Source organism: Nuphar pumila, chromosome 6 (genome assembly GCF_984573655.1).
Source record: "Nuphar pumila chromosome 6, dmNupPumi1.hap1.1, whole genome shotgun sequence".
Lineage (NCBI taxonomy): Eukaryota > Viridiplantae > Streptophyta > Magnoliopsida > Nymphaeales > Nymphaeaceae > Nuphar > Nuphar pumila.
Genome location: NC_143254.1, coordinates 41,145,687 through 41,217,775, shown reverse-complemented (window position 1 = coordinate 41,217,775; position 72,089 = coordinate 41,145,687). Strand labels below are relative to the sequence as shown.

The window sequence follows — 72,089 nt, the reverse complement described above, 5'->3', positions numbered from 1 at the left end:
AATATAATTTTTTCAGTTATCTTTCAAAAATTTCAAACTCACAAACCCTTTTTAGCAAATAAGTTTTAAAAAGTATGTGGGTTATAAAATACTTTATTTTAACCCTTTTTTCAAAATATGTAAAATATCTAGGGTCAAAGGGGTCTTTTTACCCCTCAGCCTATTTAAGGCCCGAACAAGGCACAACCGACTCATATGCATCAGGTTTTTCTCTCTCTTCTTTGTCGGAGCTCCAGACCGATCGGAGACTGCAATGGTGATGTTGGTGGTTTTTGGCCGATTTTTTGTGGTGATGACCTATTTCTGCGATTGGGTTTGACCCTCTCGGTGTAGGCTCCCTTTGTCAGGAAACTCATCGTCGCTCTTTTGTCGGGGCTACCAGAAAATTAGGAAAAATGATTTTCTGGCCAACCTCCGATGGCGATGGCCCGACTGCCTAGTTGGGTTTGGTCTCCTTGTTGTTGGCCCCCTCTGAGAGAGGACTCACGGTCTTTCTACTGCCAGAGCACTCCGAAATAAAAAAAAGGGTTTTCCGACCGTTCGTCGGCGGTGATGGGTTGTCTTCCTATTTGGGTTTGTTTTTTCCAATGCAGGCTCTCCCTGCGCTCAGATTTGAGGTCAAACTAATTTTTCTCGGTGGTTTGGGGTTTTTCTCTTTCTCTATTTTTTTTTGTTTTGTTTTTTGATTCTCTGTTTTTTATTTTCTGTTCAGTTAGGGAGCAACAATAAAAAACAAGCCGGAGGCCTTTTATTTCTAATTGATCGGTGCTGCCGAAAAAACGGCAGGCGACCGATAACTTTTTGGCGACAGCAAATATATATTCTTATATATGTTTTCCTTTTGTTTTCTTTTCGTTGTTTCTCTATTTCGATGTTTCTTTGTTTTCTCTCTTTTGTTTTGATGTACAGAGTCGAAGAGGTACAACTAAATTTTTCTAGTTTTGAATTATAGAGATAAATAAAACAGGCTGATCTCTATTTTTCTGGTTGGGGTTTTCAGAGGCAGGCACAGAAGCAAGGTCTTTGATCTAGAGGCCAAACATGACGGCTAAAAACAAAGGGGGAGCAGTAGCTCTTACCTTTTTCATCCTTTTTTTGTGATTGTTTCTTCCTTACAGGTTGAAGGTTGTAGGTATTGGAGAGTATCCCGAACCTTTGCTATGATACCACTGTTGAGGTTGTGCAGCGAAAGGTCCTCGGTTGTGGCGGCAGCAGAGACGTTGAGGAGCGGCAATAGAGAGAGAGAGAGAGAGTGAAGAAAGAAAAAAGAGAAGGTGCAAATTATTGTTTTCTACTTGGAGGTTTGCTTCGAAGGCTTCACGGTGTATTGTATCGCATATATTCATAGGGGCCGAGTCCCGTGTTTATATAGCCTTCAAATTCCCTCTCTTGGCTCAGCTGACGGATGAGAGAATATCGGTGAGTCTGATGTTTTTGATAAACTTAGAGTTTAAATTTTAAATGAAAAGGGTTATTTGTAAAATAGACTTAGCTTATCCATAAGCATGCCTACTCATGAATAAGCACAACGTGCAGCGCATGGCCACAAGCACCAACACAGACAGCGTAAAACTTCGATGCTATGACCCTTGCCCCCAAGACCTATGTTACGCATTGGCTTGTGCAGAGGGGCAACACCCACCCCACTACGCCAACCCCCCTTGGGGCTATTGCACGCCTTGTTTCTTTCCTTCTTTCTTTTTCCCTATTTTTTTCACCATCAATTACAAGAAGTCGCCCGATTAGTGTAAATTGGTGTATCTTCTCATCACCCAAAACCAAATTCTATAATAGATTTTATAACAGATTTTGTGTCAAATAGTAAAATGCAGTAAATGAGCAGCTTTTCTTTTTTATAACTGAACTAAAGGGTTCTCTCAAAAAAAAAATTGAACTAAAGGGGACTCCTTTATTAGTGGAATTAGATTACAAAGCAAAAGTTGATGCTAGTGGCCTGTCAATGCTTGTCCATGCATTGAAATTCATTCCCCAAGTGGCCAAGAGGCACATATAGCGATGTCAATGCGTCGGATTTAGATCCGATATCCGACAGAATATGAATCCCATTAATCAGATTTGGGGAAGCAAATCGGATCTGATTAGCAATCAAATTTGGATTCGGTATGAGATCTGTGTCTGAATCTGATTCGGAGTCTAGACTGATCCTGAATATGCTGGATTATTCAGCTCAATTACATATCAAATAGATCTGATTAGCTGATAGGATCCAGATTTGATATTACCTTTTTATCATGTCTATGTATCTGAATCCAATTAGGGATGATCATAAGGCTAGATTCAGTAATGCCTACCGCCTGGATCGAAACCATGTCCAACCCCTTTACATCCCTAGATATCAATGTTGTCAGTATCGGTATCAGCCCTGTATCATTGGGCCAACTATTCAGGTGAATTGGTCGATACCGATACTCAAGTGAATCGTTCGGAATTGGCAAAAAATAATTAAAAAATCAATCAGAATGTGACATGTGTTAAAGCTATTCAAATGATATTAAAAATAATTTTATGTATTTTTTACATTTATTAAAAAATAGCCGATTCAGGGGTGAAGCATATCGATTTTCTTTCAATACGATACATATGGGCCGATAAGCACCGAGACTGACAACATTGAAACATATTCAATTAGGAAATCTGATTTGGTACAGAGAAATTTTGGTTAATGCTTCAAAGCAGGGAGAAGGATATAAAGATCATTCTTGCCATGAAAAGAAGTTAGTATTCAGTTACGAAATTTATCCCTTGAAAGTGTACGTATGAGAGTGCATGATGTGATTGAACATGGCCGAATATCTAATAAAATCTGACATGTTATAATTTTCCAATTCGGATCCTTAAAGTAAGACCCAGATATGTCTTATTTAAATCTGAATCATATTAGTTTTGGATTTGGATTGGTATATTAGGTCAGATCTTATTTGAATTTGAATCAAAATCCAACCAATTTCATGTTTTCCATGTAAAGAATTTGTTTATTGGATCTAGTGTTACCATATACATTTTGGATATAGATTTAACATACCTCCCTGGAAGTGATTCGGATTAGGATTGGGATGCAAGTCACTGTTTGATTTTAGATTCAGATCTGAATTTGGCATGATGTGGCCCCTATCTGATTCATTTGTGCCCCTAGTGGTAGCTATTGGAAGGGACTTCAACAGGTTAGATCGATGCAGATCAGATGTGCTAATCTGATTCGAAAGAGAAAAGATATTTCCAAATCTAACTAATTACATTTATTTATATTGGATATCCATAGGATTTTCAGTTATAAAATCCTAAACCAAATACAAAATGGATTATTAATCGGATTCAATTTCCTTTACTGAATCTAACTAATTGAAGTTTGTAGATTCGGGTCGAGTATCGGATAACATCTTGATTCCTCACATCTCTAGCCATAGTTAGTGATACAAGCTATGCCACTCCCATTTTTAGGAGCTAATATTCCATGATCGGATCTATGTTTTTTGTGGGAAGAAGGCATGCCACACTAAGAACCGTTAATGGATAATCAACCTTTTCAACTAGAGGAAAAAATCCTTCAACTCATTACCCCAAAAGTGACACTCTTGACAAAGAGGTGGTATCCCATATGGTAAGTGGGGTCCTGAAGGCCCAGGATCGAATCCCTCTGCCACATGGGGTGGCTGTTGTTCTGGTAAGGGTCCGCCTAACCCCAGCTTGCCTTTCAAAAAGAAAATGATACTCTTGACCTGAAAAAACCTAAAATGAGGTTAGGCAATAGTTTGAAATTTTCGGCATTAAAAAAGATGGATTAGAGAAAGGGCATAAAAAAAAAAGTTGCAAAAAAGGGCAAAATAATACGTGTTTGATTCAATTTTAATTATATAAAACAGTGTTATTCCTTGGAAAATAAGTTAGGGTGTAGGAACTATAAGGTTCAGATTTAAGAATCATTGTGATCTGAACTCAAGATCCGATCCAATTGGATCCATAGTTGAGCTTTTCTGAACAGAAAAGTACTTCCTTTTAATGTAAATATTCATGTTCTAAATGTTTCTCTCAAAAGAATGCATTTTTGAAGAATGTTTTGAAAAAGATGGAGTTTTAGTTGTTTTCTCCGTTTTCAAGGTTTTATAAGAAAAACTATTTCCCTGACTTTTGGCGAAGTCAAAGATGCGTGCTAACCATATAATTCCAATATACTCAGAATTTTATCTCCCATACCCACATGCTAGGGGTGTCAATGGGTTAGGTTTGACACAGACCCAACCCGTACCAAACCCTATAGGGTCAGGGTTTGGTGATAAATAAGAAGGTTCAATTATAATTTGGGTCAGACCCGAAGGGTCCAACTAATATGTGGATCTGGATATGATTTGTGAAATTTGATAATAGATTCGGACCTTGAGAAAAAAATTTATTTTACTAGGTATGATCTGGGTTTGGTTCAAGTAATTCTAATTATAGGATCCGAAAATGATTTCTCTTATAATGGGTCTTATAGGACACAAGTTCAGACCCTGTATCATCATCTTAAATCAGGTCTGGGTCTAGTTCAACCTGAATTCAAACCAAATCCGACCCTTTGACAACCCCACCACATAATCATCTTCAGATTTTATTAACATAAACCATCAAAATTACCTATCTCCATATCCTGTACTGCTAATCTAGTGTCTGCCTGTTGGATCCTCACATATAGGGCTGTCAACCGGTTGGGTTTGGTTCAGACCCAAGTGGAACCACACCTGCACCTGATTTTCAGGTATGGTATCGGGTCCGGACCTGGGTCTAATCTGGTTCACTAAAAGAGAAACCATACCCAGACCCGATAGAAACTAAATGAGCCAGACCCGGACCATACCCGGTAAAATAATAATTTTTTATCATCTTTACATTGAAAAATTGAAACTCTTAATCAAAATTCGGGTTGGGCCTGGGTCTGGTATAAAATTTCACAAACTATACCCAGATTCATGTACATACTTATCATCATACCCGGACCCTATAGGGTTTGGTCCAAGTCGGTTATGGGTAAACCCGACCCGTTGACACCCCCTACTCACGTATTTCTATATCACAGATATAGAGAACAGTAGCTAACTTTTTAGGAGAGGAAAACAAGAAATACTCCCAAAGCAAAACAGGGACATCGGTGGGACCCATTTTGATTTGGTTCAATCTCCACGATTGACTTCGGGAGTGGATGATGGAGATAGGCCGATCCATAAAAGCTACATCTTATAAACGCCCTACCTACCTACCTGAATTTTGTCAAAGAAAACATTGTTTTGAAAACATATCACTTGGTATATCTGTTCTCACTTCGTGGAGACTGGTAAGAGTTTTGTTGGTCGTGAAGGGGTGGACCCTACTCTTTTGGATATTAAAACTAAGAACCCCATGGCCCAACGGTACCGGGTCTTACAGCTCCGTATCTTTTCTTATTAGTAACCTGAAATATTGTTCAAGTCAAATTGGGGAGGAGAAAAGCAACATCGTCTCTTCCAAGGAGTTGGTCACGTTTCCCCACTTTGACGTAAATTTGATGTGACTTGGACCATACTCCAATGATCCAATCCTCGCTATCTTATTGCATATGGATCGGATCTGTCCATTTCAATAGTGATCAGGAATTTAGTTAGGGACTCGTAGATTGGACATAGGATATGGAACTGAGTATCAGCGAACGTCCGATCTTAATAGTTAATACCGGCTTAGAGATCGGATCTGGACCGTGACCCGACCCTTGAAGAAAATGGAATCGAGAGGGAGAGGAAGACAGCCAGCAAACACCGACTAATTCCCATCTGTAATTTGGTTGGCATTAATGCAAACACCTCTTCTTCTTTCCTAGAAGTTTAGACCCTTCCCTTCCCCTTCATTGTCTATATGATATGAGTTCACACCTCTCTTCCTCTTCTCACCAATCCCACCATCTGCCCTCAACAAACACAGAGATGGCTTCAGAGATGACCCAAGAATTTGAGGATTTCCTTACTGAGATGGCCGAGAGGTTGGGCTTAGAAGGGTTGGTGGAAGAGTTGTGAATTGGGTTCAGGCTGCTCATGGATCCCCAGAAAGGGCTGATCACGTTAGAGAGTCTAAAGGGGAGTGCAGAGGTGTTGGGGTTGAAGGGGATGAGCGATGAGGAAGTGATGGAGATGGTGAGGGAGGGAGATTTGGACGGTGATGATGCTCTTAACCAGACGGAGTTCTGCGTCCTCATGCTCAGAGTGAGCCCGGAGTTGATGCAACAGTCACGGAGAATGGTTCAGGATTCTCTCACTAGAAAATTTGTGGATTTCAAGCGATGATATTCTTTTTCTTCAATGAATTTTGATAAGATATCATTATTATACTCTCTCTCTCTCTCTCTCTCTCTCTCTCTCTCTCTCTCTCTCTCTCTCTCTCTCAATAACCAAGGTTGCATCTGCCTAAACAGATCAGGTCATATTGTATATCACTGATTATCAGTCATATTCAATCCCCACCTCAAGTTTTACTTGAGTACCACAAGAGATGGCGTTGAAGCCTAAGCATCAAGCCGGATCATTTAAACCATGTCACAGGATACTCCGACTTTGTATACTATTCTTCACGAAAATTAGACCAAAATGACGTGTCTCCTGTACTTTATGTTGCGTCTTTATGACATAATAATTAAATTAAACATACGTTTTAAGAAGATATAAGTAGAAACTTGTTCAAATTAACAACGAAGAAAAAAGTTCAAAGAACGATAATAGCGGGGCGTTTGATTGCGGAAACTGCCCCGTCTGCCATCCCCGCAAGAAGTGGGGCCCATGCGCATATGCAAACGGGTGACGCGCAGGACTCTCGGACAGTGCGTGGGAGCATCTCGCACCGTTTCACGGGGGACGGTGGCGTTTGAAAACCATGAAACAAAAAAAAAAGAGGGAGAAAAACTCTCTCCGCCTCCTCCCCATCCGGATTGCACTCTCCCTCTTCTCTTCAGCGCACATCTCTCTCTCTCCCTCTGTACTCCTCTCCACTAGCTGGGGTCTCTCTCACTCTCTCTTTTGTCTGGATACTTTTGAGTGAACCCTAACCCGATTCTTGTGTCAAAGTTTGTTAAATATGATTTTTTTTAGGAATACCTTAGATTTTAGGAGTTTTGCATTTTAATTCTTATTTTTGCAAGTTATTGATGGAACGGTGTTAAATTTAATTTTTTTTGCTGAATATGTTTTAGATTTTAGAGATTTTATATTTATATTTTTATTTTTGCAATTTATTGATTGAATGATGATAAATCTTTTTTTTAATTTGCTTTAGATTTGTGGATTTCATATTTTAATTTTACTTTTACAATTTATTGAGTGGATGGTGCTAAATTTATTTTTTTTATCCTTTAAATTTTAGAGAGTTTATATTTTAATACCTATTTTTGTAATGTATTGAGTGAATGATGCTAAATCTGAATTTCTTTTCAGATATGCTTTAGATTTTGAGGATTTTATATTTTAATCTTCATTTTTTTAATTTATTAAGTGAATAATGCTAAATATTTTTTTATATGATTTAGATTTTAGTGGTTTTGTGTTTTAATATTTATTTTTGTAATTTATTGAGGGAATGATGTTAATTCTGATTTTTTTTTATATACTTTAGATTTTAGTAGTTCTGTAATTTAATTCTTATTTTTTATAGTGTATTATGCTAAATCTGAATTCTTTTTTTAATATGTTTTTAATTCTGAGGGTTTTATATTTTAATTTCTATTCTTGCAATTTGTTTTTCTGAACCCATTAGGACCTAGAACGGCTAATCTAGCTAAGTCTTTACTCTCTAGCGATCCGAGTGCAAAATTTTAGAACTCTTATAATTTTATAATATTGAATTCCTTGAAATAGAAATAGAGAAGGGATGGAGGGAGAGGATGAGAGCAGAGTTGCTACTATGGTGAATACCTTCTTTTCAACAGAGAAAGCTGAGGTTAGGTCGAAAACTACCAGTTATGCAATCATACCACTTGGGGTTAGAACTTGCAACGTCCCAACACAAGGTGATGTGCACTAACTGATCCTGCCAAACAAGCGAAGCCCCAGTTGGTACTAGGTTGAGCACCTTTAGTATGTACTTCGCCCAATAAATTGGCTCGTGCCATGCAACTATCACTGGGACTCCCTCCAATGAATGGATTGAATACCTTGAAATGTTCCCACTGAATCTCCTTTCAAAACACTCACATTCCTCTTGGAAGATCCAATGATTTGCTTTTTTAAAAAGTTGGTGAGGCTATGAAACATGCTGCATAATAATAGCTATAGTTGCATCAAAAGGACAATGTCACCTTACTGTCCCTCGAAGTGGATGGCAATGTGAAACTTAGTTGAATGGAGCACTATGATTACCTTACCTTGTTAATGATTCAATGTTCCATTTTCCATACGTCTAAGCTTGTTGCCTATTTCAAACCGGCCCTCTTTACTTGGCCATTTCATTGGCCTTGAGGTTAGAGGGGTCAACGGGTCGGGTTTGGTTTGGACCCAAGTAGAACCAAACTTGAATTAGATTTTTGGGTATGGTATCGGGTCTGAACTCATGTCTAATCTGATCCATTATAAGAAAAACCATACCCAGACCTTATAAAAACTATGTAAACCATAACCAGTAAAACTATATTTTTTATCATTTTTACATTGAAAATTTATGGGTCTTAATCGAAACTTGGGTTAGTGTAAACACCCCAAATTTTCCACCTTTATTCACCAACCATTTCCTCTTGCTACTGGGGCCTACCCTCTGAAGCTTTCAGAGAACCAGCGGGTCGACACCCGAGTTAAGGCTATTCAAAGCCCAAGTTTTACATCAAAATCTAAATATTTCATTCTACAATCAAGATTTACTCTCTATTTTGACCCAATTTCAATCATCAATCTTTGCCTTCGAACATAAATGTTCAATTCTTTGTTTCTGCCAGGGGACCAGGATTTCAAATCCCTTATCCATGGTTTACCTTTTGCATCTCATTTCATATCATTTTATAATCATCTCACACCATTTCATGTCATTCCATATCATTTCATTATATTACATGGCATTGCATCGCATTATCGAGATCCAACACTCCTGTTTTTCAAAATATTTAATCCAGATTCGAGTTTTAAAACTTTTCTTTCGAAATCAATTTCAAAACTTGGGTTTTTAAATCAATATTTTGACATTTGTTAACCCCGGGATATTATACTCATTTATTTCAAAATATTTTCTTAGAAAACTATCTGGAATCATTTTAAACTCAATTTTAACTTATCTCAATTATCAGATGAGACCTATCTAGATGGTGTCACTTTTGGATCCCTTCTTTCATCTGGATTTCTCAAATTTTCAGATTCTTAGTTGGATCAGGACTCTGTCTTTTTGTCTTTTTGAACCTCTTCAAAATTCTATTTTGATTTTAAACCAAAAATTCTGATCCCTAGCCCATTTCCTTCATTTCAGCCAAAATCTCAGAGTTTCAGTTAGACTAGGACTCTTTTTCAGAGTTTCAGTCGGATCAAAACTCTACCTTTCACTTCTATTTTTATCTATTTTTGAGAAAATCTTTTAAAATCTTTCGTTTTGGCCCAAAATTTCAGAGTTTTAGTTAGACTGGGACTCTACTTCAGAGTTTCAGTCAGATCAGGACTCTATCTTTCATTGTTGTTTACACCTATTTTTTAGGAAGCCTTCTAAAATCTTTCAAAAAAAAGTCAAAATCTCAGAGTTTTAGTCGAATCAAGACTACTCAAGAGTCCCAGTTGGATCAGGACTATAACCCTGACTTTAATTTTGAGAGAATCTTTCAAAAAATCTCTTCATTTATCTTTTCAGAAACCAAATTTCAAAATTGTTATGATTTTATCATAGAGTTTCAGAATTTTGGGACTCTATCATAGAGTCTCAGTTGATTAGGACTCTGACTCTCACCTCGTATTTTGTTCATTTTCATCAATTTACGAAGAGATCTTTCAAAACTTCTTCATTTTCTTTTCAAAAACAAAAAAAAATCTAGAGTTTTAGTCTGATTAGGTCTCTGTCTCAAAGTCTCAGTCCGGTTAGGACCCTATTCTGATTTTTGTTTCTACTTCCATTTTCACTATCTTTATATGTTTTTCAAGAATTAGTCCAATTTGCAGAGTTCTAGTTGATTCAGGACTCTATTTTAGAGTTTCGGTTGATTTAGGACTCTAACCTCGACTGTATTTTTTAGCTTATTTTCACTAGTTTTGATAAAATCTTTCAAAAACTTCTTCGTTTTCTTTTTAAAAACCTAAATTTCAAGAGTTTCAAAATTTTAGGACTCTAGTCCAGAGTTTCAGTTAGTCTAAGACTCTGTTTTCGAAACTTCTGATTCTCGCCTGGTGATTTCAACCCTGTTTCAAAACCCTTTTTTGTCTTTATTTCAAGTTTCAAAACCTTGATGTGGGGCCCATACAGTTGGTGCCACATCTGGAGGAGTTTTAATCAATTTAGGACTCTAGTTGATTTAAAACCTCAGTTTTATTTTCAAACTTTCTTTTAAAAAACTTTCTTTCTTAAAACCCTTTATTTCTTAAACTTGATTTTCAAATCAGTTTTCAACTTTCTTCAAGCGGGGCCCACCCTGTAGGGATGCAAAACCTTAATTTTTAATTTCATTTTATTTTACATCTTTCATATTTCAAAAATACAAAAATATATTAGTTAGTTTAGGTATCCTTTTGAAGTTTTAAGAAAAATCGTTTTGACCTCTTTGTTTTTAAAGTTTTAAAATCATTTTTTAGAAATCAAGTGGGGCCGATGCCACATTCGAAAGCATTTTGGTTAGCTTAGGTTGGGAGTTAAAAGAGTCAAAATCGATTTTAAAACTCCATCTTTATTTTAGTGTTTTTAACCTTATTTAATTAAAAGTTTTAAAACCAAATGCGGGCCCGCCTAGATGGTGCCACATTTGAAACCTTTTTTACTTGATTTAGGTCAATTAGGCTAATTAAGTTAGAGTTAGATTAGGTTAGGATTCCTCAATAAAAATCACCCCCATGTAGTTTATCCAAACTCATTTTAGGAAAGTTTTAAACTAACCTACGTTCTTTCTAAATTAGTGTCTTGAAAAAAATATAAAAAGGGGCCAAAAGGGGGGGTCGACCCATGCTCTCTCTCTCTCTCTCATTATTTTCTTGCTTCTTCTCTCTTCTCCGTCAGCCTTCCTTCCTCCATTGGTGCAGCAGCCCAAGGTAAGGTCTTCTATTTTATTATTTTCATTAAATTTTCATGATTATTTTTATGGATTCCACCATTGCCGCCCCTTGCATATTGATTTCAAACTTAGTTTTTCGTTCAAGAACCAGAAAATTGATTCAAGAAAGCAATCTAATGTTGTGTGAGGGCATTTTTCATGATTTCAAACCGTTGGAATAGTTTAAACCATCACTTTTTATGTTTAAGCCAAATAAAAGATGAGATCCGCCCATTCAATGGGTCGAATCCTTCTTTCAGAAGGCTAAATCAAATTCCAACCATGCTTTCCCTGATTTTTTTATTTTATTTCATTACCTTAATATTTATTTTACTCATTCAAGCATAAAACCCAAATTCGTTATATTATTTATTGCTTTTTCTTTGTTATTTTTCAAGTTTAGATTAGTTTATTAATGCTTTATCGATAATCCATGGATCTCGTTCCCGAGCATGCGAGAACCACGTTATTTATGTTCAAGTTTCTGTCAAAAAAATATATTTTTTGTAGGGTTAAACTGTGAACATGACAACAATTTTCTATAAAAAAAAAATCAGATTCTTTTAGGTTCTGTAACCCTGTCAAAAAATAGAAAACCGAACCCTGCTTTTTGAACCGTGAAATTGCTATGTGGATTCAGGAATGACTTGTCGAGGTGATATATATCTCCCTTGTCGAAGATTCGATCAATGATCTGTAAGTTGAAGTGTCTTCATTATTTTGTCTAATATTTTCTGTAAAATTTTTAGTTTTTTACATATTTGTTTGCTATTTTTTATTTGTCAGAAATCAGAATTGGTTTTACAGAGCCCGTTATGCATTGTCTAAACCCTAGATCGACTTGTGTGGATCATATCTCCCTCACTAGAGATTCGATCGATGACTCATAAAAAGGAGTCTCTTCATCCATGTGTTTAATGCCACCTGCTAAAATTTTATAAGTTTTGAACACAGTTTGATATATTTTCCTGTATCCGAAACAGGATGTGTTTATTTTAACTCATTATTTATTCGCCGGAATCAAACATATATTGCCAGAGCGATATCTCCCGAACCGAAAATTATTTTTCCGATCTGTAAAAGGAAAAAGTTATGTTTATCTATCTAATATCTCTCAATAAATTTTTATGAATTTTTATGGTGGTTTGATACCCAATTCGGGTATGACACTGTGACAGGTACGTGCCCGCAGGCAAAATTGTATATTTTTGAGTTTTATTTAATTTTTATATTAAAATAATGTTAAAAATATATTTTTTTGAATGCAGTTTAATTTTAGGCTTATCAAAACTATCCATGTCAATTTTTACAGATTTTTGAATTCATTTTATATATTATTTGATTAAATCATGAAAATAGGGTGCCCACGGAGTTCTGGTTCGAGTAAAACACTGGTGAAAATCACTATTTTTGTGATATTTTGATTTTTTATAAAACGTTTCATGTTTTTAATGTTTGATCATGTTTATAATCATGCTAGGGTGTTTCACAGCCGATTTGGTGTTTATTTGAATCTATTTGATCCTTAAATCCAAAGTTTTACAAAAATCTTTTCTGAAAACCCTAATTTCAAGGCCATAGTCTTGTTTTCAGGGGTATCTTTGTTATTTTTCTCAAAATTATGAATTTAAAGGTTATTTAATTTTATTATTTCTTCAATTTTATATCATATTTTATTATGATTATTTCAGAAAAATATGGAAAAAGGCTTATATCTAGATAAATCTAGCAATTTCCAAATATTGCTGGATAAATCCCAAAAAGCCAACATATTTTCACTAACAAGTTTTCTAGTTTACAAGGATATTGAAGATTGTATTTACTTCTAGTTTTTTTATTTCAATTCAATTAGTGATGTAAATTAAATATAAATTTGGAATAAGAATTTACTTTTTCTGCTTAGAATAGGGTTGCATTGCATATAGTTTACTTTTTTTATATATAAATGCTAATATGTGATGGATGATGACTCGTGCATATTCAAATTCACAATGGTCTACACAAATGACACGTGCACTAGCTTATAAGGAGTTGATAAACTCTGTGGTTTTCGTATTTGTGGCCATAGGCAGAATACGAACAAAACCCAGATTTATCATCTTTTTCTAAGCCACAATGGCCTATACTTTTAGGCATTTTCAGAAATCATTGTATATTTTAAAGTTTTTCCAAATATTTTTTTATTTTAAAATCAAATGAGATATTATTTAATATATATTCTTGGCCATAGTTAGGGATATGTAAAGAATCTATTTCATCTAAGTTCTATAAGGCACAAAAATCTCTTTTCCAAAGATTTTTTCTCAAATTCTTCAGAAAATATTGTCTTGAATTGCATCCATGCATCATCTAAGTTAGAATACATCATGAAAAGAATTTCACAGGGCGACATGCCCATCCCTTTTGATATATTTTCCAATTCAATCTCAGAAAACTGATTCCTCAAAGTTATCCTAATTTTTTTTCAGAAAGTGATTTTCTCAAAGCATTAAGGTTTCCCTTTATTAAAAACGATTCTCCAAGTACTTTTCTAAGTTCAATTTATGATTTTCTAAATTTCAATTTTGAAAGTTCAAGGAATCAACTTTCTCAAAAACCATTTGAGTTTTTCTCAAAAATCGATCTTCTCAAAACATCAGGATTTTTTCATAAATCGATTTTTCTTTTCTTTAAAGTACTTTCTTAATGTGATTCACGATTTTTAAAGTGTCCCTTTTTCTAAGAATTCTCCAAATATTCCAAGCAAACATCATGTTTTCAAATTTGCATTTTCCCTAAGTCATAGCACATGCATGATTCTTTGTGCATTTAGAAATAGAACATCGATTTAGACAAGTTGAGCAAAGCAAAGCACATGATTGATCCTTGGTTCAATTACCCTTGGTTATGACACCAGGAACGATTGAACCTCGTACCAACAGACGAGTCTCATTCTTCAAAATTATCATGCATTTTAAAATGGAGGCAAGTTATTTTCAAAATCTCTTTTTTAATGGTCAGTTTGACTTGCAAAAGTAAAATTTTGCAATGATAACAGGTTTGGAGACTGTGATGGGACCTGTCTCCGACTAATCAATCTTGTACTTTGCTCTATTCACTTTGTCAAAATTGTGTTCTACAATGTCAACTTTATATCTTGTGAACCTAGGAGCCTAGAATCAAATCCAGCTGACGTGGATTACATGTAGACTTAGGCATGGTTTGGTAGGACCGATTGAAGAAGCATTATTCATGCTCACATAGACTTAAGTCAAATACAGTTCACCTCAATCTAGGATCTGATTGAAAACAATGTTTGCTTCTCATAAATTTTTTAAAATTCTACTTCTTTAGGTCATTAGAGCCTTTTGTTTTCTTGCATGTTGATCATATTTCAAAAACAACCCCACCTACTTTTACTTGGCCACTACGTTGCTGGGCTTTCTTCCAGAACCATAGTTTGGGACAAAGCCTCATAACTGGGCCACCTATTTGGGTTGATCCCACCTACCATGTACCGAGGGCCATAGTCCAAAGTATATTTGCAGGGGCTCAAGGATGTTGGAAAACATGAGCCTAGAACTGAAGAATTTCTTTTATGCCACGTACATCAAGCCTCAGCTCAAGTATATCGGCATAGCATGATTGGACACAGATGATCTAAGCTTTAGAGTTAGGGTTAGGGTCTTACAACTATTTCAAAACTTGTGCATTTAGAGTCAACTTCTTAGAGAATACTATATGAGCATACTTGGTTGTGCAGGGTGTGGTTGAATGCATTTTAATTATTTCTCTTTATCTTTTTATTTTCTCAACAAATTTTCCAAGAATACTGGATGATTTTTCAAAAACCCCTTTATTTTTCATAGATTCTCTTACATTTCCTTTACAAGAATTTCATCAAACCCTGGACGATTTCCATAAATCTTCTTTATTCTCTTCAAAACTCCAGGTGATTTCCATCCTTCCTTTCCTCTGAATCTCGAATTTCTAACCTTGTTTTGATTCTACCTGCAATTTCTTCAAAAAATTGAGTGCATTCCTCAAGTTTGATCCTGATTTTCTCTATATTTTTAGTCTATCCTGATAGCATCTAGTCAGCTTGATTCAGTCTTTTCTATGGGCCATATCTCTTATGAGATGCGATAAGGTCTCCCTGATTATCAAACTCTAAACACCGGATCTTCCATTCCTCGGTGGTACTATTCTTGGCTCAAAAACTTCTCTCATATATTCACGGACCATCTGAGTGACTACAGATTGGAACTGACATCAGCAGTGGGAGAACAGATTGTCAATGACAATTTGATTCAAGCTTTAGCAGAGCAGTAGAATCTGCGTAACTGTACCTTTTGGTTTCTGTGGGGAAAGATGACTTTACTACTAGACGAATTTTCAGACATCATGGGTCTACCTAAGCCAGCTGGTCAGCCAGATGATCCTGTAGAGCAACAATTTCTGATCAACATCAAGGCACTTGACCCCCAAGATGCTTTAGTCTGGATGACTAGACGTAGATCCTAGCCACTGGTAGAGGCATATGAGAGCCAATATATCGACTTGTTTGAGCTAAACCAACAGTATGGAGCATTTGAAGAAGTTGACTCTTTATCTCAAGCAACGTGAGAAAGGATTCAACATGCAATGATCTTGCGCATCGTAGGGCTAGCCTTCTTCTAGGATAAATAAAACTACGTTGATATCAAAATAGTACAAGTTTTGCAAAGATGGGGAAGTCAGCAGATCAACCATCTCTCGATCGCCATGGTTGCGCTTGCCTTCTTATACCGTGGATTGACATGTTTCATGCTTAAAGATTATATTTAGTAGAAGGGTGCATCTACGCATTACAGTCTTGGTTCTTTCGGCATATATCGACTCAAGCCAGCTCATTCAGATATAACAGCAAGAAGCCATTACCCACTTCTTGGTACATATTCTTGATCGAGAACCTTCATGAAGAAGAAATCGTGTTGGACTACTTCGACCGTCAAAAGTCACTCCCTCGATACACTTATGCATATGGCAAAAGATTCAAGTTGCTCGGACTATTCTTTTCATTTATTACCAACCAGAGCGATGTGTCACACAGTTCTCACAGAAACAAAAGCACATGGAAGCTCGATTATTGTCAGGCATTGTGACAAAATTCGAACTGAAGTCTGCTTAGTGGTCTGGAACATACTATTTTGCCAAGCATAGCTGGGATTCTTTTGTTACTCTCACTGTTTTTCCTGGTCTCCGAGTGTCTTCTGATTACCATGAGTGCTGGAAAATTATTTGTTCGCCCCCTCTCAGTCAAGTCTATTATTAATAAAATCATTCTTCTTTAACAATTAATCTTTTTATTATGGTTTGACGACCTCTCCTAGGTAACAAGGCATATTTTAGTTGTTTATTTCCTTTACAAGAATAATAATGCAATTGTCATTATTCCAGCGATAACCCAATCCTTGGTAATGGGATATCCTTCAAATTGTCAACCTAACTCTCATCAAATATTTTCCCCCTATTTGTTTTATCCTCAAGTCATTCTTCAAATTTAATTGCCCATTTTATTCAACAAAGAGCATTTGCAATCCTACATGGTTCCGAAAAGAAGACCATATCCATCTAGCATATCGATCACTCTTCTACATCTGAACAAAAAATGTTGTCTCCACGATCTCTCAGGGATCAGAGCCAGCAGAACAATGATGATATTGACCCTCAGATGTATACATTGTTCCAAAAGATGATAAAAAAGATGTTGATTGAGCAAGCATGGGTTAGCTCAGGCAAAGCCAAGAAAAAGGATAAAGGTCAGACAATAAAAAAATATATGAAAATCTCAAAAAAGCAGAATCACCATGAAGATACCTTTGATCAAGCCGAGTCAGTAGGTGACACTGATGAAGAATGTGAGACTCAACAGGCACTTCGGAAGTCAACTCAGGGGCAAGGGTCGGCTTACAAATCCAAGAATCAGTCTGTTGATGACCCTGATCAGCCACAACTCAAAGATGTGATCAAAATGATCAAAGATCTGCAAGCTTGTGATAAGGGCAAGAAGGTCTTCATGAGTGAAGACTTTTATGATGGATTAGATGGGGATGACAGTCTTGACAATCTCCTTAGGAAATTCATCAAATTTGATAGTTCTGGCGACCCTAAAGCACATCTCACCATATTTTTTGTTGAATGTGCCAAGTTCAAGCGAGACAACCGAGCTCTGTTCCTTTGCTTCCCCCCAGTATGGAGGAAACAATAGCTAAGTGGTATTCAGAACATATTAATCCCATTGAGTTAAGGGATTTGACAAGGTGGTCAATTTGTTTATTGAGTGGTTTCTATTCAACACAGAGGCATTACCAACCCTCAGCCATCTCTGCAGCCTCAAGCAGAAGAAAAATGAAAAGGCTCAGGATTTCATTCACAGGTGGAGATTCGTTTGTAACAAAATGAGAGATCTGATATCAGAAGGACACGCATTTTCAGTGATCCTGAATAGTTTTTCACAACCTTTGAGGGGCCTAATTTCTACCACTTGAAATTCCACTAGAGGGGTGAATAGTGAAATTTGTTGCAGATCGATAATATAAAAAATAAGACAATTAGGCACAACACAATAAACACAGGATTTATATTGGTTCGACCAAGTTACTGACCTACATCTAGTCCCCAAGTAAATCACTTGAGACTTTCACTATAAAATTCGTGTTACGAAATAAATAGTACAACACCCTCTTCCTCAGAGGTCTACTTCTCTCAACAGAGAAGGGAAACACCCACTTCCTCAAAGGTCTACTTCTCTCAACAGAGAAGGAAAACACCCACTTCTTCAGAGGTCTACTTCTCTCAACAGAGAAGGGATACAACAGAAAACAGAAAGTTACAACACTTTCCTATCGAACCTTTAGAATGATATGCAGAGTATGAATGCACGTATGAAGATTCTCTCAAAATGTTCTCTCTTTTGAAAATATGCAGAATAATCTTTCAGAAGAACAGAATGTTCTTTTTCTCTTTTTCTTCAGACACACACTTGATTCTTTTGTCAGAGAGCTTTTCTTGTCTTTTTCTCTTTTTTTTTCTAAGCTCTTTTTCAGTGTGTCGAGTAAGAATATTTCTCTTTGAAAGCTCACATGTATATGTTTTGTTTTGTGTTTGAAATATTATTTTGTTTGTATATATAGATCTTCAAAAATAGTCGTTGCTTTTTGAAATGCTTTGAAATAATTATCCTTTTGTGATGTGAGATGCCAGGTCATCTCAAAAACAACTTTTTATGAGAAAAATGTGTGTACTATATATTGCTTTTTCAAAAATCGTCATTTCATAAATTAAATAATTGTTAAGTAATAAATGTTTGGTGTATTTAAATAATGATAGTTTCTTCAAGTTGTCATTTCTAAATTAATTATTTTGAGATACAATATATGTTGGTGTATTTATAAATGAGATTTAATTTGTAATGTGTCTTTTCTCAAATAAATGTTTTATAGCACATTAAACGTTGAAGTATTTAGAAATGTAATTTATATTGTAATTTGTCATTACTCAAATAAATGATTTATAGTACATTAATTGTTTGAGTTTATTTTTATTACAAATCGTGACTTCTTTGTTTAAATGCATGTACGTACAATAAATGCTTGTTTAGTACTTTATTTTACAAATGATCATTTCTTGAGTAAATGCTTTTGAAGTACCATTTAATGCTTACTAAAAGAATGATGACTTCAAATATAAGTCGTCACTTTTTTGAGTGAGTATTTTTTAAATTGTATTTAATGCTTAAAGAAATAAATGGTCATTTTTAAATTAATTATTTTTTTCAAGAATAAATGTTTGTGTATAAAAATAATATTTATTTTCTCAAATCATCATTTCTAAAATGAATCATTTGAAGTACAATAAATGCTTGAGTAATACTTATATTACAAATAGTCATTTCTCAAATAAATGCTTGTGTATCATAAACCAATACATCTTTTCAAAATTATCTTTTCTTATATAAATGTTTATGTATTATGAACCAAAATTTCTTACGTAAATGTTTGTGTATTATGAACCAATGCATTTTATCTTTTCTTACATAAATGCTTTTGAAATCATGAGCTTTTATATCTTGTCAAATTATCTTTTTCATAAATGTTTGTAGGAAGTACAATTAATGCTTTTGAAATCATGAGTTTTTTATATCTTGTCAATTTGTCTTTTTCATAAATGCTTGTAGGAAGTACAATGATTTGTTTCAAAAAGTTGTTTTTGAAATACTACAATATACATAACGTATCTTTTTATAAAAGCTTGTCCTTTTGTATATAAATGGCTTTGCATTATTTTAAAGCATATACTCTAATATGAAATATGCATGCTTCTGAAGGTTCTGTTACATATAACTCTAAAGAAGAAAAATCTTCATCTTGAAGTAGCCAATCATCTTGGATGGTCTTTAATACATCTCTTTGGCTCATCAAGCTTTTTCTTTAATCCATGAGTATGATTGCATCAGGATGTTGTACTTGAACATAAAGCCTTCACTATCTTCAAGTGAAAGATCCTTGCATCAAATACACGTTAGATTCATAGCACATCATGTTCAGTCATAATATAACATATTTAGTTTCATATATGAAAGCATATCATATTTATCATATCTCATGAAAGCATATCATTTTTATCATGTATCATATATATGCATCATGAAAGCATATCATAGTTATTATGTATCATATATATGCATCATGAAAGCCTATCATATTTATCATGTATCATCAAAACATAGTTTCTCAACACCTCTCCATCAAGAACCTTTATTGAATTGACAAAGCGAGCCGAATGGCTCGAACTAAGCATGAAAAATGGAGTGTATGAGGGCATCACCCTCACCAAGAACAACAATCAACATGAGTCAAAGAAGAAGACTCATTTTACTTACTCCACTGATGTGGGTCGCGGCAAGAATCATCGTAAGAGTGAGGAAAATTTATTCAGTTATGTAGGCTCAAATCCTAGCAAGAATGAGCCGAAGGTAAGTCATTCCTACAGAATAACAAACCACCTCCATTAGCTATTGAACAAGAACCAAAATCACAACAAAAAGTGAAGCATGAAGGGTGGAGCTATAATCACAAGTTTACCCCTTTGGATCAATCACTAGAGATTGTGCTCAAATATATGCTTACCAATGAAATGATCAAGCTCCTGAAGGTGACTGATCCACCAATCATCATGGGAAAGATGAAGGACAGATTCTGCAAGTTTCACCGGACAGTGGGACATGATACTGAGAACTGCTTCGTCCTTAAAAATATCATTCAGGATTATATTGACAAGGACCTTCTGGTAGAAGGTGGTGACGATGAAAAGATGGCAATTTTAAATCAACCATTTCTTCAGCATTCTGCAGCAATGATATCTAACCAGCCATTCTAGCCCCAAAATCATATTCAGTCGTGCTCAGGTGAGGATATCCGCGTCCAACATCAAGTATTGGTGTTGTATCAGGCACAGTCTAGCACCCAGAAGATGGACCTTGTTTCAGCTTTCAGTAAGATGAATGTCTCAAGAGAGGCCGCCAGAGCATCCTCTGAGGTTGCCAGAAGAATATCAGAGTTTCCTAAGTGTTTCATAAAGGCTGCTCAGGATAAGGGCAAAGCAACTGGTGTCCAGAAACCGATCACAACCCTCTCGAATGTATCAATTCTTGAATTGTTGCGTGCCTCTTTCGAGCATAAGCAAGTCTTAAATGATTTGTTACAAAAGATCAAAGTGAAACCAAGCACAACTTTGAAAGACATGGCCCAAATTGTTAACCAGATCATGACCAACACTCCAATCACTTTTTCAGACGAGGACTTACCAAAGCCCCATGCATTCCATAACAATGCCTTGTATATCGTAGTCAGAACCAGGGGAATGACCGTACCCCATGTGCTTGTCGATGGAGGCAATAGCCTCAATATTTGTCCAGAGATGACTATTAAAACCCCAAGATTAAAGGAAGAAGAATATCTTCCTGATCCCATCACTATTTATGGGTTTGATAATCATGGACAAACAACAAAGAGAAAGATTTTTCTCGAGATCTTCATTAATTATTCAGTCCATACAGTTCTTTTTCATGTCATCAATGTGCCACCAACATATAATCTTTTATTAGGACAAACCTGGATTTATAATGCAAATGCAATATCATCTACCCTTCATCAGTGCATTAAATGGTCTAAAGACAACATGATCACCACGATCTTGGGGGAAGATCCAGAAGAAGGCTGCCACAACCAATGATTCTCAAACCAACCTACACAACATATATCTCTAGCATTAGGAAAAGTGATGAGGTCAACCTCAGCGAAAGCCTCGAAATGTTGAAGCTAGAGGAAGCACAAGCGACAGAGCACACCGCAACATTGGTCCGATGGCAAGGATCATAGTTTTCAAGACCGAAGGTCATCTTGATTATAGCACTTTCAGAGACCATCCTTTGTTTCCGCAGTTTGTAAAAGCCAAGAAAGGATTTGACCTTCTACTGAAGCATGGCTATCAGCCTTTTAAAGGCTTGGGCAAGAATGGAGACGGCCGACTAGAACCAATAATCCCTGCCCACCATTCACATAGAGTAGGATTTTTTATTTTATTCCTTTGATTTCTGCATTTTGTAGGGACGATGTCCCATTTCATTTCATTTCCTTTATTATCATTTCATTCAAGTCTTTAATAAAGCTATCGATTTTTCTTATTTTTTTAGATGTCATCCTTCTCTTCTCTCTTTACAATTTGTCTTTGAAATTCATTGTTATTATTTTCTCTATTTTGTGCAATCTGTTTTATAATGGGCGAATTTCTATGAATATTGTTCTTTTCCCAAAATTTCAGAATGTCTTCCCAATCAATAAGAAAACTAGTCGTCAATCCTTCAATTGTGTCCAAGCCCACAAAGATCTATCAGGTCAAGGTAAGAACAAAGGACAATATGACAACAAAGTAGTTGGAAGAACTTGCAGAATTTGATTCATCTCTTCAAGAATTGTCAGAATTCGCAGCAATTCAGAAGCAAGATAAGCCATCATCCCTGGTTCAAGATCCGACCGAGGACATCAATATTGGTTCAGAGGACAGTCCAAGGATTCTCAAGATCGGCACCAGTCTGAGCACAGATGAGAAGGAAATGCTTATCGATTTTCTCAAGCAATATCAAGAAGTGTTCGCATGAACTTACGAGGATATGTTAGGTTTAGATCCCAAATTGGTTGAGCATCACCTCATTTTGAAGCCAGATATTAAACCAATTAAGCAGAAGTTGAGGAAAATGGATCCTTGAATCAAGCAACAAGTCAAGGAAGGACTTGAGGATTTACTCAAAGCTGGATTCATTCGAGCAATAGATTACCCAGACTGGCTAGCAAATATTGTCGCAGTTCCTAAAAAATGGTAAAGTTCAAATTTTTATCGACTTCCGAGATCTCAATAAACCTACTCCAAAGGATGACTATCCACTTTCCAACATCAATCTCTTGATCAACAACATGGTTGGTCATGCCATGTTCTTCTTTATGGATGGATATTCTGGATATAATCAAATCAAGTTGGCCACTCATGACCAATCTAAGATGTCCTTCACCACGTCGTGGGGCACTTTTTGTTACACAATCATGCTGTTTGGGCTTAAGAACGCTGGGGCAACCTATCAGCATGCAATGAATATCATTTTCTATGACCAGATGCATAAGATTATAGATGCATATGTTGATGATATCTTAGTCAAGTCCAAGGAAGAAGAAGATCACATTGATGCTCTTGTTCAAGTTTTCAAGCGACTCATTTTATTCAAGTTGAGACTCAATCCTCAGAAATGTGTTTTCAGGGTAGAGTCAGACAAGCTGCTTAGTTTCATGGTCAGCAAAAAGGGGATAGAAATGGATCTCGCTAAAGCAAAGGCCATCATTGATATGCCACTTTTGACCATTCTCAAAGAGTTGTGTAGTCTTCAGGGACGTATGCAGTCGATCCGACGATTCATATCTAATCTGGCCATATGGTGTGAACCTTTCAACCATCTACTTAGAAAGGGAGTTAAGTTCAAATGGGGACCAGAATATCAGCAGTCGTTTGAACGCATCAAGAATTATCTTCTCAATCCTCCCGTTCTGATGTCACCAGAATTGGAAAAGCCTCTTTTGTTATATGTCTCGGCAAAATCAAATCACTTGTGGCGGGTTCTTAGCACAGTACGAAAAAGGCAGTCGGGTAGAGCATGCTATTTACTATGTGAGCAAGACCTTCATTGAGTACGAGAAGAAGTATTCTCAGATATAGAAGACATGCCTAACACTGGTCTAGATTTGTCAGAAATTGAGACATTACTTGTTAGCATCAGAAATCAAGATTCTATCAAAGTTTAATCCTCTCAAGTATATTCTTGAACAACCATTTCTGAGTGAACGAATTGCCATTTGACAAGCTTTGTTAATGCAATACGACCTAGAGTATGTTTCTCAGAAGTCAATTAAAGGCCAGGCTATCGTCGACCAGCTAGCTGATTTTCCTTTGACAGAAGATGTAAAGGTCGAGGATGATTTTCCTGATGAGCGCATCCATAACATTCAACAGTCTCTAGTTTGGAGTTTATTCTTCGATGGTTCCAAGAATATGGCTGGTACAGGGATCAAGATCCTGTTAATAATACCTGAGAAGGAGATGATCCCTTTCTCCCTCAAACTTGATTTTCAATGCACTCATAACATGGCTGAATATGAAGCTTTAATAAAAGGTCTGAGAATTCTGCAAGACTTCAACGTCAAGAGAGTGCACGCCTTTGGTGACTCATTGCTCGTCATCAGTCAGGTCAAAGTTGAATGGCAGGTTAAAGATCAAAAGCTACTTCCTTATCAAAAGATTGTTCTAGCTCTCATCGATAGCTTCAATGAATTTCAGCTTTATCATATCAAAAGAGAATTTAATCAAATAGCAGATGGCTTGGCCAACCTAGGCTTCATTATGTCCTTTAAAGATGGAGAATCCTGTCGCTCTTTTGAAATTGGCAGACTCAATCAACCTGCCTTCATCCCAGTTATGCAAATAAACCAGACAGAACCAAAGAAGAAGCCTTGGTACCAAGATATTAAGAGCTTTATTAAAACTAGTGAGCTTCCACCAGAATTGTCAAAGAAGGAGCATAAGGTGATTTAATGCATGTTTGCCCGATATTTTATTCTTGTCGGTGTTCTTTATCATCGTGGGTTCAGTGCTGAGTATTCTAGATGCTTGGAAGAGGAAGAAGCCAAGGAAGTCATCCGAGAAGCGCATGAAGGTATTTGTGGTGGCCATGTCGATTACCAAACTCTTGTTAAGCAAATCATTCAGGTATGGTATTATTGGAAAACCATGCAACAAGACTACTATCATTTTCTGAAGAAATGTGTTCAATGTCAGATGCATGCGCCTTCCATTCATACGCCAACCATATATTTACAATCAATTGTATCTCCATGGCCATTCTCTATGTGGGCCTTCAACGTTATAGGCCCAATTACTCCTTTTGCTTCTAATGACCATAAATATTTTCTTGCCGCAACAGAGTATTTCACCAAATGGGTTGAAGTTGTTACTTTATGTACAGTGAAATGCCGACATGTGATTTCGTTCATCCACAAGAATATCCTTTGTCGTTTTGGCATACCACATGATATTGTGTCAGATAATGACACTCATTTCAAGAATGAGAGAATGAATATCTTTTGCTCAAAATTCAGAATTCATCATCATTTCTCAGCTCCCTACCCCAAGGGAACGGTCAGGCAGAAGCTATAAATAAAATTCTGATTCGCATCTTGGAAAGAACCGTTGAGACGGATCATGATTGGCACGAGAAAATCTATGATGCACTCTGGGTATATCAAACCACCATTCGGACCCCAACCAACGCAACTCCTTCAGAGCTTGTTTATGGAACCGATGTGGTACTGCCTCTTCATGTTCAGAAATCCGCTCTTAAGTTTGAATCATTATTAGAGTTACCACGCAACCAGTATCAGCAGCAGAGGTTGATACAACTTGATCTACTCGATGAAAGAAGACTTAAGGCAGTGGAACATGCTCAGTCTTATCGTCAGAGGATAGCCAAGCAATATGCCAAGTCAGTTATTGAAAGAAGATTTCGAGTTAATGATCGGGGCCTTAGGTCGATGGCTCATCTCAAGCACCGCCCACGCAGCAAATGGTCACAAAACTAGAAAGGTCCCTGCGTGGTCAAAGATACATTACCACGTAATTTATATCGTTTGATTAATGCAGACGGGGTAGAATTACCCGATCCTATCAATGCCCGACATCTGAAGAAATTCTATACTTAGAACTTCTATTCTGTCTTTTGTATTCCTCAATGAATTTCCTTCAAATAATGATCAATTATTCTTTTATCTGAACATCTTTCTCCCAGACTACACTGGGGCATCTTTTGTTATGAAAACTTATCTTTTACTTGGAATACCCTGTATGCAGGAAAGATCAAACAAAATCTTCCACCATTCATTTGCATTTGTTTATATTCATTTGTATTTTGCATATATTTGTATTCATTTGCATATATTTGCATTCATCTGCATTCATCTGCATTCATTTGCATTTGTGTGCATTCATTTGCATCAATTTGTATCAAATGTATTTACTCATTCAGGATAAGAGATAATCCTGAGACTCCTAGCAGTTATTCAAGTCATTATAAGGGTAAAGATTGAAAAACTCACGTCATAAATCAACAAGCACTTTTTAAAACACCAGTCTTTTCCCAATTCGACCTTCGGGTCGAGTATTTTATCGAAACCATTTTTGCCAATCTTGCCGAAATCAACCTTTGAGTTAAGCCTTTTTTCAAATCCAGTTTTTACCGATCAAACTTTTTGAATCCGGTTTTCACTGGTCGAACTTTCTAAATCCAATTTTTATTGGTCAAACTTCTCGAATCCCGTTTTTACTTGTCAAACCCTTTAAATTCGATTTTTACTGGTCAATGTTTTCAAACCTAGTCCACACTGGTCTAATTTTTCTTTGGAATTCGAGTTCCAACTCGAACTTTCCTTTCCTTTAAAACCTAATTGGTTTAGTTTTCCTTCGGGATTCGAGTTCTGACTCGAATTTTCTTTCCTTTAAAACCTAATTAGTGTAGTTTTCCTTCGGAATTCGAGTTTCGACTTGAATTTTTTTTCTTTTAAAACCTAATTGGTTTAATTTTCTTTCATGATTCGAGTTCTGACTCGAATTTTCTTTCCTTTAAATCCTAATTGGTCTAATTTTCCTTTAAAGATTCGAGTTCCGACTCAAATTTTCTTTTCTTCTTTTAAATTCCAGAATTGGTCTAGAAAATCTGAGTTCCAACCTGAATTTTCTTCCAAATCTAATTTATATAATTTTTTTCTTTTAAATTCTAGAATTGGTCTAGAAGATCTGAGTTTCGACTCGAATTTTCTTCCAAATCCAATTCATCTAATTTTCTTTTTTTTTAATTCAAAATTGGTCTAGAAAATCTGAGTTCCGACTCAAACTTTCTTCCAAATCCAATTCGTCTAGTTTTTCTTTGAAAATTTGAGTCTCTACTCGAACCCTCCTTCAAATTTAAGAATTGGTCTAGAAGATTCGAGTTTTGACTGGAATCTTCTTTCAAATCTCATTCATCTAATTTTTTTTCCTTTAAATTTAAGAAATTGGTCCAGAAAATCTGAGTTCCGACTCGCGCATTCTCCCAAATCTAATTCATCTATTTTTTTCTTTTAAATTCAAAAATTGGTCTAGGAGATCTGAGTTCTGACTTGAATCTTCCTTCAAATCTAATTTGTCTAGTTCTCTTTCAAAGACTCCAGTTTTGACTCAAACTTTTCTTTTTCAAAATCTAGTGTTCGTGCTGGTACCTTTTTCAAAATCCAGTGTTCATGCTGGTACTTCTTTGAAACCTAGTGTTTGTGTTGGTACTTTTTCAAAACCCAGTGTTTGTACTGGTACCTCTTTCAAAATTCAGTGTTCGTGCTGGTACTCCTTCAAAATCCAGTGTTTGTGCTGGTACTTTTTCAAAAATTCAGTGTTCGTACTGGTACTTTCCCAAAATCCAGTGTTCATGCTGATACTCTTTCAAAGTTGAGCGTTTGTGCTGGCGCTTCTTCAAAATCTAGTTTTCATACTCGTCGTTCTTCCAAAGTTCAATCCAAACACTAGTCTCACATTAGGGTTCAGGCTCAATGCCAATCTTTAGACCTGCGAGCCAAACAATCGTTATCAGACCTTCGGGTCACTCCAGTCTATCAATCAGACCTCTGGTCACCACTTTTGTCAAAATCAATCATTTTTAGACCTTCGAGTCAATCAATTTTTATCATCAATTTTTATCATCAATTTTTATCAATCAATTTTTATCAACCAATTTTTATCAATCAGACATGTGGGTCGCCCATTTTATCAATTTTGTCAGTCAGCCCTCTGGTTACCAATTTTATCAAGCAAACCTTTGGGTTATCAATTCTATCAGTCATTATTTTTCAACCTTCGGATTGCATCCGCCAATTATGGTCTTTCAAGATTCGACTTTTGTGTCGAACTCATCTGCCAATTGGCTCAAAATCAATTATCAATCATTTTTCTTGTAAAGGACCCTTTTCTAGGGAGAGTTTGAGGGAGCTCATTCTTTTTGCATGCAAATTTTGTTTGTTCATTGAACCCCTTTTAGGGAGAGTTTGAAGGGACTCGTGTTTTAAGAATAATTTGCAAGGCAATTTTTTATTATCACAAAAGGAACCCCTTTGCAAAGGAGAGCTTTGATGGAAGCTCGTTCTCCTTGTGACCCCCCCCCCCCCCCCCAATATTTTTTGTTAGGTCATCCCGTCATCGAGGACCCTTTTCCAGAGAGAGTGTGATGAACTCGCTCGTCTATGATATTTTTCTCAACCTTCATTATCAGCCACCTTTCCATAAGAGAAGCCTAAAGTTAGGGAGTTTTGACAAAAACTTAATTTCTCTTAAAAAGTTCATTTTGCAAACACCTCCTGTTCAGGGAAGAGAGGAGTATTTTTTATTACCAGTTCAGGTAAAGGTCAAGCCTGAGTCTCTCCTTTGGAGAAAGAAGAGGACAATTTGGCCACGGTTGTGTCAATTAGATATCAAGCGATTTCTTTCACTAGGGGTTTTAGAAACTTTTGCCAATTTGCTATAAAAAATAGTTGTTGATTTCAAAAATTTTATTGCACAAAATTTTACCTCATATTACCTTCAGTATTCCTTCCAAAAGGACAAAGCTTTTGCGAAGAAAGAATAAAATTCAAGCTTTTCTGTTGGTCAACCAAAAGGATGAAGAAAAATCTTCGATATGATCGGCAAAAAAAAATTCAACAATGTTGAAAAGCCATAAATGAATTGATATTGATCATAGTTATGACACATTTTTAAAGACTATTTATCTGGTGATAAGGCTGTGAAAATATCCTGAGCGATATAAAATAATTTACTTAATCTCAATATCTCTTCAATCAATTAAGCTGCAATCAACTATCTACAAAAGGGATCTCTCAACTATCACCAAGTTGAAGACTGGTGGATGAGTTAGACCCCCGGAGCCAAAGAAGACTCAAATCATCTCCAAGTTGAAGGAGTATGTGATGTGTCCCCTTCCAGAGAAAGTTCAAATGTTTGTCAAGTTGAAGGCTGATGCGTTGAACCTCCCGACAATTCCTTAAAGATATTTAATCACTGTTACCATAAAAAGATTTTCAATCCAATAAGACAATTTATCAATCTAATTCTTGGGACTAAAGAAGACTCAGATCATCTCTGAGTTGAAGGAGTGTGTGAGGTGCTCTTCCAGGGAAAATCAAAACATCACCAAGATGAAGGCTGATGTGATGAAATTCTCATCACATCCCAAAAGAGCTTACTTTTCATGTCTCAAAAGAGTTTAAAAGATAATCAAGAGATTTCAATTAAAGAGACAACATCAATATAATTTCTGGGGCTAAAAAAGACTTGAATCATCTTCGAGTTGAAAGAGTATGTGATGTGTCCTTCCAGGGAAAATCAGAACATCGTCGAGTTAAAGGCTGATGTGATGAAATTCTCGCCAAACCCAAAGAAAACTCAATTTTTATGTCTCAAAAGAGTACAAAGGATCATCATAGGTAAACCCCAGATATTAAACTGCCAAACTGCCAAGAATCATTTTTATTCATGCGAAATTCTTTTATCAATATCTTTTCATCAATTGCTTTTATGATACTGAGAACAAACTTCTTTATTTTCATATCAAGAAAATGGATAACTTCCTTGAAGAAACTCAACAACAATAATTTGATTTGGATTTTAGATTCCACGGAATTAGCCCAGTTGGAGGTAATACTCTAGTTAGAAGAGGGAATATCTTTCAAACAAATGTGTTCACATTTCAAATTATCTTGAATCAACTACAATTTTTATCTTATTGGCAATCTTTTTAAGTTATCAACTTGATGTGCATTTTGATATATCCTGGCATTGTTTTTATCTCTCTTTAGGACTTGATAACATGAATTTTTAAGATTCTTCCCTTTTTATTTTAATCTGAGCATCTGGGCTCTAAGATTTGCACACTTCCCTATGTTCCTCACTGTCCCACCATAGACAGTTCTCGTTCAGGGTAAGGGTTAAACCTAAATTATTTTTGCAAAAGGTCATCTGTTTTAAAAGCCATGCAGACTCAGCAATGAGACCCCCAAGATCAATCCCTTTTCAAGCTTTAGGGAACCCCATTTTCTTCTTTTTACAAACCCCTCTTGGATTTATTATGCAAAATCCAAAGGTTTATGGTTTTTTCTTTCGAGGATTCCGTTTTATTTTTTCCCATTCAGAGTAAGGGTTAAACTTGATTTGTTTTTACGAAAGGTTATTGTTTTAAAAACCATTCATTCTTAGCAATGAGACACCCAAAATCAACCATTTTTCAAGCTTTAGGGAACCCCATTTTCATCCTTTTGCGAACCCCTCTCTGATTTATTGTGCAAAATCCGAAGGTTCCATCATGGTTTCTTCTTTCGAGGATTTTGCTATTTTTCTCGTTCAGGTTAAGGGCTAAGTCTGAGCCTCATTTCGATGAGGTAAATTTTCATCTCCATTCTATTTTCTCTGTTCAGGTCAAGGGTCAAGCCTGAACCTCGTTCTTCTACGAGGTGCTTTTTGTCCCATTCAGGTTAAGGGCTAAGCCTGAGCCTCATTCCGATGATGTGAATTTTTTTCTTCATTCTCCATGTTGTATCTACCATCATAAGAGCAAATTCTTTCATACCCAGTCAGATTCTTCTAACTGGAGCATTTTATAGCCCAAATTTGATGTGTTTTTCTTTGCCACTAAGTTCAACTTGCAACCGACTTAGTAGTAAAAAGGGGCATCTGTAAACACCCAAAATTTTCCACCTTCATTCACCAACCCTTTCCACTTGCTACTGGGGTCTGCCCTCTGAAGCCTTCAGAGAACTAGCGGGTCAACACCCGAGCCAAGGCTATTCAAAGCCCAAGTTTTACATCAAAATCCAAATATTTCATCCTACAATCAAGATTTACTCTCTATTTTGGTCCAATTTCAATCATCAATCTTTGCCTTCGAACTGAAATGTTCAATTCTTTGTTTATGCCAGGAGTCCGGGATTTCAAATCCCTTATCCAAGGTTTACCTTTTGCATCTCATTTTATATCATTTTGTAATCATCTCACATCATTTCATGCCATTTCATGTCATTTCATTACATTGCATGGCATTGCATCTCATTATCGAGATCTAACACTCCTGTCTTTCAAAATATTTAATCCAGATTCGAGTTTTAAAACTTTTTTTTCGAAATCAATTTCAAAACCTGGGTTTTTAAATCAATATTTTGACATTTGTTAACCCTCGAAATATTATACTCCTTTATTTCAAAATATTTCTTAGAAAACGATAGGGATTCATTTTAAACTCATTTTTAATTGATCTCAATTCTCAGGTAAGACCCATCTAGATGGTGTCGCTTTTGGATCTCTTTTTTCATCTGGATTTCTCAAATTTTCAATCTTAGTTGGATCAGGACTCTATCTTTTTACCTTTTTGAACCTCTTCAAAATTCCATTTTGATTTTAAACCAAAAGAAGTCTTAACCCTAGCTCATTTTCTTCATTTTGGCCAAAATCTTAGAGTCCTAGTTGGACTAAGACTCTTTTTCAGAGTTTTAGTCAGATCAGGACTCTACCTTTCACTTCTATTTTTATCTATTTTTGAGAAAATCTTTCAAAATCTTTCATTTTGACTCAAAATTTAAGAGTTTAGTTGGACTGGGACTCTACTTTAGAGTTTTACTTGGATCAAGACTCTATCTTCTATTGTTGTTTTCACCTATTTTTGAGGAAACCTTCTGAAATCTTTTGAAAGAAGTCAAAATCTTAGAGTTTTAGTCGAATCAGGACTCTACTCAAGAGTCCCAGTTGAATCAGGACTCTGACCCTGACTTTAATTTTGAAAGAATATTTCAAAAATCTCTTCATTTATCTTTTCAGAAACCAAATTTCAAAATTATTATGATTTTATCACAGAGTTTCAAAATTCTGGGACTCTATCATAGAGTCCCAGTTGATTAGGACTCTGACTCTGACCTCGTATTTTGTTCATTTTCATCAATTTATGGAGAGATCTTTTAAAACTTCTTCATTTCCTTCTCAAAAACCAAAAAACTTCTAGAGTTTTTGTCTGATTAGGACTCTGTCCCAAAGTCTCAGTCCGGTTAGGACCCTATTCTGATTTTTGTTTCTAATTTCATTTTCACTATCTTCACCTGTTTTTCAAGAATTAGTTCAATTTGCAGAGTTTCAGTTGATTCAAGACTCTATTTCAGAGTTTCAGTTGATTTAGGACTCTAACCCTGACTGTATTTTTTTAGCTTATTTTCACTAGTTTTAAGAAAATCTTTCAAAAATCTCTTTATTTTCTTTCAAAAAACTCAAATTTTAAGAGTTTCTTTAGGACTCTAGTTTAGAGTTTTAGTCAGTCTAGGACTCTGTTTTCAAAACTTTTGATTCTCGTTTGGTGATTTCAACCCTGTTTTAAAATCCTTTTTCGTCTTTATTTCAATTTTCAAAACCTTGATGTGGGACCCACATAGTTGGCACCAGATCTGGAGGAGTTTTAATCCATTTAGGACTCTAGTTGATTTAAAACTTCGGTTTTATTTTCAAACTTTCTTTCAAAAAACTTTCTTTCTTAAAAACCTTTATTTCTTAAACTTGATTTTCAAATCAATTTTCAACTTTCTTCAAGCGGGGCTCGCCCCATGTAGGGATGCAAAACCCTTATTTTCAATTTCGTTTTATTTTACATCTTTCATATTTCAAAAATACAAAAATATATTAGTTAGTTTAGGTATCCTTTTGAGGTTTTAAGAAAAATCGTTTTGACCCCTTTGTTTTTAAAGTTTTAAAATCATTTTTGAGAAATCAAGTGGGGCCCACTTTGGGTGGTGCTACATTCAAAAGCATTTTGGTTAGCTTAGGATTAAGCAGTGTCCTAGTTAGGTTTGGAGTTAAAAGAGTCAAAATCAATTTTAAAAATCCATCTTTATTTTAGTGTTTTTAACCTTGTTTAATTAAAAGTTTTAAAAACCAAATGCGGGTCCACCTAGGTGGCACCACATTTGAAACCTTTTTTAGTTGATTTAGGTCAATTAGGCTAATTAAGTTAGAGTTAGATTAGGTTAGGTTTCCTCAATAAAAAATTTCCCCCATATAGTTGATCCAAACTCATTTTAGGAAAGTTTTAAACTAACCTAGATTCTTTCTAAATTAGTGTCTTGAAAAAATTATAAAAAGGGGCCAAAAGAGAGGGTTGACCTATGCTCTCTCTCCCATTATTTTCTTGCTTCTCCTCTCTCCTCTAGCAACCTTCCTTCCTCCATTGGTGCAGCAGCCCAAGGTAAGGTCTTCTATTTTATTATTTTCATTATTTTCATTATTTTCATTAAATTTTCATGATTGTTTTTATGGATTCCACCATTGCCGCCCCTTGCATATTGATTTCAAGCTTAGTTTTTCATTCAAGAACCAGAAAATCGATTCAAGAAAGTGATCTAATGTTTTGTGAGGGCGTTTTTCATGATTTCAAACCGTTGAAATCGTTTAAACCATTGTTTTTTATGTTTAAGCCAAATAAAAGATGAGGTTCGCCCGTTCAATGGGTCAAATCCCTCTTTCCGAAGGCTAAACCAAATTCCAACCATGCTTTCCCTAATTTTTTTTTATTTTATTTAATTACCATAATGTTTATTTAACTCATTCAAGCATCAAACCCAAATTCATTATATTCTTTATTCCTTTTTCTTTGTTATTTTTCATGTTTAGATTAGTTTATTTTATGTTCCATAGATTGCGATCCCGGGCATGTGGGAACCACATTATTTTATGTTCAATTTCTATCAAAAAAATATGATTTTTTAGGGTTAAACCGTGAACATGACAGTGATTTTTTATAAAAAAACAGATTATTTTAGGTTATGTAACCCTATCAAAAAAATAGAAAACCGAACCCTATTTTTTTAACCGTGAAATCGCTATGTGGATTTGAGAACGACTTGCTGAGGCGATATATATCTCCCTCATTGGAGATCTGATCGATAATCCGTAAGTTGCAGTGTCTTCGTTATTTTGTCTAATATTTCCTGTAAAAATTTTAGATTTTTACATATTTGTTTGCTATTTTTTCTCTGACAAAAATCAGAATTGGTTTTACAGAGCCCGTTATGCATTGTCTAAACCCTAGATCGACTTGTGTGAATCGTATCTCCCTCACTAGAGATTCGATCGATGACACATAAAAAGGAGTCTCTTCATCCATGTGTTTAATGTCATCTGCTAAAATTTTATAATTTTTGAACATAGTTTGACATATTTCTCTGTACCTGAAACCGGATGTGTTTATTTCAACTCATTATTTATTCGTCAAAATCAAGCATATAAAGCCAGAGCGATATCTCCCTAACCAAAGATAATTTTTTTAATCTATAAAGATGAAAAGTTTTGTTTATTTGTCTAATATCTCTCTGTAAATTTTTATGAATTTTCATGGTGGTTTGATACCCGATTTGAGTCTAACACTGTGACAGGTACGTGCTCGCGGGCAAAATTATATATTTTGGGGTTTTATTCAATTTTTATATTAAAATAATATCAAAAATATATTTTTTTAAATGCAGTTTAATTTTAGGCTTATCAGAACTATCCATGTCAATTTTTACAGATTTTTGAATTCATTTGATATATTATTTGATTAAATCATGAAAACAGGGTCCCCGTGGAGTCCCTGTTCGAGTAAAACACTAACGAAAATTACTATTTTTATGATATTTTAATTTTTTTTATAAAATATTTCATGTTTTTAATGTTTGATCATGTTAATAATCATGCTAGGGTACTTTATACCCGATTTGGTGTTTATTTAAATCTATTTGATCCTTAAATCCAAAGTTTTACAAAAATCTTTTCTGAAAACTCTGATTTCAAGGCCATAGTCTTGTTTTTAGGGGTATCTTTGTCATTTTTTTCAAAATTATGAATTTCAAAGTTGTTTATTTTTATTATTTCTTCAATTTTATATCATATTTTTTTATGATTATCTCAGGAAAACATGAAAAAAGGCTTATATCGGGATAAATCCAACAAATTTCATATATTGCTGGATAAATCCTGAAAAGCCAACATATTTTCATTAACATGTTTTCTAGTTTTGCAAGGATATTCAAGATTGTATTTTCTTCTGTTTTTCTTTATTTCAATTCAATTAGTGATGTAAATTAAATATAAATTTAGAATAAGAATTTACTTTTCCTGCTTAGAATAGGGTTGCATTGCATATAGTTTACTTTTTTTTATATAAATGCCAATGTGTGATGGATGATGATTCATGCATATTCAAATTCATAATGGTCTATACGAATGACACATGCACTAGTTTCTAAGGAGTTGATAAACTCAGTGAGTTTTGTATTTGTGGCCATAGTCAGAATACGAACAAAACCCAGATTTATCATCTTTCTCTAAGCCACAAATGACCTACACTCTTAGGCATTTTCAGAAATCATTGCATATTTTAAAGTTTTTTCAAATATTTTTTTTTCTTTTTAGAATCAAATGAGATATTATTCAATATATATTCGTGGCCATGGTCAGGGATATGTAAAGAATCTATTTCATTTAAGTTCTATATAGCACAAAAATCTTGTTTCCAAAGGTTTTTTCTCAAATTCTTCAGAAAATATTGTCTCGAATTGCATCCATGCATCATCTCGGTTAGAGTGCATCATGAAAAGAATTTCACAAGGCCACGCGCCCATCCCTTTTGATATATTTTCTAATCCAATCTCAGAAAACTGATTTCTCAAAGTTATCCTGAATTTTCTTCAGAAAGTGATTTTCTCAAAACATTAAGGTTTCCCTTTATTAAAAACGATTCTCCAAGTACTTTTCTAAGTTCAATTCATGATTTTCTAAATTCAAATTTTGAAAGTTCAAAAGGAATCAATTTTCTCAAAAACCATTTGAGTTTTTCTCAAAAATCGATCTTCTCAAAACATCAAGATTTCTTCAGAAATTGATTTTTTTTCTTCTTTAAAATACTTTCTCAATGTGATTCACGATTTTTAAAGTATCTCTTTTTTCAATAATTCTCCAAATATTCCAAGCAAACATCATGTTTTCAAATCTGCATTTTTCCTAAGCCATAGCACATGCCTGATTTTTTGTGCATTTATGAATAGAACATCGATTTAGACAAGTTGAGCAAAGCAAAGCGAAACACATGATTGATCTTTGGTTCAATTACCCCTGGTTATGGTGCCAGGAACGGTTGAACCTCATACCAACAGACGAATCCCATTCTTTGGAGTTATCCTACATTTTAAAATGGAGGCGAGTTATTTTCAAAATCCTTTTTTTAAAGGTCAGTTTGACTTGCAAAAGTAAATTTTTTCAATGATAACAGTCAGGTATAAAATTTCACAAACTATACCTAGTTTCATGAATTAATGGTCCGAACCCGGGTCTTAATCAGGTCTTATTTATTACGATAGCGGGACCCTATAGAGTTTGGTTCTGGTCTGGGTAAACCAAGCCCAACACCCGTACTGGAGACAATAATTTATGATGCTTGATTCCTCAAAACTTTGACAATTTTCTATTCCTTTGATTGAAAATTTAACAAAATATGTCAGCATGATGGTTCTCGTCCTTTGAAAAGTGTCGCTTGCATTTAATCATATCTGTTTTTTGGGCAAGCCACTTAACTCAGAGTGAGGATTGGGTGCAATATGATTGCACAAAATTTGTGCATTAAACACCCGATCTTCATTCATCATGTCATGGGCCCCACACTTGTCCCCAAGATGGAGGGTGATGAGCTGCTTAATGCACAAATATTTATGCAATTATATTGCACCTGATCTTTTCAGTCTAACTCTTTAACATAAAAGAACATTGCTTTTAGCTCTCGTCTTTTTTGTGTGTATTATTCAAGCTTTCAAAAGCCTTTATTTTTGTTTTCCTTGTTTTTAGTGTGTAAAGTGTAATTCTTAGATTAAACTATATCACATTCAACCCACAGAAGGTGTTCTTTATTGCTTAGTGGAACCACAAGGTTCTCTTATAGTACGTTTTGAAGCTAGATGTAGATTTTAAAACAATCTGAATGCATATTTGAATTGGATTCCGAATCATGTGGTCAGGTCTTTTCGGATTTTAATCAACCCTTTGATGAATCAGTATTTGCACCATCTAAAATTTGATCTGTTTGCACAATTACATGTAACATCCTTAATTTCCAATCAATTTTCATGGGATCCACGATGGCCGTATAATATATGAATATGGATTCGCCTCTACTATATCGGTTCTTGTTCAGAACCTATTTTGGGGTTGCACTTGCTTAAAATACTGACCTAAACTGGGCTCTACCCTGACCAAGCTTGTCTATACCAATTCAATCATACCCAATGAATGGTAGAGTGAATTGGCTGGTCTAGAGTTGGCTTGGCATGGTATCATGCTTATCCAATTACAGCCATTCATTTTATTTAAGCTGTGAACAATTTTTTTTAACAAGGAAAAAGGGTGATGCAGGTTGACTCATCATAATTTGGCAGATGATAGAAACCAAAAAATAAATTAATTCCCATAAGTCATGCTACGGGTGGTGCTCTCTCTCTCACTATGTATATATATATATATATATATATATATATATATATATATATATATATATATATAAGAGAAATTGATAGCTACTCAAACATTAGGTGGAAAATGACACGTGCTAAATGGGTTTTTCTGTCCTTTTGGTATTTTTTTCATAGTTCTAACCTCATAAATGTATCAGGTATGGTCGATTTACGAGGAATCCACACTTAGATCATGCATTTTTGATAAAAAAAATGATATTTGGAGGCTCAAAATTTTACAAAGATTTTACACTGTTAATTTTTTGAACCTTATAAAAACCCACCAAAATTTTACAAAGATTTTAGACCGTTGATTTTTTGAACCTTATAAAAACCCACCCATGTATCAGAATTGAATGCTTCAAGAGCTTATCCCTATAAAATTAAGTACATAGTGTTGGTGTGTGTGGCCATGTGCTGCACGTTGTGCTTATCCATGAGTAGGCCTGCTCATGGATAAGTTAAGTTCGTTTTACAAATCAACCTTTTTATTTAAATTTCAAACTCTAGTTTATCAAATACATTGGACTCACTGATATTATCTCAACCATCTGCTAAGCCGAGAGAGAGAATTTGAAGGCTATATAAACACGAGACTCGGCCCCTATGGTGATATGCAATACAACACACTGTGAAGCCTTCGAAGCAAACCACCAAGCTTCAAAATATCCTCTACTCTTTCTTTTCCCTCTTCACTCTCTGTTGCCGCACCTCAACCTCTCTGCTGCCTCCACCACCTGAGGACCTTCCGCTGCGCCACCTCAACAGTGGTATCAGAGCTAAGGTTCGAGGACGCTCATCAACACCTGCGGCCATCAACTTACAAAGAAGAAACAAACACAAAAGAAAAAAAGGAGGAAAAGGTAAGAGCTACTGCTCTTCTTACTGGTCTTTAAGCTTCCCATTTTTTTGTCTCTAAAACAAAGACCTCTGTTTATTTTTGCCTGCCTCTGAAAACCCCAACCAGGAAAACAGAGATCTTTGTTTATTTTGCCTGCCTCTGAAAACCCCAACCAGGAAAATAGAGACCTGCCTATTTTTATATATTGTCTATCTCTGAAAATCAAACCAGAAAACAAAGTTGATACTTACTTGTTTGTCTTTGTATACCAAAAGAAAACAAAAAGGAAGGAAAACAGAGAGACAGACCGAAGAAAAAAATTAATATATAGGTTCTGTCGTTGAAAAGTCATCGGTCGCCTGCCATTCTTTTTGGCAGCACCTATCTATTAGAGGTAAAAGGCCTCTCGCATGTTTTGCTATTGCTCCCTGACTGGAAAAGAAAAGCACAAACACAAAATAAAAAAAATAGAAAACAGAGAAAGGGAAAAACCCCAAACCACCAGAAAAAAAATGGTTTGGCCTTGGGTTTGAGCATAGGGAAAGCCTGCATCAAGGAAAACAAACCCAAATAGGTAGTCGGTCCATCGCCGTCGGAGAACGACCAGAAAATTTTCTGGTCGTTTCATCTTCTAAGGAAGCTCCGCCGTAGAAAGAGGCCTCAGACCTGTGTTAGAGGGAGCCTGCAACGAAAACATCAAACCCAACCACAGAGTTAGGCTATCGCCACCAGAGATCGGCCGAAAAAATCAGTTTCCCATTTTTCTGAAGCTCCGGCGAAGAAGAGAGAGAAAACCTGATGCCCTCTTGAGTCGGTTTCAACCTGTTCATGGCTTAAATAGCTCGAGGGGTAAAAAGATCCCTTTGTCCCTGGATGTTTTACGTATTTTAAAAAGAGGGTTAAAATAAAATATTCTATAACCCGCATACCTTTTCAAAAGTATTTGCTAAAAAGGGTCTGCGACTTTGAAATTTTTGGAAAATTAATAGAAATAGTTAGATTTCCCATTTAATACCCAGAATAATTTAAAAAAAAAAAACTTGCTCCTATTAAATTAAAAAAAAAAAGCTCGTTTAAATTCTGTTTAAGACCAAAATTAGGTCTATTTAAAATAAAAAAACATGTTTAGTCTGACAAGATCTTCCTTTTGTTTTTTATTGTTCCTTTGTGCTAACTTGTTATAAATCAATTAAATTAAAATTGGTTAGTACAAAATGGATAGTCATGTATGTGCCTCTGAATTAGCGAAAATAGACAAGCTAAATAGGACCAACTTTCCTGTCTGAAAAAGGCGGATCCGTTTAGCTCTAACTCTGGAAGGATTGAAATATGTCCTTAGTATGTCTATAGAAAAACTGAATGACGAATCATCTCAAGAAGAAGTAATCAAATTTAGAAAATTTCAAAAAGATGATCTGATGGCAAGAACCATCATGCTCACCTACATGGATGATGATTTGATCAGAGTCTTTAAAGATTATAAAACCGCTAAGGAAATGATGGATGCCATCGCTACCAAGTATGATACCACATCCGAAGTCAACATTCAATTGTTACTCTAACAATACAACTTATATGGATGAAAGAGAGTGACAGTGTGGTAGGTCACGTTAATAGGATATTGGTCATGGCTAAAGACCTAGCCATTGCTGAAAATGTAATTCTAGATATAATGCAGGTGTCCACCATACTGAATAGCCTCCTACATTTATGAAAAATGGTGACCACTACGTTAAGATTAAATTCAAAGAATACAAAAATGAAGTTGAAAGACAACTTGGTAGAAACATCAAAATGATGAGATCTGATAGAGGTGGTGAATACACCTCAAATGACTTTAGCAATTATTGCAAAGATCTTGGTATTAATAGGCAAAGAACCGTACCAAGGACACCACAACAAAATGGTGTTGCTGAAAGGTGTAATAGAATTCTCCTGAACGTGGTAAGATCCATATTAGCAGGTGCACATCTACCCAAAGTTTTTTGAGTGAAGTTGTAAATAAATTAAATAGAGTACCTTGTAAGGTTGTCCCAAAGACTCCATATTAAAGATGGACTAGTATAAAATCAGACTTAAATCATCTAAGGAGATGGAGATCTGTAGCTCATGTAAAAATCTTAGATCTAACTATGGATAAATTGGATAACATATCAGCTAGATATATCTTATTGGTTATCCAAAAGGGTCAAAAGGCTACATATTGTATCACCAGAGTCTGAGACTGATAGAGGGTAGAGATGTTGAGTTTCTGGAAAATCTTAACAATGAATTCAGTGATCCAACTGAGGATCCCTTTGATTTGCTAGATGATCATGATGATCAAAATGAACAATTAGGTAATGAATCAACTGTAGAACAGTTAGGTAATGAACCAAGTATGGAACAGTTAGGCAATGAACCAACTGATTCTGAACCCTCTATCTCTCAAGGACTAAGTGGTCGTAAAAGATCTAGAGCTCCTTCATCCTACTTGGATGACTACTATGTGTATTTATGTGAGAAACTCTTCTATTTTATAGATCTTGATGAGTTGATCGATAATCTCTCATATGCTGATGCAATTAATTCAAAAGATGCATTAGAATGGAAAAGTGCTATAGATGAATAAATTGAATTCATTGAAAAGAACCAAGTTTGGGACTTAATTGATCTTTCTGAGTGAAGAAAATTAGTTGGTTGTAAATGGGTTCTTAAGAAAAAATATAAAGTTAATGGATCTATAGATAATTTTAAAGCAATCGCCAAGACAGTGGTATTTGGCTTTTCACAAAACCATAACAAAGATTGGATATGAACCAAATCAGTTAGACCACTGTGTATATGTATGAAAAAGTAAAAGTCTTTTCTTTATCTTGTCATTATATGTTGATGACATTTTGCTGACTGAGAATGCTAATGAAAAGATAATCAATATAAAGAAATGGTTATATACCAACTTTGAAATGAAAGATATGGGTAAAGCTTCCTATATTTTGAGAATTAAAATCACCATAAATAGAGATTCAAGGACTCTTTGTTTAAGCCAAGAAAGGTACAATAACTATATTCTTAAGAGATACATAATGCATGACTCCAAACCTATTGAAACTCCTGTTGCAAAAGGAGTAAACTTAAGCAAAAGTGATTGTCTTGTTGAAGGCCAACCAAATCTTAAAATTCCTTATGCTCAGGCTGTTGGAAGCCTAATATATGTGATGCTATGCACAAGACCTGACATAAGCTTCGTCGTAGGTTGTGTTAGCAGATATCAAAGTAATCTAGGATGGCCTCACTGGCAAGTCGTAAAGAGAATTTTTCGATACCTAAAAGGTTCTAAAGGCTTGCAACTGAGCTTTCAAGTTGACAACCTTGATTTGATTGGATACTCTGATACTGACTGTGCAGGGTGCAAAGATGACAACAAATCTACTTATGGCTATATCTTCCTGTTTGGAGGAGGAGTTGTTGCGTGGTCCTGTAAGAAACAGGGTTGTGTGGCTCAGCATACTCAAGAGACTAAGTATATCGCGTGTAATGCAACCGCAATATTTGCAGTATGGATCAACAGGTTCATTAAAGATTTAAAGATAGAAATATTATGTGAGTTTGTACATATATACTATGATAATCAAGCTATTATTACTCTAATGAAAAGTGGAGCTGATAGCTCCAAGAGCAAGCATATAATGGTAAAATACCACTACATACATGATATGATTGAAAACAATGAAATAATTGTAGACCACCTTTCTACATTGGATATGGTATAGCGGATCCCTTAACTAAGGGTATTGCAGAAGACTTGTTTACCAAGCATGTTGCCCGAATGGGATTAAGATATATATGATTACGAAGAAAATCCTTAACGAAAAATCCGTAATCAATTCAAGGAAGCCTACAATAGTGGGAGCAAACTGAGCAGTCTCATGTCCAAGTGGGAGATGTTATGTGTGTGGCCATGCGCTGCACGTTGTGCTTATCCATGAGTACTGCTCATGGATAAGCTAAGTCCATTTTACAAATCAACCTTTTTATTTAAATTTCAAACTCTAGTTTATCAAATACATTAGAATCACTGATATTCTCTCAACTGTCTGTTGAGCCGAGAGAGGGAATCCGAAGGCTATATAAACATGGGACTCAACCCTTATGGTGATATGCAATACATCACACCGTGAAGCCTTCGAAGCAAACCTCCAAGCTTCAAACTATCCTCTGTTTTTTCTTTTTCCCTCTTCACTTTCTGTTGTCGCACCTCAACCTCTCTGCTGCTGCCACCATCTGAGGACCTTCTGTTGTGCCACCTCAACACATAGATCACATATGTATAGTCAAAATTTAAAAATAAAATAAAAAAAGCTGAAAACCCCATTTAACATGTTCATTTTGCACCGAACATTTGAGCAGCTACCCATCACTCATATATATATATATATATATATATATATATATATATATATATATATATATATATATATATATATATATATATATATATATATATATATATATATATATTGAACTTCTACAAAAGGAAGGTAAAAATTCTACCACAAACAATGATTGGCCAACATTCTGCCCTTAATTATCGGGTTTCTCATTAATCAGACTCTATATATTGAACTTTTTATCATTTATTTAGCAAGCACTTCCTACCTCCTCTTGCTGAGAAACTGATATCTCCTTGCCGAAAACCGTCGATTTAGCACCTGGTTTCCCATGGATGCTCCTCAAAACCCTAAGAATGAACATCACATTCTGATCATGGTGGGAGGAGTTCAACAGTGCAATGGTGGGGAAGGGACTGCAGGGAAGGCGACGGGTGGCCTGAGGACTGGCAGAAGCGGCGAGGAGGTGAGGAAGGAGCGGCAAGGAAGGGATGGGGAGGCGAGCAACCTGGATGGATCAGTGGTCATTGGGAAGGAGGCCAGTGGCATGGTGGTGTGAGGAGAGAGCGGAAAGAAGAAGAAAGACATGTGACATTCGATCTAAAGATGGAATGACTCTTGTTGGTTCTAATCATAGTTTGCTAGTAAACATATTCTAGTTTTCTTATATATATATAGGAAAACCCTTATGTTTGACCAGACTTTCCTTCAAACTCGGTCAAACACACGAAGTAATGCCACACAATTTTTTTTTGAAAAAATGACAATTAGTGGCAGTTAATTCTCATTTTTCGCTTAGAGATTGACAACCGCTAAATCTCATGAGTGCACAAACAAAAAAGCGAAGAATCATCACCGACCTATCATCAAACACATAAAATGATATGAGTTACTCTCTCTCTCTCTCTCTCTCTCTCTCTCTCTCTATATATATATATATATATATATATATATATATATATATATATATGGGTAATGTTCAGTACTTTCATGACTAAAGAACTCGATGAAAAACTGTAATTTTAAAAAAATTAATAATTTTCACACATATGACCCTCCAAATGTGATCTACATGTTTAGTTTATTAGAAACAAGTCTCTTACAATGTATCAAATTTTTAATCTACAAAAAATTATATTTATAAGTCAAAAAATACAATCATAAGGTCCATTTCTACTGTGACCATGCTCAACACATCCATAAGTTCAGATTTTTTTTCGAACTTCCCTTTTCTTACCCATGAGGTCAGCAAATACTTTCCATAGTTCCATATTTCTGTAGAAAGTCCGCGCGTGAGAGAGATAGAGAGAGCGTGGTCAACTGCCGTCCATGAAGAGGAGAAGGACCATCGGTCCCAATGTTTATTTCGTAGAATGCCACCAAGCAACTTCTTAAAAAGTTCAGTGTCGGCAATTTCCAGACTCTTCTCTCCAAAGGAACATGCCTTAAGCCTTGGGGTTTCCATTCAATGCCAATTTCTGAAATGTAATACCGTGTGTAACGAGTTGGGGAGAGACTCGGTCCACTCTGTAAACATGGCATATATTACTCCACACCCTTTTCTCCTTATCCCACCATCTCTCTCTCTCTCTCTCTCTCTGTCTCTCTCTCTCTCTGTGTGTGTGTTTCAACAAACACAAAGAACACAAAGATGGCTCAAAAGATGGTTCAAAACTTTGAGGATTTCCTGCCTCAGATGGCTGAGAGGTTGGGCTTAGAAGGGTTGATAGAAGAGCTCTGCAATGGTTTCAGGCTGCTCATGGATCCCCAGAAAGAGTTGATCACGTGTGAGAGCTTGAAAAGGAATGGGGAGGTGTTGGGGTTGAAGGGGATGAGTGATGAGGAGGTGATGGGGATGGTGAGGGAGGGAGATTTAGATGGCGATGGTGCCCTCAACCAGATGGAGTTCTGTGTCCTCATGGTCAGGTTGAGTCCGGGGTTGATCGAAAGGTCATGGAGGTTGCTGCAAGCGTCTCTAACCACACAGTTGGACGGTTTCCAGCAATAATTTTGCTTTCTCTGATTCATTTTTTCTTCTGTAATTTTTTTACACTTACAGCTCATGCACTTGTTATATGGTCCACTTGTAATTCTTATTGTTCCTGTGCCTTCATTGCCATTAAATATTGCACATTTACACGTCCTTAGGAACGTGCAGTAGTCACAGAAACGGCCTTCATTCCTATGGCTCTTTAATTTCATAAGGCTGACTATCTTTAGGTCTCTGTTTGGAAATGGCCTTTTGGGGAGGAAAAGTGGATTTTATAATGGTAATGGGTTTAGCAAATCCTTAGGGCCTACCAACCGGGGCTCCAGTTATCTGGTAGGAACAGCTAGTGTACGTCACCTTGTGTTGAGACATTGCAAGTTCAAAACCCAATTGTATAGTTGTATAACTGTGACTAACCCCAGCTTGCCTTTAAAAAAAACTCCTTAGATCCTGTTTGTATGTTACAGAAAAGAGAAGTTTTTAGTGAAAATGCAAGGGTGCCCATACCATTTTTGTGGGGGCAGGTTATATGTTTCTGGGGTCTGGACTGAGCGCCGTGTGACACTCAGTCAGGTGTACGATTGCGCCGTACATCCCACAGGCAGGTGTAGTATGTAACCGTACACCCGACTGAGCGCGGTCGAAACCCTAAACGCATAGTGCGTGTTCGGAGAGAACACGCAACACCCTCTCCATTTTTTGTGGGCTCCACAATGCAACACAAACGTGAGAGCTACTTGTTAATGAAAAGCAGCCCCCATTTTACCATTATACAGATTCAGTTCCCGTGGTGGGGGCGGGTCCAATTCTTTTTTTAGGAAGAAGTGCCGCAGCACACTCTTGACAAGGAAGCGCACTCTAGTCATTTTGGAGCATTCTTTAGAATCCATCAAGAATTCTCCAGTTTCATATTAGAGACGTGGTTTTTACCCTAATTAATGAACCGAAAAGGTTTAGTGTGACCATCGTAAGTGTAGCATTTGGTAAATACCACCTCACCTTGGTGCTAGCTGAAACAAGCAATTGGAACTAACAATGGTTTTGCTAGATTTTATTTTTCATCTTTTTTTTAACTTCTAAACAGTTTTTAGAAGCAGGGATTCCACACTTGCCACTCCCTGTGAGTCGGTGACCTCCGATATTCACTTTGCAAGCCTCTGCACTTAAGCAGCAGAAGTGGAACCTGAAATTCAAATTAGGGTTTGCACAAATATTTGGAAATATATATATATATATATATATATATATATATATATATATAGAGAGAGAGAGAGAGAGAGAGAGAGCTACCCGACCCATTCCTGCCCGACCCCTTACCCGATGATATTTTTTAAAAAATCCTACCTTTCAGATGTGTTCTACGTGATCTTGGGTCATGCATTTTGGAGGAAAATAACAGCTTTTTGAGTCCAGAAAGTGTTAAAAATTTGTAGATTGTTGATTTTGGAACCTTATAAAAACATATTCACGCATCGGAATCAAATGATTCAAGACCCTATTCTTATGAAAACAAGCATGTAGAACACATCTGTAAGGTTAGTTCTTATGAAAACAAGCATGTAGAAGTAGAACACATCTGTAAGGTTAGAATTTCGAAAAAACACAAAAATTTGAAAAAAACTCATTTGATACGGGTTGAGCATGGATCTAGTTTCTCATTTTCCTATATATTTTCAATACTTTTTTTGCAAATCCAACCATGTGGAATCAACCATTGGGTCATGCATTTTTTTATGGAAAACTGTAATTTTTTAATGCTTTAATATTTATGAAGATTATGAGTTATTGATTTTAAAATATTAAAAAAAATCATATTTATGTAGAGAGATGATCGGTTTGGGGTGGCACAGCGTTCCAGTCAGTCATTCGAGAATTTCAGCGTCAGGTAGCCTGTCTATGTGACATGACACTGACCTATAATATTTTAGTATTTTTAATAACTTGTTAATGCATTTTATGAATAGTTTAATAAAAATGCATTCTTAAATATTAAAGTATCTGAAAAGTTTTGTTAATTAAAAATTAAGAATCATGTCCTCGTGTCTTGTATTGCAAAAGAATTTTGGAACTTGCATGTCATACTTATATCGTGGCGGGGTTCTACCCATATCATCCTGACACGGTTGAGCAGCCTGATAATGCTAAAGTTTATCACTGTGTCCATTGCTCTGCATTTTATACACAACAGTTCTCGAGTTCTAACATAGCTTTTCCAATGTCACATGGAGATGTCCAAAGGTCATGGGGGGCATAGCATATAAAGTAGGGTACAAGCTCGGCTCGTTCATGAAAATAGCTGTTCAAGCTCGAATCAAGCTTGAACAACTTTTGTCCATACTCGGCTCGACTCAAACACGAACTTGACTGGGCTTAGCTCGAGCCAAGCAAAAAAAGGTTAACACCTTACCCGTCTAGGCAAAGGCATCTAATGTGCTTACTTTGCAAACATAAATTATTCATATACTATAGTGGGTGCATTATATAACTCAATAAACCAAGCTTAATCAGGCTAATCAAGCTCAACCGAGCTTGATTGCTTGATCAAGCTTAGCTCTACGTGTACTGAGCTTGAGTCTATGTTCAAGCTTGACTCATTTATCTACCCGAACAAGTGTGAACGAAACTTAAATGAGTCGAGCCTGAGCTAGCTCAGCTCATTGTGCATCTCTACATACAAGGAAACACAACATGGTGTAAATTGAAGGATCCTGTGACACACATTATCATGTAAAGGCAAGGCCCGAGTCGAGACTTTTGTTGTGAGCTGATCTGTAAGAATCAATGTCACAAATGTTGGCATTATGATTTTTTCAAGAGCAGATCAGATGCAACGTGATTGCATACTTTTTGTGTGCTGCTGCACCTCACCGCCCACCATCTGCTGTTGGGCCCCACAGCTGACATGTTTCCCAAAGATAATACGTGATCAGGTGCAGCAGAACCAGTGACAAATATCGCGAGATTTATGAAAAATGCGATAATATCACGAGAAATTGCCTGAAAGTTTAAAACAGCAATTTCATGTGAGATTTTTAAAATATCGAGGGATTTATGAAAAAACATAAATACCGCGATTTATATGCGATATTTACATTTTAAACAGCTATTTATCGGGAAAAAAATCCTATATTTTTATTTTTATTTTTTTTAAATATTTTCTTATAAAAATAATTTTATATTTTTTAATTAATTTTTTATTGCCAAGATTTTGCCGAAAAAAATGTGAGAATTATGGAATTTTTCAATTTCTCGTGAGTTTTTGAAAAACTAGAAATTGTAGATAAAAACTTTTGTCTCTATGAGCAGAACACTAAAAGTGTGCAATTGCGTTGCACTTTATCCTCCCTCCATTTTTCTGGTTGAGGAAAAATATTGGATATCTAATTTAAAAAATTCAACAGAAATGTTGGTATGTACCATGTCACAGGGGGGGGGGGGCACACAACAACCATTATTTTATAATTATTTTATAATTTTTTATAATGTTTCTATAGTGTTTAATAAATTTTTTAATAATCAACATATTTTATAAATTAATGACACAGTTGTAAATCAATCAAATAAGAAAGAATCTTGTCATCATGTCCTAGTTTTGAAAAAAAACATTTGTCTTGTAGTAATCTAATCCTCGTCCAGGTCCGTGTCCATGAGACATGGGGCATATCACATTTAGAAAAATATTTGTGAATATATGAAACCTTGGAAGATATAAAAAATATACAAAGCCAAAAATGGGTAGTTTTGCAATAATATTGTCATGAAATCACTGTTTTAGAAGTAGGAAATACTTTGTTAATGTCATTAGAATCTTTCAGACTTAACAAACAAAAAATAAAATTGTGATTGAATATCAACTGACTATGGTCAGAACTGGGCCCAAATCATGCATCTAGCCCATTTTGGTGAGAACAGTCTCATGAAGCTTATATTGGCAGGAATAGGCCATGCTTGGGAGAACACCCACTTTACCTTGACAAGTGGGATGATTTTTTTTTTTAAAAGCAAACTGGGGTTAGGCGGATCCCTACCAGGCAGACCCCCACCAGTTATTATTCAATGTACCACTGGGGTTTTAAACCTGTAACGTCCCACCACAGGGAGACGTGCATTGACAGTTCCTACCAAACACGCGGAGCCCGGTTGGTACAAGTGGGATGATGTGTTTTTGACCCAGAGTGCAGTTTCTAAACTTAGCCCAGAATTCAGGATGAGCGAATGCATGAAAGCCCCTACAAAATGTGGCTGTGGATTTCCTCAAAGCCTTGTTATATTTCCTACATAGTGATTTTGTTCTCATCACCTGTCGTAGGCAGCTACCCCTTTTCATATAGAAACCTACAAAATGAGAATAGTGCTAAATGAAATATGCTATTGGATTTTCAGTGTTTTTGATCTATATGTTTGTTTTATAGGAATCACTTCTTGAAGCATTTGATTCCAATGCATGAATAAGTTTTATAAGGTTTCAAAAATCAATGGCCTACAATTTTCATAAAGTTTCTAGGCTCTAAATACTATTTTTTTATTTAAAATGCATGGTCCATGTATCGATTCTAGTAAATCAATCATGTTGAACACATCTATGAGTCAGAATTTCAAAAAAAATATTAGAAATTCAATATCATGTTTCATTTAGCACGGTTCTCTCTCTCTCTCTCTCTCTCTCTCTCTCTCTATATATATATATATATATATATATATATATATATATATATATATATATAATCATCCAATAGAATGAGAATAAAGCCAACACTAACTTTATTCACACAAGTCTTCCTGCCATAGACACTAAGCGCCCACTCCATCTCTCCAGTCGGTTGCTCAATTTCACAAGTTTTGGCTGCAACCAGTTTGCGCTTTGATCAAATCTATCCTGTCATGTGAAAGGCTAAATGGAATGAAAATAGACATGGCACTGCTTACCTAGAGACTGAACTTGGACTCAAATTCTCTAATGATCTGGAAAAAAAATCTGTAAAGAGGATAGCTTATCTTGAAAGAAGAAGAGAGCATTATCTGCAGAAAAAGAGTGGCTCCAAGCAAAGAGCCTCACCTTGCATGGAGTTATCAAACCATGCTGATCCTTAATAAGCATCTATCGGTAAAGATGTTCCATCACGAGAAGGAACAAGTATGGGGATATTGGGTCTCATTGACAGAGGCCCTTCCTACTAACAAACTGTTTACCCAGCTCTCCTTGATGAGCACCAGCTTTGCGCCCAAGTCCATTACATGTGGGTTAGACATGTAGGTTTGGGTTGAGTAATTCGGACCTATCTCAGAAACAGCTCATTTTTTTTGGATAAAAAGGATAGATCCGAACCAGGTTTGCGCCCAAGCCTATTACACACCTGATCCGAAGCTGAAGTGACTTAACCCGCACTATACCCAAACCCATGTCAAGTAATGTTGACCGCATCTCTAAGTGATCGTGAATTTCATTAGCTTTTCAGTTTACAAGTATCCATAGTAGAGTTCTTTGCTATATAATCATGTCAAAGGATAATACCGACCCACTTACACAGACCCGACTTATACTCAGAACCATAGTGACAAACATTTTTTAGGCAAAATCTTGTTTTTCAAAAAAACTCGCAAGAAATTGAATTTTTTTTATAAATCTTGCATTTTTTTGGCAAAATCTTGGCAATAAAAAATAATTTAAAAAATATAAAATTATTTTTTTATAATAAAATATTAATAAAAATTATTTAAAAATACAAATATACAGTTTTTTTCATGATAAATAGCCGTTTAAAACATAAATATCACCATATTTATATTTTTTCATAAATCTTGCGATATTTTGAAAATCTCCAGAGAAATTTCCGTTTTAAACTTTCAGGCAATCTCAAGATATTATCGCGAGATTTTTTAATAAATGTCGCCATATTTGCCACTATGCTCGGAACCATTAACCCAAGTCTACAAATTTTTTTTACCACCCAGGTGGTATCCCATGTGGTAAGCAGGGTCATATGTCAAGCTAAAGGACCAGGATCGAACCCCTCTTCCACATGTGGGGGGCTGTTGTTCTGGTAGGAGTCCACCTAACCCCAGCTTGAAAAATAAAAATAAAAATATACCGTTTAAAACATAAATATCACCATATTTATATTTTTTCATAAATCTTGCGATATTTTGAAAATCTCCAGAGAAATTTCCGTTTTAAACTTTCAGGCAATCTCAAGATATTATCGCAAGATTTTTAATAAATGTCGCCATATTTGTCACTATGCTCGGACCCATTAACCCAAGTCTACAATTTTTTTTTACCACCCAGGTGGTATCCCATGTGGTAAGCAGGGTCATATGTCAAGCTAAAGGACCAGGATCGAACCCCTCTTCCACATGTGGGGGGCTGTTGTTCTGGTAGGAGTCCACCTAACACCAGCTTGCCTTTCAAAAAAAAGTCTTTTTTTTTGTGTGTGGTTGGGCAGGCCATTACTTGTTTATTAGAAAAAATCAGAAAAATATTTGTATAACTTTACATACTGAACCCAGTCCGGCTTCATATTAACTGTCATGATCAATAATGGCCTTAATTGGCCACCACCTTGTTGTATTCACATGTAGCCAACATATTGGCCTCATGCCCAAGATCTTGGTCTGTTCATACACGGGTTGGGTAAAGGGCTGATCTACAAGAAAAAGCTCTTTTATTGGCATGTAAGTAAAAGAGCATTTTCACTGGCGTTAGATGTATTGCACCGGTATAATAAACTTATTCTGGCACTCACAAAAAGTACACCAATAAAAAAAAATTTGACACAACAAAAAGTGCTCCATAAAAGAGTTTTTACTAACACATAACAATTGCACCAGTAAAAAAAATGCATTTAAAAAAACTCACTTGTTTGCGGGCGCTTTTTCTCTTTATCATCTCTGGGCCACCTGCCTCTCTCTCTAACCATCACCACAGAAAACTCTGCCTCTCTCCTTCTCTTTCTAACTGCCTAACACCATCGGCAAAATCCTACCAGTGTCTTTTGCTCCCATCGAAATCCGTTTTAAGATCCTTCGTTCCTGACGGCTTCCTCACCCAAGTTACGCCAAATCTGAATATGTATGTTTTAGATTTTAAGAGTTTTGAATTATAACCTATTTTTTAAATTTATTAAATAATTGCATGCTAAATCTATTTTTTTTAAATACACTTTATATTTTAAAGGTTTTGCATTATAATTACTATTTTTATAATTTATTGAATGAATGCATTTTAAATAAGATTTTTATGTATGCTTTAAATTTTAGAGTTTTGAATTATAATGTATATTTTGATAATTTATCAAGTGAATGCAAGATAATCTATTTTTTTTCTCTCATGTATGCTTTATATTCTAGGTATTATGCATTTTAATTACCAATTTTATAGTTTATTGAATAAATTCATGTTAAATTTGTTTTTTTTTCTCAAATATGCTTTAGATTTTAAGAGTTTTGCATTATAATCGCTATTTTTGCAATTTAATGATTGAAGGCATACAAGATCAACCTGATTTTTTTATATATAGTTTAAGTTTTAAGAATTTTATATTTTAATCATTATTTTTGCAATTTAATAATTGAATACATGCTTTAAGAGTTTTATATACTAATTACTAATTTAAAATTTTATTTAATGAATGCAAAATTAATCTAGTTTTGTTTTCAAGTATGATTTAAATTTTAATAATTTTATATTTTAATTTATAATTTATATATTTATTTAGTAATTACATGATTAATCTAATTTTTTATTTAAATATGATTTAGATTTTAAAGGTTTAAATTTTAATTGCTAATTTAAAATTTTATTTAATGAATACATAATCTATTTTTTTTCAGACTTAGATTTTAAAGATTTTACAATTTAATTGCTAATCTATTACTTATTTAGTAAAGCTAAATCCAATTTTTTTCTAAGCACGATTTAGATTTTAGATGTAGAAGTGTTATGCATCGCATATATGACTTAAATTTTACATTTTAATCTATTTGTTTGTAATTAATTTAATATATATGTATCTTTGTAACTAAATTGTTAAGAGTTTTTAATTAACTTAATATATATATATATATATAATATTTTAATATCTGAAGTGTCTACACATTATGGACGATCTGAAATTTGGTAGGGGTCTGACTAACACAACTTGCCTTTATAAAAAAAAGGAAGTCTTCCATGTTCAAGCTGTGTAGCAAATTGTCTTTAATCCTGTAAACCCCTTTCAAATCTGAAATTCAACACTCCCCTGGGATATTTGTAAAGTGGCCATACAAACAGCTACCACAGTCAACAGAGATGTGGCCAGCAAAGTTTTGGAATTTTGTGCTGTTGTTTAACTCCATTCTCAGGGACGGTGAGAAGAAGCTGATCACAACACAAAATCTATGAGTTCTTCAGCCTCAGAGTCCAGGTTCATGGGACACGGGATATTTAAACTCAATAATATAATGTGAAATATAAACCACTCAAAGGGGCAAGTTTGGAAGAGAAAAAGATGTAGAAAAAGTGATGCAAAATGAAAAATTTGTACAGATTTTCCGACTTCCAAACAAGAGTCCTTTTCGCTGAGAGAGTTTTTCTAAAAAGTACACTTTTTGATAGAAGACATTCCTCCTCGAGGGGTGATGGAGAAATATTTTCTACCAAGGAAAAAATTATTTTTACACTCACCACCCATCTCACTACATCTCATCACACACCATATCACCATCACCACCACCATCCATCTCAGCACCACCCGCCTCCTCCTCTTTCTCATTTTTTTACATTTTCTCACTCTATGTTTCTAATGTTACACAAACAAGCCAAAAACTTTCTTTTTCTTTTGGAGAACTTGTATAAAAAACTCTAGTAGGCAAAACTTTTTTTTTCTTATGAGTTTCCCTCTCTTACAAACATGCCCAAAATGTCACTAATTCATAGAATTTTTTTGTTTCCATTCATTTTCACGTACTATCAGCCTATCAACAAGTCCTTTTAATATTGCAATAACCCCAAAAAAAAATCATACAAACAGGTGATGGAAGATCTGCCTCAATACTGAGGTGGTATCCCATGTGGTAAGCGTGGGGTCCTGTGCAAAGCTGAAGGCCCAGGTTCGAATCCCTCTGCCACATGGGGTTTGGTCCTGTGCAAAGCTGAAGGCCCAGGTGCTAATCCCTCTGCCACATGGGGCTTAAGAGATATCTGGTAGGGGTCTGCCTAACCCCAGCTTGCCTTTAAAAAAAAAAAAAATCTGACTCAGTCAGGATCCAAGATATCGCAGAACTACAGTGACAACTCCAAGTAGGTTCTCCTTGATATTAAGGACTTGGAACCACTACAGCTCAAAATATGGACTGATTCATCATCGGCCACTTAACAAGAAAATTGCTAAGACTCAAATATCAGAGAAGGAAATAACTTCATATAAATTGGAGAAAACACAATTCTTTCAACAAGAGAACAGCTATAAGCTTCCCATGAAATTTAAAGTTTCTTACAAGATCATTGTGGCCAACACCTTGTCCCTGTCCCAGTTCAATGCCTTCAATTCCTTTCAAATATCAACAATTAAACACTGCGTTTTCATGAGATAGGTCACAAAAAGCTATCACTTCAAAAGAAATACATGCAGAAGCTAGAGCAACTACATGATAGAGTCATTTGCAAGAACAAATGACTGAATCAGAAGAACAGAACACAAAAATCCAAATACCGAAACAACTTAAAGAAAGAAACCCATTGGGAAGAACTAAAGATATCTAAGAAATGGCTTCAGTATGGATCCAAATGTAACCATAGGGGTCAGTGGCTACTCCAAGTAGGTTCTCCTTGTAATCAAGGACTTGGAACCACTGGGCCTCAAAATCGTATCAATCATCATCAGCCCCCAACCATCAAGTCGACCAATACAGATTACACAACCCAAAGTAAGCTTGAACACTTAAGGCAGGTCTTCTAGCACACATTCTCAAAAGATAATGTATTATCGATGTGGTACAATACTTACAATATTGCAGGTAATGTGAATACATAACCTAATAAAGGGAAGTGTAATCACAACCTTCAAGGAGGTTATCATTTGAAGTATGCAACTTGTTCATCACATGACTAAACAAAACCATAACCACAACCTTCAAAAGAACAAACTAAAAAAATTTGATAAATCTAATGAACACAACAAAAAAGAAAAAAATCTAAAATCATGACTTTCCTAGCCATCTCAAACAAAAGAAAATGAAGACCTGGTTTTCAACAAGTTTTCAACAAAAAGGAAAAGAAAGATTCTCACAAGGTACAAGATTATATCAATCATCAAATTTCAGGTTCATTATCATCCCTTTCCTTCATAGTAAAATTGTACAAAACCATATATATAACAAAACAATGCCTTTAAAATAAAGTATTCTCACTGTTCCCTTGCGACTTACAGTGTACAGTTGCGCTTAGAGTATGTTTTGCTTTTGTTGAGTCTGATGTAAGCTGCCCGGTTCAGGTGAATCAATACCTCGAAGGGGCAGCCCGTATACTTGAACTGTAATAGCCTGCGGGCAAAATTGTGAATGAAGTAAATGCGTTGAGCTTTCTTTTGTTCACCCTCGTTGTGATTGCTTCTTGTGATTGCAATTTCTCTCCCTATATTCTCTCTTGCTCTCTTACACTCTGATTACAAGCTTCCGCGACCGGCAAGCGAGCTGACGAGTAGGCTTACGGCGGTGAGGAAGGACCGTCGCGTCGCGCTGGCCCATTGAAGGAAATAAGTCTGTGACAAGTGGTACCAGAGCTTGTTCTCGTGCTGGGGAAGGGACTCCGGAGTCGGTGTCGACAGACACGCCGACAGGCAACGATTTGTGAGCAAGACATCGTGGCGCCTTATCAACATTTGCGCAACACCAAAGGCAAGACAGTTGCCGAAGCTGAAGAGATGAGTTCACCTCGGGGCCAAGAAGAGTTGGCTGCAACTGTTAACAAGTTGGTGGAAGATGTGACTTCGCATGATGAAGCGATTTCACGTGCATGTGAATCATTTAATGGATTGAATGATATGGTGGCGAGCCTGCAAGAGTAGGTGAACTTACTAATGGGACAAGTCACTTCATTGACGACTACAGTGACCGATCTTGAGTTGAGGAACCGTACGTTGCAGCGGACGGTGACCCTAAATGGCGGAAATGGTGAGAGACCATCAAGGATTGATGTACCTAGACCCGCAAAATTCAACGGTTCTCGCGACAGCAAGGCCATTGAGAACTTCTTGTTCCAAGTAGAAGACTACTTGGATATCCAGAATGTGACCCTCAAAGATCTGAGGATCAAGGCTGCAGCCGCTTTACTTGATGGGGATGCTATCGCTTGGTGGAGGCAAAAGCGCAATGACATGAAGAGGGGTCAATGTGTGATAGACACATTTGATGACTTTAAAGTAGAGTTGCGCAACTACTTCATGCCAAGAAATGCGCAGAGACAGGCTTACCGAATGGTTCGTGAGCTCAAACACACTGGTTCGTTGCAAGACTATGTCAGAACATTCCAGAAGCTTATGCTGGAGATACCTAACATGCCAGAAGACGACATGCTCAACTAGTTCATTGTGGGACTTCAACCATGGGCACAGGCTGAAGTGGAAATGAGCAACCCCCGTATTTTGGAAGATGCATATGTGGCGGCAGAGCGCTTAGTTGACACTCAGCGCAAGCCTTTCACCCCATCAACCAAAGTTGGGAAGAAGCCTGACCACAGAGGCAAGAAGGATGAGCAGCGCAATGATAAAGGTGAGGCGTCGACACGCCATCAATCCGAAAATAAACAGAACTTCACAAAGCATAACACCAGCAACAAGGGTGCGGTTGTGACATGTTGGTTCTGCGGCGATAGACATATCGCCAGGCAGTGCCCAAAACGCCTTGTAAAGGACGACGGGCAAGCCAATGCTGCACGGGAAGAATGTAGCGATACTGAATGCAGTGACACTGAGACCATGCAACCAAGAATGGGGGTCATGCGATCGATTAACACAGCTAGAAGTTGCGCAACTAAGAACATGCAGGTCAGTAAGGAACTTATGTACGTAGAAGTCATTATGAATGGAAAGTCTACTTCAGCAATGGTAGACTCGAGGGCCACACACAACTTTGTCTCGCAGGAAGAGGCACAGCGGTTGGGCTTGAAAAACTGGGCCAAAGCAGAGGACTATCAAAATAGTAAACTCTGAGGCCAAGCCCATCCTTGGTGAAACAAGAGATGTGGCTACTCAAGTGGGGAGTTGGGTCGGCATAGCCAACTTCTCTGTGGTGTCCCTGGACGATTTCAAGGTGATTCTGGGTATGGAGTTTCTGCGAAGCCAGAATGTTATGATGCTGCCAAAGTTTAACACGTTGACGATCATGGGGTCAGACCTGTTACACAAAGTGCAGTGCATTACGCAAAAAGGCAAGTCTTCAGTGTTATCGGCAATGCAACTGAAGAAGGGTGTCAAGCATGAGGAGCAGACATTCTTAGTTGTAGTGCGTGCAGATGAAGGGAAGGTAGAAGCAGCAGTGTCGCCGACCCTAGCCCCACTATTGGAGGAGTTTCGGGGGGTGATGCCCCCGGAATTGCCAAAGCGTCTTCCGCCAAGACGCGAGGTCGACCACAAGAATGAGTTGACCCTGGGAGCGAAGCCTCCTGCAATGGTTCCATACTGTATGGGGCCAGCTGAGCTGAAAGAGCTGCGCAGGCAGCTAGACGAGATGTTGGACGCAGGCATTGTTCGTCCATCAAAAGCCCCATTTGGTGCCCCGGTCCTTTTCCAGATGAAACATGATGGCTCTAAACGGTTATGTGTGGATTACCATGCCTTGAACAAGATCACGGTGAAGAACAAGTACTCATTGTCATTGATAGCGGACTTGTTCGATCAGCTAGGCAGTGCCCATATTTTTTCCAAGCTAGATCTGTGATCGGGTTACTGGCAGGTGAGGATTGCCGAAGGTGATGAGCCGAAAACAACTTGTGTCACCCGCTATGGTGCTTACGAATTTCTAGTAATGTTATTCGGGTTGACAAATGCTCCAGCCACGTTCACGACTTTAATGAACCAGATCTTCTACCCTTACTTAGACAAGTTTGTGGTAGTCTACCTGGATGATATCGTGATCTACAACAGCAACATGGAGGAACATGTCGAGCACTTGCGAACAGTGTTTCAAGTGCTGAAGGAGAATGACCTCTGTGTCAAACGAGAGAAGTGTCTCTTCGGGCAGGAGGAGATCAGCTTCCTTGGCCACGTTGTGGGGCGTGGTGTGTTGCGTATGGATGGACAGAAGATAAGGGCCATCCAGGAATGGGTTCCGCCAAGCAAAGTGCCAGAATTGCGGTCATTCCTTGGTTTGACAAACTATTATCGGCATTTCATTGAAGGTTATTCCCTCGTTGTTGCACCCCTCACAGATTTGTTAAAAAAGAACCGGGTATGACTCTGGACAGGAGCGTGCCAAGATGCCTTCGATGGCTTGAAGAAAGCCTTAGTGAGGGAGTCAGTGCTGTGACTGTCTGATCATTCGAGACCCTTTAAAGTCCACACTGATGCCACAGACTTTGTCATTGGCGGAGTTATTATGTAAGATGGTCATCCGATCGCATATGAAAGTCGTAAGCTGAAGGATGCAGAGAGGCGTTACACCGTGCACGAACATGAGATGACCGTCATTGTGTATTGCCTCAGGACCTGGCAGCACTACCTTTTGGGTGTCGAGTTCGTCGTCAAGACGGACAATGTGGCCACGAGCTATTTTGAGACACAAAAGAAGTTGACGCCTAAACAAGCTCGATGGCAGATGTTTTTAGCTGAGTTTGACTTTGCCTTGAAGTACAAGGTTGGAAAGACCAATGTTGTGGCAAATGCCCTGAGCCGTAGGGCTGAACTGGCAGCTGCGCGTGCGGAGTCTTCTGAAGTGCATTTGGAGGGTGCATTGTTTAGCCGCATCCGCGAGAGTACGCAGCAGGATCCGACCGCACAACACCTTGTTTCTCTAGCGCAGGCAGGGAAGGCTCGCCGATTTTGGCTACAGGATGGCCTCCTCATAACAAAAGGGGGATGCATCTTTATACTACGGTGGGGAAGCCTTCGCCGAGAGCTACTCAAGGAGTGACATGATATACTATGGGCCGGCCATCCTGGTCAGGAACGGACCTTAGCACTCCTTGAGCGCGGCTACTATTGGCCGCAGATGAGAGACGACGTTGAGGGGTATGTGCGGACATGCCTCATCTGTCAACAAGATAAGAGGACAAACCATAAGGCTGCCAGTCTCCTTGAGCCTCTACCAATTCTAGAACGTCCTTGGGATAGCATCTTCATGGACTTTATTGTTAGTCTGCCAAAGGTAGAGGGCCTCAGTTCTATTTTAGTTGTGGTGGATCGTTTCTCAAAGTATGCCATCTTCATCCCAGCTTTCAAGGAGTGCCCTGCAGAGAAGACTGTAGAGTTGTTCGTAAGGCATGTGGTGAAGCACTGGGGCATACCAAAAAGCATTGTGAGTGATCGTGATGCTCGCTTCACGGGCAAGTTCTGGCGTGAAGTATTTCGGCAAATTGGCTCTGAGTTGTTGTTTTCAACAAGCTTCCATCCACAGACAGATGGGCAGACAGAGCGTATCAACGGGATACTGGAGTAGTACCTTAGGCACTTTGTTAGTGCCAATCAGAAAAATTGGGTGAAGCTCCTTGATGTGGCACAGTTTTGTTATAATCTGCAGAAGAGCGAGTCTTCAGGCCACAGTCCGTTCAAGATAGCCACGGGGCAGCAGCCACTGACCCCGCACACTCTTGCCACACAGGAAAAGGGAAGGTCATCATTTGCCTATCAGTTTGTTTACGACTGGCACGAGCAAAATGAGTTAGCGAAGGCATTCTTACACAAAGCGACAAAGAGAATGAAGAAGTGGGCAAACAAACACTGTCGGCCCGCAGGGGACCAAGTGTTGGTGAAGTTATATTTTGGTCTCACAGGCATCTTCCGTAGGCGGCACCGCGGACTACTCAGAAAGTATGAGGGACCCTTCACCATCACAAAGAAGGTGGGCAAGCTGGCATACAAGCTGGAGTTGCCCCCAGACTTCAAGGTGCACCCGGTGTTCCACATGTGCAACCTCAAGCAGTTCCATCCAGATGATGGAGACCCGGAACGCAGTGTGCCGCAACGCGCTCCCATCATGCAGAGGGCTCCGGCAGCACAACGGGCCGAAAAGCACATCAGTCAGATCCTTCGCCACAAGGTCAACTACTTGAGACAAGCGAAGAAATACTTGGTGCAGTGGGAGGAAACAGCGGAACCAACGTGAGAGCCTGCATTTCGAATGAACAACCGCTACCCGACTGAAGTCAGGGCCTACCACGAAACAGATGGCGCCGAGGACGGCGCATGATTTGAAGGGGGGAACATGTTCCCTTGCGACTTACAGTGTACAATTGCGCTTAGAGTCTATTTTGCTTTTATTGAGTTTGATGTAAGCTGCCCGGTTCAGGTGAATCAATACCCCGAAGGGGCAGCCCGTATACTTGAACTTTAATAGCCTGCGGGCAAAATTGTGAATGAAGTAAATGCGTTGAGCTTTCTTTTGTTCACCCTCGTTGTGATTGCTTCTTGTGATTGCAATTTCTCTCCCTCTATTCTCTCTTGCTCTTTTGCACTCTGATTACAAGCTTCCGCGACCGGTAAGCGAGCTGACGAGTAGGCTTGCGGCGGTGAGGAAGGACCGTCGCGCCGCGCTGGCCCATTGAAGGAAATAGGCCCGTGACACTCACCATGGTAGGGAAAATCTTGCATTACTTTTCCCATGTCCAATCTAAACTGATTTCAAGCATCACTTTCTTCTAGTGAAGAGACTAGGATGAATGCACACATTAGTGTTAGAAATTGAGGCAAACTTGTCAGTGCCAAAATTTTCAAAGAAATTGAGCTTCCCCACATGTCCAAGAATTGCAACCACTACAACCAACATGTACATGAACAATAAAAAAAAATGCTGATCTCGTTTCCTTACAAGTGGCTGGATGATAGAACACGATGAACCCTTATAACCACTATAAAGAAAAGGAGATCACATTCAAGCGGAACAAACAAACATTGCATCTAATCAGCATTAGTGTTAGAAATTGAGGCAAACTTGTCAGTGCCAAAATTTTCAAAGAAATTGAGATTCCCCACATGTCCAAGAATTGCAACCACTACAACCAACATGTACATGAACGATACAAAAAATGCTGATCTCGTTTCCTTACAAGTGGCTGGATGATAGAACACGATGAACCCTTATAACCACTATAAAGAAAAGGAGATCACATTCAAGCGGAACAAACAAACATTGCATCTAATCAGCACAAGTGTATGAAGCTTCTTTAAAATAGATAACAATTACAGTTGAAATTATAATTTAAAATAGATAAATTTTCAAGAAAGTTAAAGCAACTCAAAAAGGAGAGCAAATCGGGACAGATGAAAAGAGAACTGTTTAGTCATCAGATACGAGCCAAAGATGTGAAGTGTAATCACAACCTTAAGGAGGTTATCATTTGAACTATGCTAACTGTTCATCACATGACTAAACAAAATCATAATCTCGACAAATAACACCCCAAAAGAACAAAAAAACCAAAAATAATTGATGAACTTTTTATAAAGCAACACAAAAGGAAAAAAATCAAAAGCCATACGCTGGTTATCCAACAAAAACAAAAATTCAAAAATCTGGTTTCAACCAAAGCTTTTGGCATCATCCAAACATTCCCTGAAAAGGAAAAGAAAAATTCTCAAAAAGAAGGCAGAAAGATTATATCATCAAAGTTCAGGCTCATTAACAACAATAGGAATCATGAAAACTTTTTTTTTTCTTCTGAAATAAAGAAACTAGCAAGCCCATAGTCACGCCTTATAATCAAGAAAAAAGAGTGAAAACGTGAGAGGAAAAAACCTAGCATTTTTTACACCTCAGGAGATTAAATGTGATCCACATGAGTGCATTCCGACATATGCTTGTCATTTTAGATGTACATCATCAGCCGTCAAATCACATACACAAACATAGACATACACAGATACATTGTGCATGAATCACATAGGACTCAGAATATGGGTGGTGATATATCAGAATGGTCATCAAGGCGTGATTGCCATTATGATGAATGAGAGAGTGTATATTAAGAGACACATTCATGATGGCATGCATAGCCATTACCCCAACAAACATCAACCAAAACTAACAAATCAATCATTACTACATTCTCTACCACTAGTAAACTCAACTTCAAAGACTATTTCCTTGATTTTGCGTGTTCTGGAACCAAATGACCAAAATTTTGAAATAATTTCATTATTGAGATTTTGGACACCTTCGCATGGCACCTCACAACATACGATAGATTCAATTGTAGAAGGATGATCTACATATGGAGAGAGTGCAAGGAAGAATGAAAAGGAGAAATATGAGGAAGAGATGACAAGAAGGAAAACAAAGACGTTAAAATTGGTCCACAAAGCGATCATTTCCCAAATGAATCGAATCAGATATTTACAAAATTTAAAATAAATATATAAAATCCAAGCAAAGAAATATAACTGCAGAAAATTTTATAATTATAAGAAAATTGCCACAATTATGAAAAACAACACAAACAGGGAAGCAGATGTTATTTATTATGATTTTGTAAAAACAAAGAAATTAGAGAAATGACCGATTATGAGGGGTTTTGAGCTTTGTAGAAGGTTTTACTTCCGATGATTTGAACATGAAAAAACAACAGTAATGAAGATCTTAAAGAATGCAGTCACCAGATCTCGCTTTCGATCCCGACGGAAGGAAAAAATAAATCAAAACAATGCTCAAATTATCAAAAATAACCCGACCAGCCGTTTCTCCCCTCCATTTTTAGGCTTACAGACAAATTCCGATCAGTTTAAGAAGGAATCAGTCAAATTTCAGAGCGATCCCTAGTATTCAAGTAAGAATCAATCGATTTTAAGGGATCACTCCTCGACACCCTATAATCGGCGCATTTTTACCGTCGATTCTATGCAATTGTCGTCGATCATACCAAATAATCAAAAAATAAGAACGAGAGAAAGAAAATAATAGGGAAAAAGGATGAGAAGAGAAAGAGAAAATATGAAACAAACAAGAACGCATGATCGGCGTGAGGCTTCGAGCGTCGCAGCATCACGTTCTCTTACTCCACCAGACAGAGAACAAATCTCTTGAAAACACCAATGACAGACCTGATTTAGAGTTAGGATTTCCTGGAGAAGGATTCCAGACGAAACCACCACCAGCAAACCCTAATCCTAGGCCCTAAATCCCTCAATGAGCCAGAGAGAGGCTTATTTATAGAGAGCGGTTCGTTAAACCCTTAACAATAGACCAGGGTCGGGTTTAGCTTGTCCCGAGACGGTACCTATCAATGAGTGAGTCGGGTTCTCTTTCGAATCAGGATCTGGGACATAGACATGAACCTTTTTTTTTTTTTTTTACTAGGAGAAACTGCCGTAGGAAACAGAGTCCAAGTCTCGTATTGGCTCAGCCTGCCGTACTTATGATCGTTGTCAATGTCATCATAAAACTTCTGAGGGCTTACCCCTCAACCCCCATGGAGTTGCCAAGCTTTGACTTATGCAAGGGTGACACCCATGGGATTTGAACAAACAGTCTAAGACCCCATCCCACTATGGCAAATCCCTTAAGTCAGACATGGACCTTTATGACACCACAGAGCAGGTGAAATGGGCATTCTCATCATTGTTATATCCGAAAATATATTGCTCTTGTCACCATACTTTTGTGTGTGAGTGAGAGAGAAAGAAAGTAGGGTTGTCAACGGGTTGGGTTGGTTCGCACCCAAGTGGGATCAAACACATATTTGATAAGATGCTGGTATCAGGTTTCAAGAAATTATACCAGGACCCTACAAGAATTACATGAACCATACCCGGACTATACTTAATAAAATAACAGAAATTGATCATACTGTACAGCTAATTTGATATGTTTTCTCTAAAAAACCTATAATTTTGATGTTCTTTTCATATCTAAAATCGCAATTAATTAGCTTCGAAATGTACTCTTTACCCTTCATATACGTGAAACTCACAAAGTTTGCACGAAATATCACTCCGTTCGTTGGGTGCCACAAACTCCCACTTAAAATAAGGCTCGTACATGTTGTTATGCAGACTTTCTCAAGTCTGCATAAAATATAGGTGGACTTTCTCAAGTCTGCATAAAATATATGCGGACGTGAGGAAGCCCTATATATTTTATGCAGATTTGTGAAAGTATGCATGTATTTTATGTAGATTAATTTAAGTTTGCATATATTTTATGTGGACTTCTTCAAGTCTGCATATATGTTATGCAAACTTGAGGAAGTTATTCTATATTTTATAACTTTCTCATCTATGCTTATTGCGCTATGATTGTATTGTTAACAGGAGAAATACACTTTGGCAGTATTTTTTTCAACTTTTCTATTGTTTATATTTTTATTGTATGTGTTTTAAATTTTCTTTAAATATTGTCATTTTATATATATTTAATTTACCATGATTTTTTGATAAAAATAACATTTTTCAAAATCTCTCAAGATATTTTCCTATTGAGAAATTGCCACTAGTGATATTTGTGACTATTCTCATGAGTCACGAGCAGGTGTGTCAACTGGTTGGATTTGATTCAGACTCAGTTGAGTTTGAACTTGAATCTAGCTTTGGAGTGCAGATAATAGATTCAGATATAGGTCTGATTGGATCCACCATAAGAAAAACCATACTCTGATCCTATAAAGATTACATGAACTAGACTTGGTTCATACATGGTAAAATAATACTTTTTATGTTTTTAATATTTAACAATCATGAGTCTTAATTGGAACTCGGGTTGAACCTGGGTTTGGTATGAAATTTCATAAACTATATCTGGCTCCATATCTGATCTTTTGGATTCGATCCAATTTTTAATTGGATCTCATTCTTCATCACCAAATCATAACCCTAGAGTGTTTGGTAGGTGTCAAGTTTGGATATATCAGAACCCTACATATCACAGAGTCCTCCAAACAAGGGGTGGTTCATGTCTCTTACACCGATATATTTTGGAATGTTGCGAAACGATACGTTAGGGAAGCTTCTACCGTAAAATCTAGATCATGACTACTAAAACCCCAAACTTTGGCGCCACACCCGAAACCTGAAATTTTCCTGATTCCTTCCTCTGGAAGCCTCTTTTTCTTTTGCCCCACAACCCTAACCCTTGTTCCTTCCCACTCTTGCTTCGTTCAATGTTTCTCATCGTCTCTCCTTCCAAGGATTCAGATTTCACGTGTTCATGCTTTGTTAAGGTTTTTGTCTCACTAGGTCTTGTTTGGTTGTTAGATGGATCATCGTCCTTCCGGTTATGATTTTTTGTTTTGGTTACTAATTTTGCTCGATCATGTTGAACATTCATTTCATAGGAGAGACCTTGATCGCTATTTAAAAGGAGTTAAACATTTCTTACAAGTTGTCTAAAACAATAATATTGTATGCTAAGAAAATCTTAGGTGTCCATGTTGAAATATAAAGTGTGAATGGTGTGATATCATCAGTCCTCGTGCAAAGAGGATAAATAAAGATGAATTTGGTTTCACACTTGTCAACAAGAACTTGTGTTACATGGAAGACGAACCCTATGTGTTTGCATCTCAAGTAGAACAAGTCTTTTATGTGCAAGATCCTACTATTGCATATTGATAGGTTATCATTAGATCAGAACCACTAGATTTGTTTAATATGCACAACAAGCAGGTAATTGAATTGCATAAATAACGATGAGCCAGAACTATATTGGGCTAGTGAAATACATGTTATTGATGTTGTTTAAAGTATAAATGATGATTTTGCTATAAATTGGGTCGAAACATATATCCTTAGAACAAACATTGAAAGCTCAATTGACACACTTATAAAAGAATGTCTTCATGATAGTGATAGGTTTTCATTTATTTTGTGATATATTTATGCTTTATTGTAATATCCATATTTTTGTAATATATTTATTGAATGCGTCCTGGTGTACCTTTTTAAGTAATGATTTCAGAAATTTATTTGTACACTGAAAACATGAGAAAATTGACCACCAAATAACAAAACTAAACTTAGACAATAGTGGTGAGCAGTGTTGTGAGAGGCATACGCCTCAGTACCTGAAGCGTACGCTTCAGAGGCGAAGCGCACACTGAAGGTACCGAGGTGTTGCAGTGATGCGCCTAAGGTAAATATTGAAATCAGGTACTGTGTAAAAAATAAACATATATTAAAAATATTGAAATCAGGTAGGTGTACGCTTCAATATTTTATTTGCCCATACCCTACGAGGAAAAAAAAATGAAGAAGTGTAAAAAATAAACATATATTAAAAATATTGAAATCATCTCATGTTGTGAGAGGTGTACGCCTCAGTACCTGAGGCGTACGCCTCAGTACCTGAGGCGTACGCCTCAGAGGCGAAGCGCAGGCTCAACGCCTCGCTTCTCCTCATCGCATTTAACAACCTTGGTGGTGAGTGTGGGTCGAGCCCATAGGGAACAAGATAAATATCCACAATTCAACTCTAAATAAATCACTTTATTAATACTTGAGAATGTTTTCAATATAAAAAATCTAATATATTCACTAGCACAAGCAAAGATCAATTGAAAGCAAAAAAATTCTAAACTATGTTGCTTGAGCACTCTTTCATGACTAAAAGAGCATCTCTATCATTTCAAAGCTTATCAAAATTGTCAATCATTGCCTTAAGGATGCCTTTAGACCTGTAGTGTGCTTGTAAACCTAAAAAAATAAAAATAAAAAGTTAGAAAATATAACCACTAAAAAAAATCATAATTGCAAATAAACCTAACTCTAAGAACATACTATGACAAATTACTATATGACTCGAATAAAAACAACCCTACTATGGAAATGTTCACAAATGCAAGTAATCTACTCTATCACAACTCTACTAAACTATGTATACTGCAAAGATACATAAAAATGTAGAAATTAATTTATCTAATGAAATGCATGTTTTACCCCTACTCTAGTGCGGATTTGAATTCTGAGACAAACTGGAAAAATTGACAAGCTTCAGGGCTAAATGGAATCCAAAATTAATGAAAATTGATTTGTTGAACTCCTGACACGTGTAAGAAACAATCCCTTTTTACAAAACTCAAAAATTCTTCTGAAATCACAAGATATCAGTGTTTCAAGAGCACGTGAATTCTGGAATTTGGTATGTCCTAAAATTTGATTTTCTGATAGACCAGTTTTTTGGAAAATGCAAAAAACCTGACCAAATCAACTCCAAATGAAGTGAAATTTGGTCTGCACTCAGTACACTTGTAGATTAAGAGAATAAAACAAATGTGAGTTCAAAACTCAAAAAATTTCCACATGAAATAATGAGTGCAACAAGTTAAAATCTTAGGCTCAAAAATCAGTTCATCAAAGTAAAAAAAATCTATCTACTCAAACACTAAGTTACTCTAGATTAATTCAAGGATATTCAATGACAACCTAACATCTATGTTAAGCTAAAAAGAACAGATGAGTATCTTAATCTAACAAAAACTTAAAAGCACAACGAGATAAGATGCTAAATTATTACACGTCGATAATCTAAATGTAACACTCTACTCTATGTGATACTTGAAAACATATGGATATAAACCCTAAATTGATGATTGACCTTGGAAAAACATACACTAAATTAATACTAACTACCTTGCTGGATAATGACTCTAAGTAAAAACAAAATAATTTACGTCTAATTTCAATAATGAAAATAAAACTCATTTAACGCTACCTACAAACAAAGGGTTAAAAATGATGGAATTATTTGCCTAAGTCGTCTAACTATGTGGGACCTACTAGAAGAATATTAAAAAAGAAAAGATAAGAAATGAATAAAATAAATAAAAGAAAATGAAATAATTAAGTAACTACCCTGCAATGCAAATTCTATTTCCTAAATGAAGAGATGCTCAATTAAAGTCCAAATATACTATATTGACTTAACTAATATGAAGGGCAATTCAACTAATGCTAGACTTATTGCTAATTAAGTGGGACCATGTCAACTCATCCTTGATGATAGGGTTTTCAAAAAAGATGCCAGCCCTTGGGGCCCACACGGTTTGACTAGCTCCACAAATTAAGGAAATTGTTCTTTCCTAAAGCCTATAGGATTTTAATTAAAGAAGGTGATTTAAATTTGAAATCACATTACCAAACAGAAGAAGGAAATCCTTCTCAAGTTTGGCATCATCAAGGAAGACACCACTTTCTTCCTATTTTGACTACAAGAAAATAGCAACCTCCTCAATAAAAAAATGCCCAGCTCAAGTCTTAAATGCCTAAATTGCCCTTCATCAAAATTGACCTCCCTAAGCTATACTAAACATAAAATACTCAAACAAACTATGTGATATCAAGGTTAAACTAATGAATGATCAAAATAAAAAAACAAAGTAGAAAAAAAATGTGAAAGGCTAATGAATTACTATGCACTTTCTAACCTTGGCTAATATATCCAATAAACTATAATTTATTGCCTATTTGTAGCCTAAATTCAAATATCAAAATATTAAAGGCTTAAATACCCTTACTAAAAAAATAAAAAAACTCAGCACAACTCAACAATGACTGCCGTCCCACCTGAAGAAGATGACAGTCCCTTAAAAAAAACCATCGATTTTACGCTAAATGCAAACTAAACCAACAAGCAAAATTTTTATGATTTTATGATACTAAAAGAACTCGATCTAGACTATCAAAAGAATGCATCTAATCTACCACCAGATAATTAAAAAAAATCAAACCAAAAAAAAATGTTGAACACACTCTAAAACTACTAGACTCAATCTAGCCAAGATAAAAAAAATGAGAAAGTAAACAAATGAAATGAAAGGGACTTACCGGTTGGTCCAAAGTTTAAGAATCCTCCCACGTATGTCACTTTGATGAAGAGATTTCTGCACTTCCAACAACCTTAAAGAACCATGAAGATGGAAGGGAACGAGATGGATGAAAGGAAGAGAATGTCCGAAAAACTCTACATGCCCAGAAAACTCCTCGACACGATTGAAACTTCTCCAATGGTTTGTTGATTTTCTGCAGGAAATCTAAAATCCAAATAAAGATTAAACACTAAAACAAAACAAAACACTAAGAAAATGGAAGGGAGAAAGAGATAGAAGAAGCCCAAAAATCTCCACAGCGGTGAAACACCTGGAAAGCTCCTCGGTATGATGACAAGGACATGAGAGCTTGAGGAAAATGTTGGCAATGGAGAACTTTCAATCTTGGACCAAAAAAACTCTAGCCTAGGGGCCGTCCCCTATTTCTTTACTCCCCTTTGTTTTATTTTCAAAACACTCTTATAAAAAATTTATTTTTAAAGAACCTCACTACTTCTCAAATTTTCTCACAGGCTCTGGACACCTCTTTTGAAAAAAATGGGTATTGGAGCTTGGATTGGGTATCGTGCTCTAATCTGGTCCACGATCCATGATATGATATGCTTTATGCAGGTCTGGATCTAAATCTTCTCTGGATTTTCTCCATTACACAAAAATGTGCATAATTTCTCCATTTTAACTCTGAATTGGACAAAATTTAGAACATAGCTCATTATCACTTGGAACAACATAAACATGGGTTATAAACTACCAAAATATGGATAAATGCATGCATATGATGCCTAAACTATCATGCATTATCAAATTCTCCCATGCTTGAATGTTGCTAGTCCTCGAGCAACATCAAGACTAACTAGCTAGTTAATCAATTCTAACTTACATTTTATGCAAATGTAGGAAATGACATATGAAAAGAAGCCACACCCCACAAGTGAAAAATATTCTCTCAAACCTTTCTAAAACTCGCAATCATCTACATGTCCTTTTCAGAAAATCAAACATCTTCATGTCGTCTTCCTTTTCTCCTCACCTGTATGACTTCTACATAGTTTAATTCTTTTTCACACTAAGCAATGATTTTTTATCCTTTAAGCTCTTATTAATATTTTTTTTTATCCTTTAAGTTCAAATCTTTAGAGCTCTATATCCATCATCAAACTTCGTAACCCATGTAGCGAGTGTTATGGCGGCATCTCCCAAGCCAGACGACCTTAGGGTACCAGATACAAAGATCCCTTAGCCTTAATAGCTTGAGTTACTAGGTCCTTGACTTTTGTAGCATATGTAGACTTTGTCATGTGCAATGTCATCGTTTATTAGGCTTTCTACAGGGTTCATGTAGCAAGCTTTAGGCCGATAGCTCCCAAATCAGTTGGCTTTAGGGCACCCGGTGTAAAACACCCTTCGGGCTTACTTGCTCTAACCCAATAGGATACACTAATGACAACTAAGCAAAGTGTTTGACCTCCCAAGTTGCCCTTTTAGTATAATACATGCATGTCAACTAGTACTTGACCCTATTACTCAGAACCCCTTTCGCAGAAATGAGACACGTCAACTAGTGTTTGTCCCCACTACTCGAGTAACAACTTAGAAGACTTAGAACAACTACACTTGCTCTACAATATATGTTTTCACTGCTTAAATTTATAAAATAACTATATGTATTCATACAGACGAATCAAACCAGAATCACATGCTCTTATTTCTTCAAAGTCTATGCAAACAACCACTCCTTTCATATCAGTTTTTGAGAAAATTTTCACATGGGGCTTAAAATACTAAACATATGACAAATCCTACGGAAGACACTCCATGAAAGGTTAGAAATTGATTGCTATAGCCTGAAATTATATATATATATATATATATATATATATATATATATATATATATTCAAATAAATCCCCTCCCCCATGCTTAAATGGTGTTGTCCTCAGCAACACTCCCCCATGCTTAGACCTAAGTACCTGAAAAACATGCATGTTGTACATAGAAAGAGAAGAAAAAGAAAAGAGAAAAAGATAAGGAGGTAAGAACAATACAACCTAATATGAAGCGAAAATCTACATGCTACGCCCTGCACCACCACCATGCATGTTCAGGTGAAAGGTTTTCTGCTGGCTGGCTCATATCAAACTTCTGAACAAATTCCAATGCCCTGCACAAGTACTCACCCTGCTAACACCAAAGATTAGATAAAATGCAACAACACAATAAAAATAACCAACCAAACACAAACAATCATCCTATGACTAATCTTCCTCTAACTATAATACAAAGAGATGTCTATCTCAATCCAACTCCTCCGTAAAAGCAATCTCCTCGCATTCTTCCGAATGTGACTCTCCATAAAAGTAGGGCCTTTATCTTTGCTCATTTACTTTGAATACTTTGCGGGTACGAGGATCTCTGATCTCCACTACTCCTGAAGGAAATACATTTCTCACCACATACGGGCCATCCCACCTGGACTTCAACTTCCCTGGAAATAACTATAACCGAGTATTAAACAAACATACTTGTTGCCTAGACTCAAACACCTTTCGATTGATGAGTTTATCGTAAAATGCTTTGGTGCGAGCCTTATAAATTCTTGCACTCTGTGAACACCCCAAATTTTTCAAAATTTTGTAAATATTTCTCTTTTGCCCCTAAGCCTCATTTTCTGAGTAAATTAAGTCATTTTCACTCTAAATTCCAGTTTATCTCTCGGATTTACTGGAATCAAATCCATCTTCTATATCTGACTCAATTTTGGATGCGGACCCAATGTTAAAACCCAAATATGAGCCTTATTATCGAAATTTTAAATTAAATTTACAAAAAATACCAAAATAATTTCTGAAAGGCTCAGACAGTCCATCCGGTATCCATTTGGATCCACGGCTCCATATTTCTCGATTCAAGATCCAAAACTCAAATATCTCCTCAAAAACTAGATCCAAACCCGTTTTCTGAAGAAATTTTCAAAATTCAAACCCGAATTCTTAGAAAACCCCTCTTCTTATAAATATTTCTCAAAAAAAAAAAAAATAGTTTTTAAATCCCTCATTTTGCCTAGATTCTAGAATGTATTCCAAAGTAACAAAAAAATGTAAAAAATGCCAAAGAAAACAACAACAAAAAAAAAATTCAAAACAAAAATAAAAATACAAAAAAAAATGGTTTTAAAAACCCTTTTGAGAAAATTTTCAAAAAAAGCCCCTTTTAATAAAAATTTTCTCTTTGGAAAACCCGAATGGCATTCCATGGCGAAAGGCAGAGCTTGCCCGACCTCTCCTTTTCTCTCTCTCTGATCATCTCTCTCTCTCGCCCGAACCCTCCATGGCCAACCCCCATGTGCATCCTTCTTCGTCTCCACCCTCCATCACCAACTGTTTGCTTCTTTTCCCCCTCATCCGTCAATCTCCAACCAACCTCCTTCTCAATTCTTCTTCCCTTCTCTATAAAAGAAAGCAACGGAGAAGAAGAAGGATCATCCGTCTTCATCATCACACCTTTCTTCACTTCCTTTGACCGCTTCTTCACCTCCCC

General features: G+C 36.4%; 3 non-coding genes and 3 pseudogenes across 3 annotated transcripts; 3 read left to right on the top strand and 3 right to left on the bottom strand.

The window, feature by feature from the left end:
* The first annotated feature begins 5,948 nt into the window (after nucleotides 1-5,948).
* LOC149834707 (calcium-binding protein KIC pseudogene) lies at nucleotides 5,949-6,305 on the top strand (annotated as a pseudogene).
* A 35,011-nt stretch (nucleotides 6,306-41,316) lies between these two features.
* LOC149834706 (secreted RxLR effector protein 161 pseudogene) lies at nucleotides 41,317-43,180 on the top strand (annotated as a pseudogene).
* A 1,092-nt stretch (nucleotides 43,181-44,272) lies between these two features.
* On the top strand, nucleotides 44,273-44,629 carry LOC149834705 (calcium-binding protein KIC pseudogene; annotated as a pseudogene).
* An 8,289-nt stretch (nucleotides 44,630-52,918) lies between these two features.
* Nucleotides 52,919-53,021, bottom strand: LOC149834704 (small nucleolar RNA snoR97). The gene has a single exon (XR_016432888.1). It is a non-coding gene; the product is annotated as a small nucleolar RNA snoR97 (small nucleolar RNA).
* An 8,053-nt stretch (nucleotides 53,022-61,074) lies between these two features.
* On the bottom strand, nucleotides 61,075-61,170 carry LOC149834703 (small nucleolar RNA snR60/Z15/Z230/Z193/J17). Its single transcript, XR_016432897.1, has one exon. It is a non-coding gene; the product is annotated as a small nucleolar RNA snR60/Z15/Z230/Z193/J17 (small nucleolar RNA).
* A 511-nt stretch (nucleotides 61,171-61,681) lies between these two features.
* On the bottom strand, nucleotides 61,682-61,776 carry LOC149834702 (small nucleolar RNA Z43). Its single transcript, XR_016432894.1, has one exon. It is a non-coding gene; the product is annotated as a small nucleolar RNA Z43 (small nucleolar RNA).
* Nucleotides 61,777-72,089: the final 10,313 nt, after the last annotated feature.